Source organism: Opisthorchis viverrini (genome assembly GCF_000715545.1).
Source record: "Opisthorchis viverrini unplaced genomic scaffold opera_v5_63, whole genome shotgun sequence".
Taxonomy (NCBI): Eukaryota; Metazoa; Platyhelminthes; class Trematoda; order Opisthorchiida; family Opisthorchiidae; genus Opisthorchis; species Opisthorchis viverrini.
Genome location: NW_008751719.1, coordinates 955,281 through 1,027,369, shown reverse-complemented (window position 1 = coordinate 1,027,369; position 72,089 = coordinate 955,281). Strand labels below are relative to the sequence as shown.

The 72,089-nt window shown below is 44.2% G+C and overlaps 6 protein-coding genes across 6 annotated transcripts in view; 2 read left to right on the top strand and 4 right to left on the bottom strand.

The window, feature by feature from the left end:
• The window catches only part of T265_13402 (hypothetical protein), a gene marked incomplete at both ends in the record, with an annotated part of 41,756 nt that extends 34,742 nt beyond the window's left edge, over nucleotides 1–7,014 (top strand). The window contains 2 exons of the mRNA XM_009168710.1: nucleotides 1,866–2,005; nucleotides 5,645–7,014. Coding sequence (XP_009166974.1) covers nucleotides 1,866–2,000 — 135 coding nt within the window. The remainder of the gene's footprint in view (nucleotides 1–1,865; nucleotides 2,006–5,644) is intronic.
• Nucleotides 7,015–28,278: 21,264 nt separating this feature from the next.
• Nucleotides 28,279–32,667, top strand: T265_13401 (hypothetical protein; the record flags this gene model as incomplete). Its single annotated transcript, XM_009168709.1, has 4 exons — nucleotides 28,279–28,389; nucleotides 29,414–29,586; nucleotides 29,675–29,735; nucleotides 32,587–32,667. Coding segments are annotated over 4 exons (426 nt in total), but the record flags the coding sequence as incomplete, so codon positions are not given.
• T265_04045 (hypothetical protein) lies at nucleotides 28,518–29,161 on the bottom strand (the record flags this gene model as incomplete). The annotated part of the gene is made up of 2 exons (XM_009168680.1): nucleotides 28,518–28,679; nucleotides 28,886–29,161. 2 exons carry the CDS (start codon nucleotides 29,159–29,161, stop codon nucleotides 28,518–28,520), a joined length of 438 nt encoding a protein of 145 aa, XP_009166944.1.
• A 7,884-nt stretch (nucleotides 32,668–40,551) lies between the features above and the next one.
• Nucleotides 40,552–40,797, bottom strand: T265_04044 (hypothetical protein; the record flags this gene model as incomplete). Its single annotated transcript, XM_009168679.1, has 1 exon — nucleotides 40,552–40,797. The coding sequence occupies one exon, from the start codon at nucleotides 40,795–40,797 to the stop codon at nucleotides 40,552–40,554; it is 246 nt and encodes an 81-aa protein (XP_009166943.1).
• Nucleotides 40,798–41,935: 1,138 nt separating this feature from the next.
• Nucleotides 41,936–46,593, bottom strand: T265_04043 (hypothetical protein; the record flags this gene model as incomplete). Its single annotated transcript, XM_009168678.1, has 3 exons — nucleotides 41,936–42,013; nucleotides 44,477–44,565; nucleotides 46,458–46,593. The coding sequence occupies 3 exons, from the start codon at nucleotides 46,591–46,593 to the stop codon at nucleotides 41,936–41,938; spliced, it is 303 nt and encodes a 100-aa protein (XP_009166942.1).
• Nucleotides 46,594–54,033: 7,440 nt separating this feature from the next.
• T265_04042 (hypothetical protein) lies at nucleotides 54,034–54,375 on the bottom strand (the record flags this gene model as incomplete). Its single annotated transcript, XM_009168677.1, has 1 exon — nucleotides 54,034–54,375. The coding sequence occupies one exon, from the start codon at nucleotides 54,373–54,375 to the stop codon at nucleotides 54,034–54,036; it is 342 nt and encodes a 113-aa protein (XP_009166941.1).
• Between the last annotated feature and the right edge of the window lie 17,714 nt (nucleotides 54,376–72,089).

The following is a 72,089-nucleotide window of genomic DNA, read 5'->3' as shown; positions in this document are numbered from 1 at the left end:
ACCAAACGGCCTACCTTCACATTCTGTCGCGGTCGCCTGATGCTTGCTGATCGACCGACTTAGTCTCTGTCGCTGCCTCATGCAGCGAGACAAGACAATCAACTGCACCCTTCTGTTACCGGGTTACAAATGCGTTGTATTATCTTTGGGTGATGGTATACCGAGCACGTTGGTGGTCCTCTGGAACAATCAGTACTCAGCTCAATAGGACTGCATATTTCTACGAAAATTCCGTGATGTGACGATGTGGTATGCATACGTACGATCAGCTGCGATTGAATTTGACTGCGGTTTGTATTAGTTACACTAGCACCCCCGAACAGGCAAACGACGTTTGGCTTCTTGAATGCGTACCCAAGCCTTAGGAGCTTCCGTTATCAAGTGTATTTTACCACATTGACTTGCAAACAACGTGTCGAAGAGAATAACTCAAATTTTAGATTGCGGTAAACTTAGTAGATAAATTAGTTGTTTCTTTCTGGTTCACAAAAAATGAGGACACGCACAGCTTGTAATTCTCACACAAATCCGGAGTCGTAGGTTGGTCCATTTTTCATTTGGTGCTACCTTATCACAAGACATCCCAACTTGGAAATTCGGCCATTTTTATGCCACGATTTCCATTGAAAAATTTGGTTCTGTACCCGTCACGATTGAAGACATGCCGCGCTCCCGGCGTTAACACCAAGACAACCAGTACAACCATCGTGGTCAGGCCTGGCCCACACGTTTTGTTGTATATCATTCGAGTCTCGACGTGTTGAAACCGTAACATCAACATTGTACAAACGTTCTGTGATGAATTATGGATAGACAATCTCCACAATTTCATAACAACGAGCCTGAAAGCAAGTTTGAGAAAACCTGACGAAAAGTGATATGTTGGATGTCCAAAATTCTGTCATAAATCCCTTATCTGCGGAACTTTTACTGCTTAGTTTAATTACTCTTTCACAGATGCAGTTTTGCCTAAATAGTATTCTTTTAGTGCCACTGCCATTGATAATGCTCGGAGCAGTGCACCTGGGCACCCGTTACAACTAGTCAGCTTATCGCTACACAATAAGCATCACATCTCTCAGCAGCATCTCCACAAAATCTACACCGTATCCGGGCTCTTACGGGAGCCTATAGGTGGCTGTTGAGATGCACTGCGAAAACTTAAGTAACTTAGCTTAGCTTACTTGCACTCAAGCAGCTGTCTTGGTCCATTGGGCAGGACATTCAAGTCTAGAGTTCTCCGGATTTCCCTGAGCGGCTATGAGTAATGTCCGGGTTTTTGTGGGATTCTCAATCTCCATACTAAACTGGCATGGCAGCATACTTTCTTCACTATAGAGTGCTATCCAAACAAGTGAGCGGGGTTTAGTTCCACTGTCCTCACACTCGCCGTACTGTCAATTTTTGCTAACCAGTAGCTGATGTATCGTGAACAAGCCATCCTCAACGGATTAGATAGCAAGAGCCATGGAGACTTGCACGCGAACTATCGCTCGGTTGAGTGGATCGGTTCACTCTTTTGATTGACTTCACACAATTTAGATTGATGAACGGTCTGGAGGGCAACTTAGTGTCTACCTGAATCAGAGCTTAATATGACTGAACCTTTGAAATCTGTCATTTTGCATTTCCTCTTAGATGTAGCAACCGCTGTACACTCACCTCTACGTATAGTGAGTCTACTTTTGGCTCGATTAACACATCTACTGTTCTTGACCACCTACAACGATACAGGTTGCATCGAACTGTGGACTCAGTCGCCGCGTTTGTACGGATCTCGCTTAAGATCTTGATGTCCCTGGTCGAAAGCCGAAATATTCCTCTCCAATCTTATTATGTTATCTTATTTTGCTTGCTCGTTTCAGGGCCTGTATGTCGTCCACATATTTCCACCCTGTGAATTTTCTCACACGCAACTGGACCTCGCCGCTCCGGACCTGAATCGCCGCGTCATCCAAGCAAACCAGTCGCATTTGCTCGTTGTGATTACTACGGTTTGAAGCCAGTAAGTCATTGCGGTTTTTGTACTTTAGACGCCACTTCATTGCATTGTCCACTCTACTACTCTAATGGCATATTTGTCTTCATGGTTGAGCAATGAGTCGTTTTCTGTTTGCAAAACGCATATAAAAGGGACTTACTAAATGGTCGCTCCACACTCCTGAATACGGAATGTTGTAGATACCCACATCCACAAATGTAAAGTTTCTCTTCCCTGATCGTTCTTGGGAACCATACATACAGAGATCTTGATGTTTCGACCTTTTTCCCCAATACTGTTTCATTCTCGACCGTAGTCAATTGGTTTTCATTGGTTTTCCGCCTTTGGGTGCGCAGCTATTGGAAAGTTATGGATGAGCGCGCTCCTGAGACCGCAGTAGCATGTCTAATCTGATTGATCCCAAATGCTCAGGATAGAATACACAAAGGAATGTAGACACGGTAGCCAACGATTGGTGGCCGTCCGGAATGGATTATGGGACGCATTGAGTCAGCGCTTTTGTTGCCACATTGTCCATACGTCATTGTTTCTGTCTATGATGTTGTTTGGCTCCATTAAATTTCAAATCCTCTGGCACCTAGACCCAAGGCTCGTGACAACACGTGCATGTTTTGTTCCACCTTATAGTGGTACTCTGACGGGCTTGTTCTTCGAGTTTGTCCGAACATCTTCCGTAGGTCCTGGTGCGCGTGCAACCGGGCCCATGTAAAGTGCAGCTGATGCTATTTGTTATGTTCGTGTATCCATCGTTGTGAAACGATGTCCTAGGTTTGTTACACAATGCGCAGATAGGCGATCAGGATTAAATACTCATGCAGATTCGTATACCTCGCTTGTACGATTAACAGTACATTACTTGCTGTTGGTATAGTTGATTACTGGTTTCAGTCTCCGTCTTCATTCATATCCAGTACATTCGTAAAGGGATTGACTTAGTCTGCACTTACTAACTACCAGTGTTGTCTAGCTAGACGCTAACCGATTGCTGAATACACTAATCGCCGTTAATTGGCCAGCATGACTGTTTCTCTAGAGTCTGCTGATTTGATTCACCTTGATCTCGGTGCCGCGACCGAGCAGACTATTAAATGTATGGAGTCACCAATACGAGTAACCTGCCTGCGCGCGATGAGCTAAGTGACAATTCAGTCGAGCTATATTTATGTCTTGGCACATTCATTGTAGATGGTCATTAGAGTGTAGGACAGCTGATAATCGCAGGTGATCATGTGTAGAGCTCATGCTCATTTGGATAACCGGTAACAACAAAACAAGAATAATTTTCATCATTAAACTACAAACGGGCGAATGTCAAGCCGTAAGTTATAGAAAAATCTCAAAAAAGAACTTAAACTCCGCGGTTAATAATGAACGATGACGTTCGTTCGGCTCAGGTGATGTGAACGAACCATATCAGTTTGGCTTCATTACCAATATCGTAAGGTTACGTCCTTATATTTATAGGCAGCAACTTAACCTGTCGACCAAATTTTCGACTCAGGAGGAAGACATGCTAAACATACCGGTCCTGGAGACTATGATTCCATCGTCGTCGCTGGAACCACTTTCTCTATGGTCCTGTTGTATTTTTCATGCGAACGAAAGTGCGGCGTAGCGTCCTTCGTTGAATCAGGATGGTCAGACTGCGATCTGGCTAATAGTGATAAGCCGATCAACTTAGGTGAAATACTCTGATCACCAGCATATTGCGTACGGTTTACGGCTTATTTTGAAAAGCACTCATAAAGATACAGTTACTTCCCACTATGTCGTCATAGTTCTCTCCGTGTGGTGTGGCTGTCCATGTACAATGTCTGTAGTACCTCCAGAGTCTATGGCCACCACCTCAGCTTCATAGGAAGGGTGCACTCTCGCGTGCCATAAAGCCAATTCACTGAATACAGGCAAGCAAACTGCTTCTTGGCCCTTTGCCTGAATAATCCTGGAGACATAGTGTGGACCGAACAACCAGGTTGCTTACTTTCTTTTGCATGGAACACTACCCATAAGGTGGCTGAAGAATTCAGTAACCCCATTCAGGTTTGCTCTTTTATGAGCATAGTTCCCGAAGTTCTGTCTGCTTTGTGTTCTAATTAAACACCAAAATGTACTCAAGTAGCGAGATACGCTTATTTACAAATTAGGTTAGTGGTAACGGAATACTCATCGGAATCTCAACTTAATTTCTCATTAACAGCAACTTAAAGGAATGTATTTCGTCCAAAAATCCTGCTCATCTTCAATAAATGACCAAATGTTGCAGATGAATTAGTATGCACGTCACCGACGAACCCAAGCTTGCAACAACCGGTGCAACTTGCCAATATTCGCAGATTTCCAGTTATCCCCGAAGACGGGATGATTGGTGGTATGGATAACTTCAGTCTAATGCATTTTTTCATGGCGAATATGTGTCGAGACTATGCAACCATAACTTTTATCTCCAGAAACTTTTCAGCAACCCTATGAGTAGCGTGCCACGCCAAGTAAATATCCTGTTGGAGACTATGATTCCATCGTCGTCGCTGGAACCACTTTCTCTATGGTCCTGTTGTATTTTTCATGCGAACGAAAGTGCGGCGTAGCGTCCTTCGTTGAATCAGGATGGTCAGACTGCGATCTGGCTAATAGTGATAAGCCGATCAACTTAGGTGAAATACTCTGATCACCAGCATATTGCGTACGGTTTACGGCTTATTTTGAAAAGCACTCATAAAGATACAGTTACTTCCCACTATGTCGTCATAGTTCTCTCCGTGTGGTGTGGCTGTCCATGTACAATGTCTGTAGTACCTCCAGAGTCTATGGCCACCACCTCAGCTTCATAGGAAGGGTGCACTCTCGCGTGCCATAAAGCCAATTCACTGAATACAGGCAAGCAAACTGCTTCTTGGCCCTTTGCCTGAATAATCCTGGAGACATAGTGTGGACCGAACAACCAGGTTGCTTACTTTCTTTTGCATGGAACACTACCCATAAGGTGGCTGAAGAATTCAGTAACCCCATTCAGGTTTGCTCTTTTATGAGCATAGTTCCCGAAGTTCTGTCTGCTTTGTGTTCTAATTAAACACCAAAATGTACTCAAGTAGCGAGATACGCTTATTTACAAATTAGGTTAGTGGTAACGGAATACTCATCGGAATCTCAACTTAATTTCTCATTAACAGCAACTTAAAGGAATGTATTTCGTCCAAAAATCCTGCTCATCTTCAATAAATGACCAAATGTTGCAGATGAATTAGTATGCACGTCACCGACGAACCCAAGCTTGCAACAACCGGTGCAACTTGCCAATATTCGCAGATTTCCAGTTATCCCCGAAGACGGGATGATTGGTGGTATGGATAACTTCAGTCTAATGCATTTTTTCATGGCGAATATGTGTCGAGACTATGCAACCATAACTTTTATCTCCAGAAACTTTTCAGCAACCCTATGAGTAGCGTGCCACGCCAAGTAAATATCCTGTGATACCTCCAACGTGGTGCCAACTGAAACATGAGATGGCCTTTGTGCAGCACATTTAGCTGAAAGCTATCATAAACGAGAGATTCAGTAGCGTCTCTCGTTAACACCAAAATGTGTTTCGCCAAACTGATGCCCCAACTTTCATTCCTTTCACAATCTTTTCCTGTATTCCAGTGATCGTGCTAGTTGATGAAAACTGGTCTCCAACCTGGTTCACAACTTTATTAAAATGAATACAACTGCAAGGACCTAAGATACTGCGATACAACCACTCAGAATTTCTACTCATTTGATCGATTCGGTTTGCCCGTTTACGTGCATTCGGCCATTGTGTATCACTTGGTCACCTACTTTTCGACCACTTGCATCGATTCTCTAGTCCAACTCCCCATTCGAGTCTCAGCGCTATCCAACTTTCGCTGGATCCACGAAACACACCATTTAACAGAAACGTAGTTAGATGCAAAACTGAACAGACCCAGTCCATCAATTCAATGGAGCCAAATGCCATAACACGTCCCAACGATGTCGACTGTACTGGCGCGCTGTCACTGTGCAATATCCTGATCTTCGTTTTACAAACCTGTTTCTAGCGCGCACAAACCACCGCTCCTGAACCTTTAACGACAGACTGAGCAAACTAGCGGTGGCTCAGCACGTCTGGATTTTATACCACCATTTTCCCGGTGCACTACTGCAGATCCTCTTACATCGACGCCCGCTGTGTGAAGTGTATTCCTTCGCCCTTTTCACCCTTAACTTCGTATTCCGCTGCGCATCCACAAGAGCGGAGAAGAGACCAACAGATGGTGGTTTCAGCCCATATTTCTTTCTTTTTTGGTTGTGACACGCACATGCCCTCTTGATTTTTCTGCTCTTCTTCCTACCGCCACTTATACGTGTGCGCGCTACTGCACAATGCGTCGTCGCTTTTGGCTTTTGTACAGTTACTAATCCATCCACCCCTCATATCTTTATCCCATACTGTCCATTCTCGCTTCAGAGAGTGGTGAAGAATTCAGCATCCCCATCGTGACGATAACATCACGCAGTCGCCAAGTGTGATACTTCCTTCTACCTGGTATATACACTTATCCCATCCCAATCACTCACCCATTCAGTTCCAAGTCACGCATATGTATACACAGATTCATCTGTATCTAATATCATTGAAAATTTTATCGGATTATGTATAACTTCTCGTATCAGGATCAATTTTCACCCGTCGTATAATTTCTCGGGGCGGAGGGGATGACAGCAAAGTATAGTTTTCAGGTTGTCACTCACGTCCCGCCAAGTTTGTAGCTATTTGGTCGGATTATTCGATTCTGTTCTGTTGCTGTGATCACTGTTGTACCGTTATTGCCTGCCTATGTATATTTGGTTACGTATTGTTCGACCGTGACTTGCTATCATCGCCCTGATTCAGTTGTATCTACTATTCTTTTTTCCACCTGTACACACATGCCGTAGTTTCTGGAACTCCCGGCCCACAAGGCCATCAGTTTCTACAAAGTGAAAATAAATTTTCGCATTGATCAATCTTCCTTACTGATATTATGGAATTCAGCGGTTGACCTAAGCACCTAGCCTTCTCATGTGCTGTATGTTCTGAGTTGCCATCCGCAAAGACAGCTGTTATTTTCAGTGGTGAATTGAGAGTAGCGTAAACCGATAAATGAGGACTTTATGGAAGGAGCCGGAAAAAATCCCGATTTCGGTTCGATCCGCTTGCCATGGTAGGTTCAAATGGTTCCCCTTTTGTTTGTCTATGATTTTGGCTTGAGGTCAACGATGTTCAGTCTCTGGTCAGTTTATTTAAGTCAACTAATGCATAGTTTTATGCTTCGTGCCATACGTTTTCAGCATTAGAGGTAAAGCAGTTTACAATGTCAAACTGGCATAAGTACGGCAGTGGGACTACCAACACAGACTGCCGTTTGCGATGTGTTAAATCCCCCATTAATTTCAAAATAGGACCTTAGCTGTGTTGACTGTATATAAGTGCGGCGTTTGTATTGTCATTGGCAATAATTTCATCCGCATTTGGTGGAAGTCATGTGTCAGCATTGTTTACTCGTTGCTGTCATCAGACACGCGAGATGCTTCTTAAGCAAAGGCGAGCAAACGCAGTGAGTTGCATGGTACCATCCACTCGGAGAGGCCAAGCTTCACTTCCGCATGGAAGTATTGATGGCACTGGTGCGTCGTAGGCTGCCCTTAATGAATCACTTATGTCGCGTCGTCGCTACAGGCATTTGAGATTCTTGAAACATGCCGGTCTTAGCGATCGGCGATAACTGTACCTCAAAAATTGGACCCTCCCAAGCTCGTAAAACAATCAGACGCCTCATTTTTGAGCTCTACTGATTGAACAGCCTTTGTTGGTTCCGGGTGCCGTGAGTGAAGGAGGAAATGAAGGGAAAACCTATGGTTCAAAGGTGGTCCAAACCAGTGGAAACAGTAGGCGAATACATCAGTTCGTACTAAGTGTTAAAGCAGATTGAGTAAATTGCAAAGTGATCCATGTGTAACGGTGCGATCCGTGGAAGAGGCTGCATCATGTTTCATCCCACTCGTTAACAACTTGCAAATGGGGAATAAGTAGGGCAAAGGGGACAGCATTCGGTGAAGTGTGTTATCGCTAATGATAGGCCAGTCCTGATAAACGAAAGGTCGGTCAGCAGCTAAAAAGCGAAAAATGGTCCTTTAGTTAAGGGACTCCGAGCTGAACAGTGGGATCACACGAAAGAACCGAAGTAACGGAGTAAATCCTCAGTGGTTCTGTGTGACAATTTAAACGATAAGCGAATAACACTTCACTCAGTAGATTGAACAGCCGGTGGTTCAGGTTCCAGCGAGCTGGAAACGGAGATGGGAAGATGAACAACCCTTATTGGATCGCTGTCACTACTCATGGAAAGTCGCATCCTGCGACTGTATTCAATATCTTGAACTCTATCGCTCAGGCTTGGCTCAGTTTCCTCAATCCTTTAGCCGATCTTAATGGCGACTGTGGTGCTTAACCATGGCAAAAACGACGGGGAATCGATCGACTATACCTCTCAAGTGAAGCTACTTCCTTAGAAAATGTCCAACAGTGTTCCACAGCGGTTCCGACCTAGTATCCGATCACTTCTATCCTAGTGACCTCTGTCATGGGTATTAATTGATGAAAAAAACCAGCGGTGATGGTGTTTCGTACGTTCGACAAGTAGATGATATGAAGTTCCCTTCCATAAGCCAACGGTACTTTGCGAAGAACTAGTGTTGCAACCTAGGGACCGAACCATTCAAAGAAGCGGTTGAACGGGAGGCCAACCAAGATCCTTTCACCGCTCAGGAAAAGCATCTGTCGCACGTATTTGATCAGGCATCTGTTTAGCTGCTTTCCGATCTTGGTATTTGACTTACGGGCGTATCATCGCCATTCAGTATTTCTGCCCATGTAGTTTTTAAAGAGTATCTATAACCTCTAACGTGACTGGCTGTTTATGAGTAATTTTACCGTTCCTTCTGTATCGTAGATATTATTGGCACTAGCGAGGGCTGAATGCATCTTACATCATTCAGGTTCCAACCGTTTACTTGTTCTCGATAAAAACTTGTAGAAAACTCGTTTATTAGCCCCAGATTATACGTTTGGCTGAATGCCTCTGCTGACTGTAGTTTATACAGACATCCTCTCTAGATGAGAGCGGAGACAAGGAGGAAATCAGAATAATTCACATCGCTCATCATCATCATCGACAGCATGACATCAGTGTTCAACACCGATGCTTCACTGCCGTAACATCTCTCACATTATAATTAGTACCCGTGGGTGTTTCTCGTTACAGGTTCTGTTTTTCGGGCATCCCTCACACGACTAAATCGAACGAATTCTCGTTAGGATGGTTTGATAATAATCTAATAGGGATGGACTTTAAGGCGATTATCCTAGCCACCTGGAGACAATCTCCCGAATACATTGGTTCGCACAGCTGGACATAATGTGGGTCGTACGGTGCACTTTTCTGATTATTTGAAACACCGAGTTCTCTTAATCAACTCCCCGGGGGGTAGGCCGCGAGATATTAGTATCCCGTCTGCTTTCATCAGTCAAGTTCGATGACTGTCTAAATTTCTTAGGCGTTTTAGTGACTAGACACCTCGATGGGACTCGTAAGCGTTCGGTTCACCTCATTACATCAGTGTGGAAACCATTATCTGCAAGACCAGATGGAGTATCAGAAGAGAATTTTCCGAAACAAATCCCAGTAACGAGTGGCCACCCTTGAAAGTGCGTCATACACATTAAGCCTAGACAACCACACGAGCTGTCATACCCGAAAAATATGTATCCATGCATTTTCCACTCATTATGACCACACAGCATGCCAGTGCATAAGATCGAGTCAGTTTTGAATAGAAGCTATTCGACGACAGTTAGAGCTCATCCCAATTCACAGGATGGTCCCACTGTACGGCAGCTTGTCCGGGTTCATCGATCCCCCGCCTCGTGCGGTAGTGTGTAGTGCACCTTACGAAATAATTGTTACGAGCCAGATAGAATCCACACAGTACGATTGAACAAACTGGCTCAAGGTTAGTCCGTTACCCGACATATGATTGCAACCGATAAGCTTTATGACCTATGCGGTTCATTCTTTTTGCTCTATTCCAATCAGAGCTTTAATGAGTTCATGCTAGCCAACCCTATAAGGACGGCTTTATACCCGCACCTAACGGCTAACAATGCTTGATTCAGGTCAAGTATTCACGATCAATTTGTGTCCCTTCCGCAGTCACGACTTACTACATTTAATTCAGGAGTGACGATCATTCTGTCTGCTTAGATCCCTCCGCAATGATCATTTTTTAGATCACAGTGACACTGCTCTTCCTGCAAGAGTCCTACGACAATATGGTTTGTAGACTCCGGGCGTTTTACTAATCATAGGCTGAATTATTAGACTTTCTCTGAGAAACGGCATGCACGGTGTACCTGTAACTTAGTTTCAATGCATCCTGGCGTTCTCACACTTGGCTTCAAAAAGGCAACAGTACGTTCCGGCAAGACAGCGAATTCGACCCACCAGGTTGACACCCTCGATTCGGATGTCGCTGAGTCCTAATATGTGAGCCAAGCACTCGAACAAACCATCCAGCGGAATGAAAAAGGGATAGAGCGAAGAAACATTTTTGCACCCTGTCGAATGGCGGATGCGGATCGTGGGGATGTGGAGGGAATGAGTAAGTCTTCCGCGAAAAAATAGGTCAAGTTGGTTAGATAACTTTTCAGTTGCTGCAAGCGGAACTTGGATGCCAGTCAGGTAGGGCGCAACACACTCGCTTAGTAGATTTGGTTGATCGATCCACCCAACATCACGGTTTTTGGCCAGCCATTCCGCTGAAAGCGAATACCGCTGGCCCAGAATCGAATGACCACAAACTGTACTTCAATTAGTCGGCTTCCGGAGGTGTACATATAGGGGGCCAAAATACCATCGTCAGAAGTGAAGGTATACACGAGACCTTGGACTTTCTGCAGCCGTGTTGGCTCGGATCAACTTATGATATAGCGCGACACGGTGCTCACAATCGTGAGAATAAGGATGCGAGGAGTGTTTGACGAAGCTGACGTCAGGCGGTGATGTTGTCTGGTATGAAAAGGTAGACAATGCAGGTTTTCAGTCCTGACGACACCAACGCTACCGATGAGATTGACATTTTCGGTAGCTTCATGCTTCATTGGAAGGAATGTCATAAAGTCAAGAGTCCTTGAAACAGTGTGATTTCTCCCAACATACAAAGTACTCTGTTCGACCGAATAATTGAACGTGTGAAAGTACTTGAATGTGTATTATTATCATTTATTTTTGAAGAGCATGGTCACAAACATAAAAAGTGAGTGCAAGCGATGAATGCGAAAGAGTAACAAGAATATGGAAGAAAAGAGAGAAACGTCTCATTCGAGATCATGCCAAGGGCAGTGCCAGTCTGATGAGGTGAATCCCAAAGTATGTAAAGATTTTGGTATGGGAACACGCGTCAACAACCAAAGAAAGGGCAAACAATGGTGAATGCTCTTCAAGGCGCAGTAGGCGCTAGCACAGTCAAGACTCGCACATCAGGCACAAAGTGACCGTCATACTGGGTCTGGGGTGAGATTAAATGGCAAAAATGTACCTTCAACGCCATGTGCCACGCATAAAAGTGTCATAAGTACGCAGGGAGCCCACAATGGCAAGCAAACACAAGTCACTGACTGCGACCTTAGGAAGTCCCAGTCCAATAACAGCCTTAGCGGATTGAGGAAAGCAGATCCCTCGATAGGAGATGATCACCGGTTGGTGAACCAAAAAGTCGATATCACAACCGATGGCATGTAGGGCTGAGATTATGGCGAGGGAATGTTCATCAGCACCATACTTCTGCTTCTTCTCATTCCACACAGTCACTACACGCCCATCCGAAACTATGCTGACGTCTACTACATTTGCACAGCTATCTCGAACAGCGATTATGTCAGGTTTGATGAACGACGTAGGAGTAGGGGCTCTCAACTCCTCGAAGACGGTGTACTCCAGGCGACGGAGACGTTTTGCAAGTTCCCTTGCAACCCGGTTATGACGAGCACATCTGGCATTATGCGTAATCCAGCAGGATTGCAAAATATGCACCAAACTCTCCGGTTGGCCACAGTTTCCACGACATAAGATCGTCTGGCCACCATGACCATGCCGAGCGCTTCTAACTCTCGTCCTAAGCAGGTTGCATCGGAGCTGGATACCCCGGATAAATATCCGTGGAAACACTCGTTCTGGGAATACGAGCCATCGATTCGACAGAGGCGAAGTGACCAACTCTCGTAAACCGCGACCGTCAGCGCTGTTGTGCAGACTTTCACCCCAAACAGCCACCAGCTCCTCCTTGGTGTTTACGCATGCTCCATGGACTCGGATCGGAAGGCTGAGATCCCGAACAATTTTGCCGAATGCGGAATCGTTGACCACATTGCGTAGTATTCGGCACTGAGTAGAGAGGAGCTTTTCCATACGCGTTTTCCGCTGCATCGGGATTGTTGCATTCAGACTTGGGATACCAAGTCCCCCATGTTGTTCACCGGCGTGGATGTAGCTGATCGGGGTGTCCTTCGGTAGACGTAGCCAGCCACGAATATATTGCCTGATGTAGTTGTCCAATCTTTTTAGCGTGCTCCTGTGGACTTGGCCGAGCACGAGCGAATATGTCAGCCTTGGTATCAGGCAGTTCCTCGTGATATCCCTTCTTTGATGCGGCTTCAACGGGGCACTTGTCACTTCTTCGAGCAGTTTGAGCAGGTGCTGTCGGTGGTTGAAGACCCCTTTCCCCTTGGAGATAAAGGGAATGCCCAAATATGTTACAGTGTCTGTCGGACCCAGAGGAGTGATTAGTTCCAAAGCAAAGCGAAATGGTTCGACTGAGACTGCTGTTACCCGATGTTTCCTGTCTCCACAAATAACCATCACTTTGGTCTTTCGGGATTTTCATGCCTATCGACAATCCAAGAACCTCATCCATTGTGCGATAAACTACTACTACCACTACCAGAGAGTGAACGAGTTTGGTAAATCAATGATCTGTCACTTCGAAGGGGAGCAACTTTATCAGCCGCTTAGAATTCCACAAAATACTTGATACTTAGAGTAAAAATACCTGTTTGACGAAAGCACTCAAAAAAACCTGTTTCTTTGTTTGAACTCTGGCTGCATCTGAAAACATAGGAATGTGATAAACCGGAGCAATCTATGTCATAGCTGCTTCGTCGTCATTGCTATCGTCTCCTCATCTTCCCCTGAACGTTCCACAGAATTCAAATGGCCATCTAGCACAACACAAGGCAGTAGACTTAAAACATGCAACGGGCCTTATAGGTGGTTCCAAATTTGTAGTAGAAATCTTTTGCATTTCAAGTAACACTGTTCTGCGTTCCTAATTTTTCCAACCCAGATTTCAAGTTTAAATCGTCCCCAACTGCATAAGACTTGTGTGTGTATGTGCAACGACTAATGCACGCCCTAATCAGCCTGAAATTTGATACTATGAAAAATTTCGACCCGTTTTCCATTCTATCCATGCGAATGAACTTTGCACCTCTGGGTGTCACACAGACTATGAGAATAAGACAATGAAACTAAGAGAACTGATGGACGATCGTTGCCAGACCAGTCTATTGAAGGATACGTGATAAGTAAAGGGTGTGATTCAGACAGTGGTTTTGTCCTCTTCGCAGATGAGGACTAAGGGTTAGTTTAACCAGTTTACAAAAAGGCTCGGTCGTTACTACACAGCCAGGCAGTGTTGTGTGCGTCCAGATGAAGTAGAAAGCCCCATAGGCCATCAAATTTGTGCAGACAATGCTAGATCTGTTTGTCATATTTGTCCCTGTAATGAAACTGGCTCGCGGCGATTACTATTCTAGGTCCATGAGATGCAAGATGAGCCAGAATAAACCCCATGGTAAATACGTTCACGTCCTAGAAAGTCTTGGAAAGAGTCACGCACACCGAGCCATAGTGAATTGCCACTCCTGTCTTATATGCTTCGCCGACTTAAAAGTCATCGTTTCAGAAGAGCTTGATTATAAAACTACCAATCGTTCACCAAGTCCTTCTGAAACATTCAACCTCATTACATCAGCACACAGTATGGTTAAATGCGAACCATTTCTGGTCGGGAAGGAAGACATTGAAGTTACCCGTGATTCTGCCTTGGACACCGCTTATCCTCGAATGTCCCATGATGGTCTGCTTTCGACAAATTCCATGCGATGACTGAAAATTACGACCGGTCACAGATCCACTTTCATTCAATGACAGATCAAAAGCCAAAGACATTAGTGGATCTCTATTCTTTCATATTGGAGGGAAATGTAGAAAGTTTTCCGTCCAGTCTGAATAAACCTCATGAGCTAACCAGCCAAATGTAACGAGAAATTCAGGAATATACATGACTTCGGTAAATTGGGGGGGGGAACAGAAAATTCTGGATATTATGCGGGAAGGCGTCCGAACAAGATACAATTTACGAGAAATACACTCATTTGCAAATCAATTTGGTTGTCACGGGAGACTCAACTGAATCTCTCGTTTATGATATTCTATAACTGAATATGCTGCACACAGGCCGCCTCATGATTCAGTTGGCACGATAATCGAGATATCGCAGTATATTTTCATAAAGGAAACTACTCACAAGGTTGTTGAAAACTCGTCAACAGCCCACGACCGGTTTCGCCCTTCTTGGGGTTCACCTGTTGCAAAATATCACAGACGAGAGATTCAATTGAGTCTCTCGTGAAAACCAAATTGATTTGCAAATGAGTGTATTTCTCGAAAACAGTGCAATTTGGGTCCAATACGAACATAAGGTTGACGGAAACTCGGGGACTGCGCCTATCTGATGAGCCCCAGGAAGGGTGAAACCGATCGTGGGCTGTCGAAAAGTTTTCAGCAACCTTGTGAGTAGTTTCCTTTATGAAAAAAGATACAATTTACTTACGACTTGAAAACTTACCCAAAGCTGCGTTTTATTTAATTTCGCCTATTACCTGTGTGACCGCCAATGTTTCCTCAATATATTGAAACGGAATGGACGATCACGTGTAGCAGACTTGAGACGGCTCACAGAATGTTGCATCGCTTGCTGACGTCACAACTGGTATGATAGGGACGGTTTGCTTTTACCACGGGATGTCGTATCAGTTTGTCAAGTGTGCAACTTCCCAGCCTCCTTGAACCGACCCTCTTGGAGCTAGTTAATTGTTTCTCAGTCCTGATCCATTTAATTACGTACGAGGGGCACTGGAGTAATGATCGTAATCATGAGCTCTATCACTCCATTCTGGATGTAAATCGTTTTCAGCCAGAATGAAACGATATCACAAATGAGAGATTCAGTCTCGATTCATTGGTGCCTGAGTGTATATAGCCCAACCCCCTACTGAACTGACTGTTTTGTTTCCCGAATGCTAGACTTTCCCACGATAGAAATCCCCTTTGCTCCCTCAGCTTTTTCGAGTAACTGGAGCTGGAAATATTGCGTTACCTGTTCTCTTGGCTTCTGCGTTCTATTCGCGTCTGGCAACATTTAACGCTCGAAAACACCAGTTTTGCTCTGTGAGCGCTTTTCTCTATCGGACCGAAAGTCACGTGATTTACTTGAACAAAGTGGCTTGGTCACCAGAGCCGACTGTATCGTCGTGCAAGTCATGTGACTGTCTGGGTTTTGTAAACCGTAATTGTGAATTTCGAGACATGGCTCACATACAGTAAGACTGCGCCAGTAGAGTGGCACAGCAGATGGTCCTCGTCATTATGGCCGCAAAGGTGTTATGGCTGAGATAGACGGGCCTGGCCTGGAGCTGATATGACCTTCACACCGAAAAGGACCACCTTATGCAAACGTCAGCAGAAGTGTGTTGAATTTCGTTTATCCAGGCTGTAGCTTCTTACTGTTCGGACTATTCTCACGTTTACCATTGATATGTATGTGGTATATTCTGTCACCTATCACCCAACCCGTATGAAAAACAAGAAGTGAGCCGCTGCCGGGTTCTAAACAGGAGTTTATCCCTAGACTGAGCAGAGGATGACATGAACTCCTTTTGAGATTTTACTTGGTTTACGTTTGAGAAGTTGTGAACCCCATACGAAAAAAGATCACCGCTACTACATCGGCAAACAATCGTAAATTCGAATTCACGAGTTCTTGAAAATCCATGGACCGTAAAATCTAACATACAAATACCTTTTCGCACTCCTACCGGAGTTTGAATGTTCGATAATAAAAATCACGGGATTTATGGTTCAAACCAGAGGGCTCAGCTCATTTTGGTATGGAAGCCAAAAGTTTATCCAAAATCAGATAAGCTGCGCTCATTTCACCTGAACCGAAGACCAGCACCTCAGAATTCGAGTCCTAAAACTTCCAACGTAAAGACATTAATAGTTGAGCTATCATCCCCAGTGCCACTATCGAGCGTTATGCGTTAAATGAATGTGATCCTATCAATCAATCGCCACTCAGTGCACACGTGAGTGTTCAGACACCTAGATCGAGAAACCTGTTGGTTGTTTTAATGGCTACCGTTAACAGTCCGTTAACTGCAGTTAACAGAACCATTAAGGGCGAAAAGTTTATCGCAGTTCAGACGTCATGCAAGAACCTTAACCCATTAAGAAAGAACTCGTTAAACAGGTTTGTAGGTCGAAAAAAGGCCGAACTTTGTTTATGAACTCGCCTGACATTTAAGACAGTCATATCCTTTTGATTATTTGAACAATACGGATGGTTTGCATGGCGTCATATCCTATCCTACTAGTTGTCACGTGACTTAGTTTGACTTGTTTTTCATTAAGGGGAAGGTTGGTTAACTAAATGTAAACGCCTTCTTCCGTTCTATTGGTCACTGCAATTAACATCTAGCTGTGCTGACGGACACTTGGACGGGGTAGGCGTCATCACTAGTGTCGATTTCTGCACTCATTTGCATATTAGTTTTGTGTTGATGGATGACCCACCTGGACCCCAGCTGAATCCTTCGTCTATGATGTTCAGGTAAAACATAAGGTTGACTGAACCTCGGGGACTGTACCTACCTGACGAGCCCCAAGAAGGGCGAAACTGGTCTTGGGATCTCGAGAAGTTTTCAACAACCATCCGAGGAACCATCTAAATGTCCTTTGTCCGGTTTGAACCCAAGGGAAGAAGACCAGATGACAGATTGAGCGCTTCGCATTCACACAGGCACGCCTAAAGAAGGTCCATGTTTATCAAGTCAGCAGGTGAATCCCACAATTAATGTGGACTGATAGTCAGCATCAATTCCCAGCCATTCTCAAGATAAACTCATCTGTCTTGCTAGCAAGACAGTATGGCACACGAATGGTTAAGTTAATGATAACAGATGCCCACAACCGTCTCAAAAAATACGGAAGAGTACTCAACGAGAGCAAGACGAATTGTTTGAATAAACTCATCTAGCTAATTGCGGTCAGCCGTCACGTAACTTAACTTTCTGGTGGCATTTAGTGCGACTGTTGGCTCAGCAAACCGGAACACCCACCAAAAAGTTCAGTTCGTTTACACACCCAGAATGAAACGAATGAGTTGTTTGACCTCACATGAGTCAAACTCCAGCCTCATTTTAAGAGGACTCTTCAATGACAGCTTCAACCGGATTACGACGAAAGAGTTACTAAGTTCATTGACTTAAGTTTGTGTATGATGATGTGTGATATACAAACAGAATGGATGCGCTACTAACCCTAAAATAGCAGAAATAGCAGCATATTTCTATTTGCGCAAAGTGGGACTTCATATAGGACACATTAAATCAACGTGACGAAGCAATCTGGGAGCCCCAAGAATCCCTCACTTTGCAAAAACAGTTAAGAAACTTGAAGGGTGAAGGGCGCATAATGATATTTCTAAAACTTTGCAAGAGTAATACTAACTTCAACAATCAGCAAGTATTGTTTATCTATTAGGTGGGATGCACCTTAGAGTTGTTAATGAAGCACAGACATTCTACAAAGATGGCAAAATAATTTCGGAATGACCGTCAGTTACCAGTCATGTGGTAGTAAAGCCCTGTTTCGGGGAGAAATTTGACGAGACGCACCCAAAGTATTCAATTCCGTCCAACAGCCTACTTTCGCCCTCACCCCAGCAGTATACGAGGCATGTCTGGTCACTAGATCGATTGATTATGGTTTATGCGCAGAAACTACTGGCCGGCTGAACAGAAAGTCGCCCACATAACTACGTGAAACCAGACAACGACCGCGATGCAGATATCGCTCACCTGATTCCCTACCCCACAAGCGCAGTGTGGTTCTACCATCACTGATACACATACGTCGCACACAAAGTCAGAGCGTCGCATAAACAATGCCACTCGGTCAGTTCAGACGTCTTCACACTGGCCAGGTTTGTATCCAATTGCCTAGTGCACCGGTTGTCTATCCGACAATCTCGGCTACTTCACAAGTGCAATTCTCACCAAGCAGTCGTTCAATCGGTCAGTAGCATCCTCGTTCACCTTGTGTAGAAAACAGAACAAGGGAGTGGAGAACACGTGAGGCTTAGCACACGACAAAACGTACTAGCAAACAAAAACTGCACTTTGCTTCGGATCCGGTTATCACCTAAATGTGACCGAAAATCTGGATGGTATGAGCCGCGAGGTTAAAGCAAGTATGTGCTTAGAATGTAGTCAAAGTCATGTCAATCGATTATTTGGCACCTACCCTACGCATCCACTGTAATATGCCCTCCCAGATACAAGTGAGGTAGCTAAGACCGATGACTGTCCTGGTATTCCTCAGTGGACAATATTCCATACAACAAAGCATACGCATCATCGGATACTTCCAAAATAATACTACTGTTCCAACTACATAGGGTCAGATGCGTTACCGCTCAACTTGCTGAACTGTATCATGATGCTTGTGTTAGGTTCAACATGCCGGAGGAGCATTAAGACCCCTTTTGTTTGTTTGGATGAGCCCAATGTCGTGACAGTCGGGGTCTCACTCGTTTTTATATAAAGAATCAGCTACTGATCACAAAAGATCATAGAAAGTGCCATATGTGTGCCATAATTACTTTTCTTACCCGGTCTTCTCCGTATCTTAGTTTGGTAGAGCAACTGGAAGTTGTAGCCTTCCAGGAAGGACCCATAGAAAAAAACCCTGTCCAAGAGAATCGTCACCACTACTGACTGATGCGCACAATGACTTGATCTGTTTCAAAGCAGTCGCGGCCTATTCAGCTACCAAGGTAAGTGAACATGTTGACAAATTCAAGCTTCTCATTCTAGAGTTTCAAATGAGTACATGGGATTGCTGAATTGTTAAGTAAGACCGCATGCCGAAGCAGAGGAAAACTTCCGACAATCTATTCAGGATAGTTTGGTTGGGCACGTGACCGTCACATATTGGAGCTATCTCATCCGCACAATCATGCTTTCCTGGAGTCGTACTGTCCATGGTTGAGTCGATGACACGAAGGTGAGAGGAGACATCCTTGGCCAACACCGGAGAACCTTCGATAGCTCATCATAAGCGGCAACGCAACCAGAAGTATGGGGAGAAATGGCACAAAAATATGGTTAGCGAGAGGATATTTTTGCATTTTCTATGGAGATTTCTTCGTGTAAGTAAAGCCATTCTGTACTGAAAAGTCATGAAGCACTGTGCAGCTGTTCCCTCTTTATTAGGAATAATCGTCAGTAAACATTTAAGTTAACTCAGGTAGTTTCATACAGAGAATACCCACACAATTCCAGGGTATTCTCTGTTGGCCAAGTATGTGTAGAGGAGCTAATCTATCCACGTAGTCGAAGCCTTCTTGGAAGTTCAGGAAAACGTTATGGTGGTTCGGTGATATGTGTGATGCTCCCGAAGTGGTGTTAGTGTAATGTGAACGTAGGTTAATGTGCCTCCTGCTTTGTTGAAACCCTGCCATGTGTTCCTGGAATTTCATCCCGTGTGATGAGATCAGTCTTCAAAATATTATTGAAGCCAATACGATCGCTCGGCTGTAACACTCTTCCGGTGCATGCTACCCGGAGGAAGCACGAGGGCTGGGATACTGCCAGGTTCCCCAAGCCTAGGCAGGGGAAGCCGAGAGGTAGAGGCCGGGTTTCAACCACGGACCTTCCGGTCAGTAAATTCGCGCTGTAACCGCTTGAAGCCAATAACCGTGTTACAACTGGAGCAGTCACTTCGAATACGTTCAAACAAAGGCACAAAGGTTGATGTCAAAACCCATTCTTATTTCTGGTCAAGGCAGAACACAAGAAGTCACCACCATTTTCATAAAGGAAACTACTCACAAATTTGCTGAAAATTTTTCGACAGCCCATGACCGGTTTTGGCCTTCTTGGGGCTCATCAGACAGGCGCGGTCCCCGAGTTTCCGCCAACTTTATGTTCTACTTGGACCCAAATTGGACTGATTTCGACATCATTAACGAGAGATTCACTTGAGTCTCTCGTGAAGAGCAAACTGATTTGCCAATGAGTGTTGAGTGATTGGTCGAGTCACCATTATCTTTGAACAAAGTTGATGTGAACTGTTCCTGCCCTTGGCTCCGGCGTCACTTCAAAAAAGAAAAGCATTTCAGTACTTCAGAAACTGAGGGAGGTTCCGAACTCACAACCATGGCTCCAACTTAGTGAGTCGGACAAACCGTGTGCGTGCACAGAGAGAGAGAGAGAGAGAAAGCTCTTGTCCAAGATATTCAGACCATCGGTCAAGACGTTGATCCACGTTTTACAATGAGCTGCTACTATCTTTGAAAACCTCACTGATAGCCAGTTTTTCCGGCCCCGTTTCGTGTATCAAGAGAGCCCACGAATATATCCTCGCTGGACAGTGTTTAGGATAAGATACTCCTTGAAGATTGGTCAACAGCAGTTATCTCACAAAGCGAACACCTCCCCCCGGAAATGGATTGTTGGCCTCTCTTTGGGACCTTTCCAGCTAGGGTGTCTTCATACCATGGCCGATGGGATACGTCATTGTGGCTCTCGAAATGGGTCCCCTCTTAAAGGACTACTGTACTCCTTTACAGCCTAGGTGCTATACATCATTCGTCTGAATAACCAACCAACTCAACTCATTTTACTAGTTCACGAAGATTACATCATGTAAAGCCCATACTTGATGACGATAGCTGAATCCTCCCATAAGTGACTGCGCGTAGACAACAACATAGTCTCAGCCAAGTATATAGTTGAGTTCTCCCCTGTGAATTTTTCCCTTTGGGACTTCCCCCGTAGTTGCGAACCTAACATCACACTATGTTTCGGTGAGCACCGTCGACCATGTGGAGGATGAGAAATCCCGGTTTCCATATTGAAATAAACTCTCATTAATTCAGAAAGCACGCAATGGAAAAGTCTCTGGCCTTTTTTCGCGTTCATCAAAGGTTGGTTAGAGTCGGAGTAGAACCATCTATGACGTCATGGAGACACGTGCTCTAATGCACCTGAGGGAAATGACGAAATGACTGGCGATGCATGTTGACATAGCTAGTGTAAATTTTGAATCTAATTACCTCCATAGGTCGTGTTTCCAAATATCAATGAGGTAAATGCAATAGGATTGCATATCCTTGCCAGTGCAAACCCACATAAAGCTTGTGATTTTCAGGACCATTCAGAGCTAAATTTAGGCTGTCAGCTTCATTAACTGATGATCAGGTGAACAGATAACAAAACAAGGTTTTGACCCAGTTCCTGACGAAAAATACCTATTAGAAACCAAACCACTCACCGTGTACATTCACCATCTGACTTTCAGAACAGTTATCAGCTGTGATGTTGAGCATTTATTCAGCTGGATATTTTCAAATCCACACTAGAGTTTGTAAAAAAGGATAATCCACATTGCCCGATACAACAACTATCTGGTGCGTCCACACCAAAGGGGGACAGAACAGGAGGGCGACTGTTCAAACGAGAGTGATGTGAATATGAACAGTACATATCCCGCAACCCACCACAACCGAAAATTCAGCTACCTATGAGCAAGCTAGCATTGAATCCATGTGAATCGAAGTCTGGAGTGTTTTTTTTTTACCTAAATTCCACCACAGATACGGAAGCTTCAAGCACAGTGAGCATGCAAGGGTACATAACATGGTGTACTTTCGTCAATGATAGGTTGACGATTAAACGGCGGTCCGATAAGCGCTCGAAAAATTTGATAAAATCAAATTTAAAACATGTAGAAAAAAAACAGAATATGCCGTGTGTAGCATGAATGATGAGTGTGCGGAAATCATCAGTCTCTGGTGGTAATCCACAGAATGCACTCCCACGGAGTCGTGTCCAATAGAAATCATTCTGTGTCCCAAAAAGGCACCTATTAGCTACGATCGATACGTGACAAACATCGCCAAAGTGATCCACGTTGACGGACTCTCTTTAAGTCACCATCACGGAGAGTTTCCTGCTACTACCCTGACGAGCCCACTACTCATAGAGGACAAAAATCACCATCAGTGTTCCAAGACTACCAAACCCATTCGCATCATAGTCCAATTGAAAAATTTTACCAACAAAGTTTAGTGGTCAAGTTTGGGAAGATAGAAACCTATTCGCATGTGGCTGGCTATGTCTTAAGACCTGTCCCAATGGTGGATAGTTGGGTTCGTTTTGTAAATGTATAAGCATCTTCTTCGTGGACCATTCAAACACTAATGATCGTGCAAAAATCAATCGTTCAACGTTTACGTCATTTTTATCCTAGGTGCAATTCATTCCTCGAATGGTTCAACCTAGCAAAAGACTTAGCTCTGAAATCCCGCAGTGAGTTTGGTTGAGCTCTTTTGGAAGTCAGTAGCTTGTGGGGAATCGACTATCAAATTAAGCCAACTCAGCCTGGCTAGCTCAAGTTTGCCAGAATGTTCCGCAGATTGTGCGACCACAGTCTGACTGGACACGAAACTACTTCCAATTTTAACGGACCCCTCGGTGTAGTTGTGGATGCATGTACTGATAGCATGGTACACTGTTTCTGGTCCTGGAAGTTTGATGGCCTCAGATTAGAAGGTGTGCCAGCTTCTCTGCCCTCACTGACAATCTTTAGTAGCTTACGCCATGGTCTCGACCGTACAAGTTTTGAAGTCGAAAGCGATACAAAAGTACCTTTGGATATATTGCTCTGCATCCACTGAGTATCGTGGCACTGAGTTCCATTGCTGTTGTAGGTGGTCTTCGATCACTGTTTCATCATTCTGAATTGATATACACTGAAATTCTTACATATAAACATACACCGAGTATGAAATACCCTTTGACCGATTTCCTTACTTCGCATCTCCCGATTTCAGGACACTATCATTTGTATGTTTAAGACCGACTGGATTCACATCAAAAACAACATGAACACAGCTTCAGATACCGGCTTCGGTAAAGACAGAATTTGCACCCTCAGCAAGCCCTACTGTTCATAGTGAACAGCTGACAAAATCTCCGTCACGCCCCGAGCGTATAGAACTCTAAAAACTTGCAAAACTTAACATCTACAACACAAAGGAATCAATTGAATCCACCAGTTTTAGTCAGTGCTAAACCATCTGGATGTTGCACATAAATAGATTGACTTTAAATCATACACCAACACACACGGTCCTCAACACCAGATCGATGAAGCATGTAAATTCTATGGGTGGTGCAATCGATAAAGTACACGAACTAAAATGTAACAGTGATCGGCATTGGTCACATGAGCTTGATCTCTCAGTCAATTAGCACACATTAGTGTGTACTAGTCGATATTGTTTCATCTATCGTACTAAGCGATAAGGGCGGAATCGACAGTCTGTTCTGACTAGAGGCGCCAGTCATTATACACAGACTGAGTGAACTGCGATCACACACGGAATTCACTGTGCCACCTCAGTTGTTTTGGGTTTCGGTATTAGATCCCATGAAGATCGTGAAGATCAAATGTGGTGGCCGCGCGCGTTTTTGTACAAACTTGACAACACCATGTCAACAACCTGTTATTCAAACACAAACTTGGTACTTTAAGTTCTACAGAACATCGAAATCTCGCAAGTGACTGAATGAAGCAAAATTAAATATAAGTTTATATACAGACTAAATAATAGGAACATCCAGCATTTCCACGCTCGAATGCCCATCACTTGACAAAAATGAGTGTATATTTCGCAAGCCTGGAAAAGGAATAAGCAAGAACGTAAAAGGAACTATCAAACAGAAACCGACAGGCAATCGTGTGATCAGCATTGCAGTCTCATTTTCGCCATCTGTTCTTATCGCTGCCTTATTACTTTCTCGACCCAGAACGGAATTGTTCAGTTAACGGTCTGATGATTCCCACTTCATAAGTGCTGGTTCATTCTTGTCATTGGGATGCTGACCAATACGCATCTAACTGAACGAATATCCTGTTCAATGGCCTAATGTCCAAGTACCAACCATCTTAAACTAGTTCGAAATTATGCAGGGCGATCGATTATTGAGCGCGACAACAAACAAGCCCAATCCGAATATACACTCATTTGCAAGCTAATTTGGTTTTGCGAGAGACTCACCCGGAACCTAGCTGAACCTCTCATTTGTGATGTCCCCAGGCAACTGAATGTGCTGCACCAGGCCGCTTCATGTTTCAGTCGCCACGATAATCGAGATATTGCGATACATGTATATATTTGTAGTGCACTACTCATGAGGTTGCTGAAAATCCGTCGACAGCCAACGACCGATTTCGCCCTTCTTGAGGCTCATCAGGTAAGCGTAGTCCCCGGGTTTCCGTCAACCTTATGTTCTACTTGAAACCAACTTGCACAAAATTAGCGATATACACTCACTTTCAAACTAATTTTGTTTTGCGAGAGACTCACCTGGAACCCAGCTGAATCTCTCGCTTGTGATATTTCCAGGAGCAATCCGAATTTCAATCGCTAAATCACATGTCAGCCTGTTAAAGGCTGCAAATCCACTTTACACATATTCGATCACTGTTTACTGGTGTCCAAACTCGTTGTACAAGAGAACAACAAGCATACATTACATGATGGCTCGTTCGATGATGAGGTATGAAGTCAACGGAAGTGTAGTTGTCTCTCCTCTCTCACGCACTTATCATAAACCCCTTTCCTTTCCTTAATGCTGAATTTCTGCGCGGTTCTCCCTGTTGTTACGTCCGCTGGCTGTGTTCTGAGAGACAGGCTTCAGTAGTGACCCAGTCAAATGGCATTCGAGTTAAAACATCGTCATTTTATGTATGCGCCAAAAGTAATTGAATTCGCTCAGTGCACGACCAAGGCGTGGCAAATTTATAGCTGCTAACTGTCGTGTTTTGTAGCTTTGCCTTAACCCTGAGCCAGAGTGGAAAAGGGGAAGAGAGAGCACAGTTGTATAAGGCAGATACCAGCATCATATGTATTGTGGATATCCCAAAACGTTTAAATGCACTGGAAAAATCGCTTCAGGGAAGCCTATTGGACGGTAAATAACGTTACAAACATCTCTACTGGCTTCAGTAGTACTGTGATCGACGTGTATTCACTGCATGTGAACGGATGGATGTCAGCATAGGTCCAGGCGAGGTTTTCACCCGAGGTGGTGTAACTCCCGAAAAGCCATACTGTGTTATGGCATTGAACAGTTGGTTAATAGTTTCGCTAGTGGCTGTGACGGCGAAATGGTAAGTCGAAATTAATGTGGATAGTTCAAGGAGCCCGCCTTGAGCGGCGTAATAAAACCCAGTATCTGCCGTGAATATATTCGTTCAACGTCCAAAGCTGTGCCAGAATTCGCACCTTAAGTCAGGAACGAAAGTTAGAAACCAACTTTTTACAAAAACTGATAGAGCAGTCCATCATTCAGCTGCGTACTTGGTACAACCAACGAAAGTATGTTTAGGGTGCCAAAATGCAAATCAACAATAAGGAAATTCAACAGTTGGTCCATTTGTCCTATTCTTGGATGACCAATTACCTAGCGAGCACATTGAAGGTAGACATTCATCCGAAGGAAGCCTTAACGAAGAAAAGGAGTCATAATGTCCTTACATTTCATACAGCATTGAAACAGTACTGAGGCTAGCAGCCGAGGATGAGGAAATGCACAACACCAAGGTACTTCACTAGTTTTGCCATTTGCGCACGCAGCTGGTGAACTGAGACCACGCAATATCCAGACAGCTAGTTGATCTCAGCGGTAGTTCCAGATCGACCATCTCACAAGTAGCGCTTAAGTGGACATTTCCCGTCTTCTTACCACTCGGTTTATTCTCAGTGGGGCGCCTACAGGCACTGCGGCCGCTTCCCATTCTGTCGCTCACTTCTAAGAGCTGCAATATCCGCCTCACAACAATCGGAATTAAGCAGACCTTCAGTTTTTCACCGGGTATTCCATGTCACACAGCGTTGCCCTCACAAGTACAAAGGAGGAAAACAGTTTTCGACCGATCGCGCTGTTCCCACTTTAAAAGCAACTGACGTTGGTCACTTATCAGCTGAAGTTATCCAGTCTGAACATTCACTTTTGAACTTAAAAGGAACTGTTTTTAGTATTTCCTATTGATTTAACCATCAAACCCTATCGATTTTCCGAATGAGATCTGGATTATAAATTTCGAGTAATATCAGCAGTCTAATCCGACTTAGTATCATGTGATCTGAGTGGAAAGTATGGGTTTTGTGTGACAGCAGGCTCTTGTCATGTGATTGTATCAATTGCAAATCGAACCAGCGGTTTGCATTCATTCATTATGTGTGAGTAAGCCATTACTATTCATTCGATAAAAAAACTCAATGACGCTAGAAATCAGGGCTCGCGTTTTTTCGAGTAAAGCTAGCTGAAGTTTGTTGTCCTGCGAGTACATGACATGTAGGAGAGCTGCCAGTATGGGCTGAAGGATAAAGTGACAAATGCAGTGAAACCTCAAACCAGCCTATGACGTCCTACAGCTAACAAACCTAGAAAAACGATCGTTTTTTGCTAACCTCACCGGTTTCTTTGAAAGATCTGATGAGTGGAGTTCACACTGCTCAGATTTCAGGACAGGTTTATAAGGTCATGCGTGAATTGATCGACCAACTTGCCTCTTCCTTAAGACCTGTTTTTGCTTGCCAACACATGGGAGCAATGGATTAAGCTATCAGCGAATTCTTCTTTTTGTGTAACCGCTTTCAGTCAACCTAGTCCGATATCACAAGCAAATTACTATTTTCCTCTTAGGTCTGCTGGCACCCGAAACAAATAAAGGTCTAGCAGCACACCGGATAAATCGTGAGGTTCACAAGTTGGTGTTGGGGCGACAAACGAATCCGATGCAGACATTGGTCAGACACACCAGACAAACAACTTCATGTTGGCTAAAACAGATATTTTGTGCCAGTCTGAGTCATCAAGAAGTCTGATAAACAAAGAATAATCGTTCGGTGCCTAGGTTTCATGCTACCTGAAGGAAGCACGGGGGCTGAGATATTGTCAAGTTGCTGAAATATAGACGGGAGCACTCGAGAGACCAAGGTTGGGTTCGAACCACGGACCATCCGGCCACTACCACCACTACCTCAAACTCATTATCACGAAGTGGCAGCACAAGAACAGTGTATATGGTAATTATTACTTTCATGATCGATTGCACAAACTTAGAAACCGTGAGAAACTATGGAGCCAGAGCACGAAGATCAGTGGGGGAAAGGGATCCAATTGAAGTGAACAATGCGACAAGATATCTTTGTAATGTACTACTCATAAGGTTGCTGAAAATCCATCGACAGCCCACGACCGGTTTCGCCCTTCCACTTTGGGCTCATCAGGTAGGCGCAATCCCAGGGTTTCCGTCAACCTTATGTTCTACTTGAAACCAAATTGCACGAAATTAGCGAATATACACTCATTTGCAAACCAGTTTGGTTCTTTCGAGAGACTCACCTGGAACATAGCTGAATCTCTCGTTTATGATGTTCTCAGGGAACTGAATGTGCTGCACCAGGCCACCTCATGTTTCAGTCGCTACGATATTTGAAATATCGCGATACATGTATACCTTTGTAATGTACTACTCATAAGATTGCTGAAAATCCGTCGACAGCCCACGACCGATTTCGCCCTTCTTGAGGCTCATCAGGTAAGCGCAGTTGCCTGAGAACATCATAAACGAGAGATTCAGCTAGGTTCCAGGTGAGTCTCTCGAAAGAACCGAATTGGTTTGCAAATGAGTGTATATTCGCTGATGCGACAAGATATTTGGTGTCAGCCAACACATGTGGTGGCCGATGACTAGATGCGATCAATAATCCATCTTGTTCAATATGCCAGTGGACCGAGTGCACTTCCCAATCCACTCCTGGGATGTGCAGCTGCCATTCGCCTGACCTTAACGTCCCAGAGCTTTGTGGATGACGCTGATTCGCTTTATTCATTGTGCTAGCCAATGGCGTAACTCAGCCATGAGAGCTTTGGGCCGGTCGCACGAGATCGGTCACGAGAGCGACCGAGGGTGAGTCATGTTGCAATCACGTGTCACTGATTGGCTTTTCGGTTGCCTGTTGCCTTTCCATCATTGGTGGTTAAAATTAGCTGACTTCGACAAGGCCGAAAGCAAAGCTGACTGAAATGAGATGCCTGAACTGCTGAAAATGTGTGCATTGCAAAGTGCTGGGTCAACCGATTCGAGAGGGATGTCTGCGACAGAGAAAAAGAAGTTCGTCTAACTTGTCCTGACCCGCTCACCTTGAGTACAACGATGTTGCCGGAATTCCTCAGACGACTATTGCCCGGTTATCCTCCCACAGTCGTCTCCTCAAAACGGGTGACTCAGTTCGTTGGACTTTGCTTGGTTTTGAGAAACCAAATCCTGAACTCCCATCTAAGCGAACGCTGGGGCGCACCTTCCTGGATCCTCTCACTACGATGCGACCAATCTTAGCGATAAAACCAACCAGTATGTGACCATTACATGATTCACTACTGGTCATAATCTTGGACTGTTTCGTGGTGTTGCGCTTTGACCTCCACTGTAGAACGGATGGTGTTTTAATTGGAGTGAATTCTAAGGTTGAAAAAATTCCCACGAAAAGTCGAAAGTAGTTTAAACGATACAGTGAAATAAGACGATAATTGGTGAATGCGTACGGTCCATTCAGCATGGAGGTAGTTCCGCTCATTGTATGTGTCCACTTCGGACTGGACTCAACAGAGAAATTGCATCAGGGCACGAGGAGGACTTTTCAAACGAAAGTGATGTGAATATGAATTCTGCAAATCCCACTACCACCTACAGCAAATCAGTCGGCTGAATTGTCTGGCTGTGGGAAGGCTCACTGCCTCGATGATACATATGAGAAGGGCCATAGCACATTTCTGTTTGGGGTTCAGTGTGAAACTGCTGTTTCTCACGTCTTTTTATGACTCTGAAGTTTCACTTCATGTTAGGTGGAATTCCACACGGATCCCGCTTTGACCGCTCGTGGTCAGGTGCTGCTACGACCGAGAAGCCTATCCCGCGAAAGGCTGACCAGCAGTTCGGGACGCTTGCCGGTCTGGTATCAAGCCAAGAACTGATTAGTCGAAAGTCCGGACCCTACAGCCAGTATGGCTGACTGCCGGTTGCCAATGGCGCATCCAGAGGGCGTCAGAATTTCCAGAAAGTTTTCACCGCTTACACTACATATATGAAGCGCTGTACAATTGTCCTTGACTTCGTTTTTGGGCGCTAATATACCTTGTGCACCTTTGGCGGTTGTTTTGACCTGAACGTTAGCTTGGGAGGCTCAGACCAAGAACTAAGCTGAAGAAAATACTGGTAATACACTACCGTTACTACTACCACAACGCCCCGGCTAAACACTTCTAAACGTATACATTTTGCAGGTATATTCAAAGTCCTTTTTCAAGATGTGTAAGTGGATATCACTTTCTTCAAAGCTTAGCAAAGTTTGGAAAGTTTCTAGAAGGCCTGGGGAATAATCGATAGATAGGGTAAATTTTCGCTCTTAACCCAGTAGCTTCGTCGAGCCGAATGGCAAGTTTACGAGGTTAGTAGTAAAGAGCCCACACTCCAAATTAGCTACAGGAGGTTTTTTCACTGGAGTACCATTAAAAACAGTTCCATGGTGTGCCAACGATCCACTGCCCCTATAGAACAAAGCAATGCCGTATATGCTGTAAAATAAATGCTGTCGTTATTGAACTATTTATCGGTAGACTTAAAACACTATTGCCTAATCTGTGCACATTCCAGTGATTTGACACTCTGAGATAAGTAATGCACCATGAGCTTGCATTTAGATTCTTGCAGAGCCGGAGTATGGAAGTCAGTCGTCTACAGAGCCAGTCAGACATGTGCTCATAAATACCAGAAAACAAAACGGAGTTAGCTATGCTGTAGTACAGCTCGCACTGGACTATTTCGCTGGTTTTATCAGCTCATCATAAGCTAGTTTTAACAGCTTTGATTCTGGTGCAAAGGATGTGACGTGAGAACCTTGAATTCTCATTTCGAGTTAGCTGATACACTAGCACAGTACTAATTAAATGCGAGTTTCAATCCAGAAGCCTAGGTAGATGACAATGTGCTTTGTCCGTAAGCTGTATATAGGGTGGTTTCACCGGATGTAGACAGATCCAGAGGCATCCGTACACTAAGCCGGCCTATAAAACTTAAGTGCAAAGTTTTCATAGAGGAAACTACTCACAAGGTTGCTGAAAACTCTTCGACAGCCCACTACCGGTTTTGCCCTTCTTTGGGCTCATCAAGTAGGCGCAGTCCACGAGTTTCCGTCACCCTTATGTTGTGCAAAGTTCCTCATAATCGTCTCATGTATACAATATTTGACTGAGATGACACAGAAGAAAGTGTGTTCAGTCGTTAGTAAGGCTTGTCTTGACCGACTGATCGTGACGCGGCAGTAGAACGACGAGGTTAGGAGAACCAAATCACCGAAAAGGGAACTTGACAACATACTGTTCTCGGATCATGTTTTCTGTATGTCATAAAAGTCAGTAAAGGCAGGGAATTGTGTTGAAAAACCAGATGTATTGGTCACTCAAATAGTTTACTTCGAATTATACTGTTTACAGACCAGAAGTGCAAATAAATCCGTTATCAACACGTACTGACGAGAGAGAACTACGAATCCGAATAACAAATAGGATAGCACTGATGATTCCCAATGTGGATGAAACGGCTGTACAGTGTTTCCCTGCTTTAAGCGTAGACCGACTTCACTAATAGGACGAAATCTCCACAAAGTTTTTTGTTCGTGTGTAGGAAAGACGAAAAACAAGAAAAACAAACTTGAATGTGCTGCTACTAGTCATTTCAAGATTTGTGTTTGATGCAACAGCGGCAGCCAGAAACTACCATCAGAGTGAATGCTATTCACAGGAGTTAATCGATAAGCAGTTAGAACTAAGCAAAAATGAGCACAACCGGCTCAAGATGTATTTCCGTTTGAAGTATGTTTATTTCCAAAGTTCCGGAGATGTCTAGCCTGTTGATTTCAGTGCAGATTTCACTCTGTTTCAGAACTTATAGGTAGTATATGAATACCAACTTCGATGACAGGAACAAGCTGTGTCTCAATGACATTTTTCATGGAGGACAAAACTACGAGATAGCTTAGTTAATTCGTTCTTTCAAGAACTCCGTCTTTGTGGCGACTGTCCCATTTTTGAAACCAGAAGGGTTTGCACTTCTGATAAGCATGTTTGGTAAAGTCCATCTGTCCGTATTATATCCTTATGTCTTATTGAACAACACCGTTTTAATGGAAGTACCTCATGGGCCTATATGAAACGCTTGGGTATTCGTCTCTGTGATTGATGAAAACAAGCGCATCACGCCTCCTATCAGCTAGTCTTTCCAGCCAACCGTGAAGTGTCCCGCCAGTCCAATCCTGATCAATTTCCGAGTTGCCCGTAGTGACATTGCAGACCTCTGTTTCGAGAAACGCCTTCAAATTGGCTGCCGCCTCCCATCTTGGAACTGGGTACATGTATCGTCTCATCGAAAAAAGAAGCAGAAGGTATTTTACTTCATTATTTAAATGTGTCGTTTAACATAGCAACACTCTGGTTCCCCAGGAGCATGCAATGTTTTCACTCAGTACACTGACTTGTCAGCTTCAGCAACAGGATAGGTTCACCCGCAAGAAAATTGGTCACTAAAACTCAGTGTGATAGTCTGCAAAATGAAATTTCGTATTGGAAGTATATAGTCCTCGGCACATGACCCATTATATGGGGAGCTCATTTCTTATGCATCAACCCCTGATGATGTGGCCTCTCCAAACAAGAATCCCTGAGCCTAAGTGGCTTACGGCTAATCATAAATGGCATGAATTCTGTGACCTTGAACCGGTTACATCCATTGCAGAACATTCATCCCCTGATAAGTCCTAACTTTTAGTCTAGTTACTCGTTCTGGTCCATACAATGCATGCCTTTGCCTTATTCCAGTCATGCATCGGATTTTGAGCAATGGCTTTGAGAACATGCTTTTTGTTCTTTACTAGAAGAAGGGCGAAACCGGTCGTGGGCTGTCGAGGAGTTTTCAGCAACATGTATCGCGATATCTCGAACATCGTAGCGACTGAAACATGAGGCAGCCTGGTACAGCACATTCAGTGGCCTGGAGACATCAAAACCGAGAGATTCAGCTGGGTTCCAGGTGAGTCTCACGCAACACCAAATTTGTTTCCAAATGAGCGTATTTCGCTAAAGTTGAGGTAAGTTTGTCCTGTTTCAATTCAGTGCTTGTCTGAGATTTTCGTCTTGAAGACGACAACAGCATAAACCGGTTACCCCCTGTGCAGGACACCCGAAATAACCAGCTATTGACAATACCTACAGAAGGACCTCAATGCCTCAAATCTAAATTCGTATCAACCACTTATGCCGTACCTTTGACACATTCGCTTCGAAGAATAACCGCGCAATTTACGCTTAAAATGCCAATACACCGTCCAATATGTAACGGATATCTATATCTGGTGAAGATATGTCACTTTGTTGCATTGCATTCCGTTGCTGAAATTGGTTTCAAGCACGAAACCGAAACTCAACCATGTACAGAGTGGTTAGTCAATAGGATTGACGGAGGGCGCTTGCAAATTTATGCGCCACCCTGTCACTCCCTCTTCAGATCATAGACCAGTAAAAGAAAAGAACAAACACCAGGAACGCTTGCCAAATTCGTGGGAAGCCATGAACTCAATTTCATTGTCGCCAACAGTAGGATGTTTATCTTCAGAATGAAAAGGGCCTCGAAACCTCCTGGTGTGACCAATAGAGAATTGTAACACGGCCTCAGTCCTCTTATTCCATCCGTTCTACTCAGCCGTACAAAAAATGAGCCGCCATTTTCTCCTCTAGTGTCCTCGCTAGCCAGTGTATTGTTATGCCCAGCTATTTGTCGGCCTGGTGTCTGAGAGTTAAGACTGCTGCAGTGCACTGCGGAGTTGAAATTGAGTGATCAGAAGTAGAATGCTTTATATGAATTCGTCTGCCGACTGAGTGAGACAGTCTGGTGCTGATTGATAGAAGGACGCAGCACTTTACCGAACATGAAAATTACTCTGGGCGGTGCGCTCCCAAATGCATATGCCTTTTCGCTTGCATCATGTGTAGCTCGACAGGGATGAAACAGATTTTCGACTGATTCTCCTAGATCCCAAAACTCAAGTTCTTCGGTCCTTGCTGTGGAACACTTTGCAGACCTGTTCACCCCAGCTGGGCCGCTGCTTTTGTGGTGTTGCTAGGTCATTCAGGCCCACGGTTTGTGAAACTCAGTAAGGACAGCTCGAGGGAGTCCATTGTCCTGGACTGTACTGAGTAATATGTTGGCCGTCAACTGGAAGTGTCAGTAGACTACACGCCCGAAACCCACAGAGGGAGCGCAACCAACCCTCCACAAGTTCCTGTCCTGATCAGTCACAAGCTCTGAATAAGTAACATAAGTACAAATGTTGCGACCAGTTATTTACCCCCATTTGGTTGCGATTTACTGATATGGATCATTCAGCCAACGGCTTCAACGCTGCGGAACCTCAATTGATTGACGTTTGGAAGTCAAACAACTGAGGGCTAATTTCTGCACCACCACACAGTTCTTGGTGGAAGGACCAGGGTCATCACAACACATCTCTAGTAGATCTTGTGAACGATTTGGATGAACACTGCCGGCTAGTCTACAGATCCACTCTCGAGCCTTTCCATTCTGTCAGCCAGGAAATACGTCATCACTGATTGCACATAATCGGATGTATGCAGTGACAGAGATTGTGGATAGTAGTATCATCAGGCTGCCCAAAATGTGACACACCTGGGGCACTTTAATTGATAAATTGCCAATGTTATGCAACGGGTGTTGTTTGCTCCTTAGATCTGTCATCTTTTCAAGACTTTTAAGTAACAGCACACTTCTGTGAGAGTATGCTGACGCCTGAGTAGTACGCTTGAGAGTCGTTAAGTAAAGAATTATGAACCCATGTAAAATTAGTCAGAAAAATGATCATGTTTTTTCCCTTGAAGACGGTTGGGTTAGTTTTTCAGGTTTGGGTAGCGGACCATGAGTTCCAGTCATCTATGGACTTTGCTAGGTTCCTTCTCTGCTCCGACGACAATCCAGCTAACCATCAGGCTCACCGTAAATCACCTTACGGTTACTTAACTTTCATGACCTTTCATGAGAAGTCTCTGGTGCATAGGCATGAAAAGTTACAGAATAACGTGAGAGAAATTGAATTGGACATTCGTGGAGTAGCTTTCTCACCCTTATTTCAGCACGACGGCCCGCAGACTGAATTCGGGCACCGCAAAGTGTCGGTGCAGCTCATCGGCGCAGAACGTATAGGCTCCTCACTTTCATTTCATTACCTCAGTAAACCTCCATTCCCATACCATCGGCCATCGTAGCCCACAGCCGTGGGAATGGTGTAGTTGCTAGACCCATCTCACACTCCCCGGGCCTGAAGGGCTACAAAAGGCACTGGCAGAGGGCACAACAAAGTCCTGCCATTGGCTCAGATATAGGAGATAGTGTGACCACAGTGAAAGCTGAGTGAGTGAGCTGGGGGCTCCGAAGTTGAGACTGTAGTCAGCCTGCCGTTTTGCTACGGGATCTCTGATCGGATGTAGACGGTTCACTTTAAGACCCGAAGTCACTCTGATGTGCGTATCTGAAAATTATTGTATACGCTCAATCATTTGTGTAACCTACAGTAATATCACTGTGGCACGGCAACTGATTGATGGCCTATGATCCATTTCGGAGAGCCTACTGAAGCCCTGTTTTTGGGAATCGACAGCGAGTGACTAAATTTCAACACTCCAATTCAAAAAGATATAGACGCTTGGAAATCACCATTCAGGAAAATTTCGAATTCGGCGATTATCGTCAAGTGCTGCAGGTTGGGCCGAATGCCGGTGTGCATGATAGCTACAATGGTCGTAATGGAGACAGTTTGTCCCAGTCATTCACGGAACTGTCTCTGGAACACTATGATGCATCTAAGCATGAAGGGGACCGGTTCAACAGACCTCATCTAACCATAACATCGATTCTTTCTTTTAAAATGTTATCTCTTTGCTACGTGAAATTCTAACATAAAACATAAATAAACCCGGTAGTATAGCTGAAGAAAGCCATCGAAAATACCTGACTGTCACGTGTGTCTTTAAGTTGAAAACTAACATCCCTAGTCTGGTTAGATGCAGGTTTTTCGAACGGTGACATCAGGTTGAATGATAACACAGGTACACACAAGTAGGGCATTCGTATCCACTGGCTTGACAGTCTCGCTATCAGGCGAACGAGCACTACCGGTGATGTGCTTCGTTCATCTCATGACTTCTGTGCCCTCTGTCAAATAAAAAGAAAAACCGAGGAACTACGATTGTGTTCGCTGCAAAAAAGATCGTTACATAGGGAAAGTACAACACCGAAAAACGTGCAGGGGGGGGTAGCTCTCAGCTGACTATTCTCCAAGCTGCTTCATGAGTCGAAGTAGGTAACACAACGAAACTTCCGTTCGGTGCTACTGTTTACCAAAAATAATCGCAGGCGACTGGCTGATCAATCGACTAAATTCTGATCGATATCAGTATTGAAATGGGATTTTCTTGGGACAGCTGACCAGGTCAATACTAGTGAACGTTCAATACATATCTTCGATTCGGTTGACGTGGGTTTTGGCTAAGCGAGTGTACTAATGTGAGTAACTTGCTTAGTATCTATGCAGCAGTTTAGGGGCAAACAAGCACAGCTACTTGATGCTTGCTGAGGTGCATATGTGAAAGACGAACGTTTTGAGTACCATCCGAAAACGCACTTCGGAAACGGCAGAATTTGGGAAGCACTCAACTATCAAAAACACGCACTCATGTAGCAGTACAATACCTCCGGCCAAAACGGAACTATCTGTTCGTGACTGGTCCGGACAAGGCAAGTGTTGAGTAATTTGGGCTCATTCCTGATGTCATTTACTTTTTGACTGACATCGCTTATTTGAGGACAGAATGAATGTTTAGTTATTTACCAAATGACTTTCCACACAAACACAAGCACCATGTTTATTGTGTTAACTTGACAACAAATATGAGAAAATTGGTGTGCCTCTTTGTGACGAATAATCGCCAAAAGTACGGTAATTTCTCGGAAACGGTCTATCAGAAAATAAATCATTCCCCTTGAGAACCCACAACAGGCGATGACTCAAAATCCGTTCCCTTTGAGAAGGGACTATACTTAAGGATAGGTTCAGTAACACTTCCTTGCACATAAATGGAGCTAAGTTTCTTAGCGGAGTATCCACATGAAATGAGTCTGAAAAAAAGTTATCGATCTATATTCACCAAAACGCAATTACGTAGATTCTGTCTGGCAGTCCTCAGATGAAGCACACATGCTCTGACGATCATAAGTATGATTTCGCTCTACAGTCTTTTTTTACCAGACCATCTTCGGTGCAGATCTCCGGCGACGCGTAACGATCCCATGCAGTTAGATACTGCACATTCATTCAATTTCAGAAACCAATTTCGTTTCTCATCCTCGTTTTTACTAGATAACCATGTATGCTTGCGTATAAAAAGCATAGACTTCCGATAAATTCGTTACTAACTGCAGTTTACTCTCATTCTACCCCTATCTTTTTTTCGGAGATGCCGATCCGATTAACAGATCATGCTCAATCGGTCGATCCCGATGTATTGGCTTTACGAAAACACCGTTAATCGTGCACACAACCAGTCCGTTTTGTGAATATTTGTGATACAATACTGATTGTAGCGTCTAGCAGTCACCTGCGACCAGTCCTTCCCACTTGAACAGCCTGCGCGCATTTCCAAATTTGTTGACGTTCCGCAACAACTGTCAGCAGTTGACCTTTTCTTAAATGCACCATATAGTGGTCGTTGCGCTGTTTTGCTCATGGGATATGTGTCAAGCTCTGTCATTTGTTTGTACACGCACCTCCCGTCCACATTATCTCGGTTCCTTCTCCGCGGTGGTTTGTACGCTAGGTATTCAACTAGCAAGTCAGCCAGTTTAACATTATAGCACCATAAGTAACAGCATGGATGTGCGTCTTTCGTCCGATGATGTCCAAGAACTGTGGTGCAATCGTACCCCGCGCACCAACGCCCTATTATATTGACCGGGATCAAGCAACATGTTTCACACGTTCATCCGATTCGTCCGATGAAGTGAGAAGGCGGATACATCTGAGGCTTCAACGAGGGTATGGTAGTAGTGGTAAACGCATAGCTACCGTCAAGATAAGTCGTATCACATTTTGTAGTTTGTGAAACAGGATAATCCCACTGTGAGTGAGAGATGACGAACATCAAACGAGTTGATGGTACAACGAGGGATGCAATAGGAGAGCTGTTTGCAATCCCGAGGGTTGCGAAGCACAATGATGGGGAGTAGCAGTGAACTGCACATGTTCCAGTGGATGTGGACGAACAAGTAAGTATGAAAACGTCAGTGCGGTTAACCGTGTAGAAAGAAAATGGCCCAAAATTTCAAAATCTACTCATTTCAGCTTTAGCATGTCATCTCACTTATAAATCACAGCTAACATACGGGGTTTCAAAAGCTATGGTTGAAAGTCAATCCTAGTCGACTGATTATTCACTAATCAATTAGCCGATCCGCTCAGTTGGTTTCAATTGTACTCAAAGTGGAGGTGTACAATTCGTGAATCGGTCAATCTCTCTAAGTGATTGATTTCGACAGTTCAGTCGATCATCACCGATGTGTGAAAACAGACAACGATCACTGTTATATCAATGGTATTTTGTAGACAATTGGGAGATTTTTAGGTGAAATCTTGTAGGTATAATGATCGCACACTGGAAAGCCGGGAATCATCCCACTGGTCGCATCCCGAACAGATACCTTAATTAATGTGATCGAACAACAGGAGCAGTTCTCAGACAACTGCCACTCGGAGGATCACAGATAGGTAGAAACAATAGAAGGGTCGATTGTGCACTCACACATCTAAGCAGTGATATATTTTTGGTGCATCGGACTTGGTTTAAGTAAAGATTATTAAGGTTTGAAAAGAACATTCTGGAATCTTGTTGCAGCCTGATAGACCTGAATGGATGTATAGTCAGCGGCTGCAAGACCAAAATACAGGATGGGCCCATTAATCGCACATTCTGTTTCCGCCTGCATACAGACGGAAATGTGTGCCAGATTTGTTGTCACACTACCTCTCGCTGGGAGTAACTGCACAATACGATCACTGGGCTCTAGCGAATGCGTGGATAACGTGATCCTGGCTGCATTCACTCGTTAATGAAGAGTCGATAAACCAGTCCTGCACACTCATTGGATCAGAATGGTACGAAGTGGATGATGATCACTTCCAAAGCGAAATTGTTGTGTACCGGCCTATTCAATCACCGGATGCGATAACCAGTAATTTACAGTCTGGATTGCTCAGGGTCTCACTGACAACGAGCAAAACTTATTTCATGAAACGATTAAGCGTCTATTTGAGCAAATTCCTTGTGGTCCGCAACGTAATCCCCGCGACTGCTGAAACTCTCGCAAGCTAAGAAAGAGGAAATCCAAATTGTCCCTTAAGAACGTCTGGATTTGTTTTATACAACTTTGAGAATGTTGGTCGAAATCGGGTGATCAGTGCCAGAAATGTGGTTTTCGGGCAAGTTTTTTGATACTTTTGTATTTTGCCAAAAAAATTTTGTGTGCTGATAAGTTTTCGTTTTGTGCGAGAAACTATATCGCCATTTTCTGTTGTTAGTTATATATGAGTAGAGCTGGTCTCCAAATATGGACACTAATTCAAATCTAGACATTAACAGCCCTCCACTGATTCAGGTTCGGTTCATTTTGACCCTGTGGGACAATGAATTCCCACATGTCTGGGTTTTTGAGAAGACAATAAGTTCGAACATTCCATGAACACCTTGGATGGTCAACTATACAGGATTATCCTTGTATGTTTTGCTCGTCTAGAGAAGTTAATCCTAGCTGACAGCGAATTCACACAGTCTCGTGATTTGTGGATAATACAACGAGGAATACAGATTATGGATGTTGTTGGACGTTTCCTAAAGTTGGAGTCACTGTTTGACACAAAACTGCCAAAACTCAAAGGATTTATTGTGTTACACGTTTGTTACTGAAGTATTGATATTTATAAAAGTGCGTCCACATATTCATCGGGGTGCCTGTCATAAAGTCAGCTGTTTTCAAGATTCTTGCACAGCATTTCATCAGTGAGAATTGTGACAGAGCAACCCTTTCCCACTAAACTACTCTGTGACGTGATGACCCGCAGCAACACTGCTATAGAGCACAGGCCTGGAAGCCCAAAATCGCGAGTGACACTCATGGAAGCTCAACTCTAAGCCGTATACAAGGCTGCGATGAGATCTTTCTGCAACAGAAAAAATCCAAGTGAGAATGGTGGAGGGAAATGGGCAACTGAGTCTGGTCAGCAGCCTCTCCAGGACTCACTGAAACTTCTAGTTTAATAACGAGGAGAGGATGCAAAGGGGATCCCGATCAATATAGCAAGGAAACGGAATCGTTTACGAAATCAGCTCGTGAATGATGATGTTGCACTCCGTCACACTCACCTCACACAGCAGATTAATAGTACCAAGTCGCAGTGCAAACAGATTGTTGTTTCGTCATTTAGACGCTGTAAACTGGGTTTACGTCGCCAGTGCACACTGACGATGGGTTAAGACAGAGCGCGGACACTTACCTGCGCATCTCTGTGCAGCTTGACCATAGATTAGAAGCGGCGCGACTCGGGCTTTGTCTCTACCACTTGTCTGCATTTCTCTGTCTGACGCACGCCGTGCGAGAAATTCAGGTCCAGAAACCGGGTCAGCGACCATTCGGCACTCGTATGAATGGCGCAGGCGAAAGACAAAGCCAGACGAGTAGGCTCAGCCATCACGGTACCCAAGGGCCGTCAGACAGTATTGCGAACACATTTTCTGGCTTAGTTAAACTGGTTCTCCGAGCCATACAGTTTGCGCTGTCCCCACGCTAGTTCACTGTTCAGTCATGGGATCGATCACGTGCAAGTGTTTTGGGCGGTGAGCAACCGCAAGCTTGCACCAGAGTAGACACAGTGCGATGGCCCGATCTGTCGGTTTTGATGCAGTTAGATACTTCACCAATAAATATACACTTTTCGAAAATGCACGTGGTTAACTCAGTGATGGCGTGCAAGTACTGTGGCCGTATGGTGTTCGGGATGGTATCTGGTTCAGCCTCGTCATCTAGGAGCTTGTCAGGTGGCATGCCGTCTCACCCGCCGGTCTTTTTGGTATGCCATATTGGTCACATCGTACTCCACTCTGTTGCTGTGGTACTACTCTACCATCCGTCTCGGCTGCACTTTTCACTGTGTGTGAGTGCTATCGGCTGTGCGGTGCGGCCAGATGCATGTGACCTTGAGTGGCCTCCCAGACATTGCCAGGGCAATGTGGTTTCTAAGGCCAGTAGACCCATTCGGAGTGAGCCATCCGTGTGTTTCAAGGCGAACGTCCGGTCCGCACTTCGGTGGTCATTGCACCAGCAGGCCGTGTACGGACTTTTTTGCCGACAGTTTTGATGCTCCATAACTGGGGTTTGGGTTTGCCCTAAGGTCTGTGCTTTACAGATGTACCAGGTTTACGTGGCCAGGCCATAGCAGGTCTACGGTGATTTCCCAAGCCCACTAAAAGGCCAGCAGGATGACCTGTATGACACCTGAAAGAGAGCTTGGACGGCTTACTTCGCCTCTGAAGGTACGTTTGTAGCCTCAGACTCCGACACTGACGTTCTAGCCCCATGACTTATTTCAAGCCTTCGTTTTGAAGCGAAGTGCTCCGTCCGGGATCAATGCAATCTGAATCTAGCGTTATTCGGGCCCTAGTCGATGCCTTGTTATCTGCAGAAGGAATGAGCACAGAACATACATGACTCAAGCAATGTGTTGGAATATTGGTAGCTCGATTGCATTGGTTGGTAATTGATCAGGTGGCTGTTGATCTGTTCAGATCAACAGATCAACAGCCACCTGATCAATTACCAACACATGACGCTAATTCCCTTCCAGGAAAACATCCATAAACGAACTGGAAGCAGTCAAGGTGACACTTTGTGGTGAGGCTGGTTTCTATAACCAAAATAAGAGCACAAAGCCCTGTAGAATAAAAGGATCACTCTTGTACACGAAAAGTTTCGTGAGCAGCTGCGCTCTTAAAAATACTTCATTCCTGTGTTTGATTTGTTTGAATAATGAAGTAAAGCTTCCCAAAGCATGGGCATTCGTATCATGTGAAACGTTCCCAAAAGTATTTTGTCTTTCGCACTCGATTTTTGAAACCATTTAATAACGTATACGCGTTCATCAATCTTTGAAACCTGCAAAATAGTATTTCATACGGCTTGCCCACTATTGACCACTTGTGCGATGGAAGGCTATTGGTTTTCGTAAAGGACCCGGATCGAAGGAATTGCAGAGGAAATGCACCTGAAGACCAGGAACGATAAAACATAAGTTCAACCTTACAGCGAGTGATGGTCTAAGCAGAACAGACCCTAATTATGATAAATACTAGTCTTACCTCTGTCAGATGGTTTTATCAAGAGGTATATATCGAAAAAGAACGATGGTAATGAAGTTGGATTCCCTATCGAGTCGGTTGGCAGACCTCAAAGCACGGACTGAGTTCGAAAGTAAATGAAAATGTGCCACTAGCGATACTGATGACATGTATTATTTATCATATGGCTTGGCTAAGGGCTATCCGATACCAAAAAGGTTACGAGTTCATACCCTGGGAGATCAAATTACCCAGCTCGGTGGACAAACCAGCGACCATCTACGCCTCCTGTGTCACCAACACTCTCTCCTATAGAAGACCCTGAACTTGCTTTGGTAGTTGCCGTGAAAACGAATAAGTGAGGTCCTAGCGTTTTTAACCATTTTGAACGTTTGATTCCTCTTATAAAGATCCACTGGACGATTCCGCGTTCATGTAATGCATTTTATGCATCGATTGCCCCCAGTCTCTTTCTGTCCTTCTGATACAAAAATCACGGAAAATGTACATTCGCCCTTCCTGAAATCCTCAGTTTACACTGACAACGATGACAGGGATTTCATCTGTTTCATTATTTCGTTTAATGCCGGAGAAGCGGACGGCTGGCAAACTGAAGGCACCAGACGAGGAGCGAACTTGGATTTCCTCATTGAAAATGGTTATTTCAGTGTGATCACACTGGTGTGAAAGATCGGCGCCCACCCACTCGGTAGAGTTTATTACTGAACTGAACGAATGATGCATTAGTTGCTTGTTCATTATGAAGAAACTGTCCGGAGTCCTAAACTGAGAGGGGTGATTTTCTAGTAATCTCATTAAGGGTAACACATTAAGGTCAGTTCGCATAGGAGCCTGGTCTTCCTCATAGTGGAGTTACTTAGACAAAGACTGACAAGTCCTTAATCTCAAACACCGAGCTTTCGGTTTACAGTCTTTCCGGGTTCCAGTTCTGTGACATGCGAGCCCAGCACCTGGACAGTTGTCCATTCAACTGTAAGTCTGTAACTAGTCCAGGGTTTATGAGTCATAAGAAAATCGGGTGAACCCAGTTGACGACCACGGTGCCCATTGTTTATTTCGACAATGGCAAGCGAATGCCTACCAATCGCTTTATTACCAATCGAATACCGTCATTCTGGGTGAGAAAAGATGGGCCATCAGTAGGAGGTAAGAAGTAACCAGGCCAACCAGCAAAATATCAGTGGCAGTTAATGCATCGGCTCCAGAAAAAAAACTGCTCTGAAGGCAAAGCATAGCTGGGAGTGTTGTGAGGGGTTGATGATCTCGCGAGGAATATTCTAGCTTTCTTCACTGGTTACTTATGTGGTGGGCGAATTCACGAGATTAATCCCACCAAGGGTTAAGAATGCCCGCGTATAATACAGTCTGACTAGTGTGACTTTATAGCAATGTGTTGTTTGTTCTCTGGTCTCCCCTACGTTCCCTATTCTTGGGAGAAGGTTATAAAAGCGTGTATGGCTTTTCACAAGTAGCAAGTCTAACAAACTCGGACGTGTAACACTAGCTAGTCGGCATGCAGTGTCTGACCCGAAATCCCACAGAAAATTTCGCATTCCCTGGGCTGAAGGAACAAGTTCACCCGACAACACAATGATTAATTCGGGTACACATTCATCGGGTTCCACCTGTGTAGTAGTGCAACAGCATCGGCCTTTGAGTCACCGAAACAGGTCATCAGGGTTTTCAGTACCGTCTGCTGTCCCGACCGCTGATGTTGTTACGAACAAAGCTAAAGTCGTGCACAGCAGTAGCTCCAACGTCTATCAATCAAATCGTGAGTGGCACACTCATCAGGGTGCAGTTTCCGGCACTGGATGGTTAGCGAGTACATCAGGACTGGTTGGGACAAAGTGAGTCAGCGGATGGTCTGTACTGTTTTCGGCAGTCGTAATGGGGTCACGACTAAGACCAATGTTGTTCTTCCTGTTCAGCGTGCGAATATCCAACCGATGTGGAACAAATGTTTATCCAGTGATGTCCAAGTGTGGATTACCGTTAACCTGCCAAGAAAAACTGCCGGATACTGGAAAATCGGAAGGGAACCTATTCAGTACACCTGAAATAGCTGACCGTTTTGCACCGAGTGTAGTGTTGCCATTCCTAAGACTGTCCTAGTTACCTACACCGAATCGATGCGATGATACATTTTGAGGTGATTCAGCTAGTAACATCTGAATCGTATTCATTACGAATGAGGTCGAATGGACTATGACATTTTTTGAGTTGATTATTGATGGGTAAACGCAACTATCAGGGTAGCATTGTTTTAATAACGCATCGGTTCGATCACGATGGATGAAAACCCAGCTACCCGGATGACCAGGGACTACGTCAAATCTTCAGTCCCAGCAATATACTCAAGCCCATACCTTGACTATTCGAACCGTTTCTTGAAAATTGACCGTACATCGGTATATACCAGTCAAGCCCTTTGTACTTCCGATTAGTGTGCTCCCGACTAAGGTCAGCCACGGTGACAGAAGCGACGGGTTATTAAAAAACTGCACTCGTGGCGTTGTGTTTTTCCATCAACAATCAACTCTAACCGTTCTATTATTTTTTTAGAGTAGCCAGCACCAGGCTTCGCAAGATCTGACGGCCTAGTGCACGAAATCCGTTCGGTTTAGGAGGAATTTGCACACGGGAGTGAAAGATATTCGTGGGTTTCGGTTCATAAGACCTGACCTACCACTGCAATCGTAGCCCCTATAAAGCTGCTCGCCTAATATTGATGTACGGACTATTGTGAAGGGATTTAACTCAGTTGAATTAGTGGAAAGCAATGTATGGGATGAATTGTTGGCCTATTATAGAGTTCAACCAAGTGTTTGTTTACTCGTCAGGTAGTGATTTTGCGGGGCTAGATGATGGTCTCCAGTGGAGCTAGGTGGGTTACGATCGACCACACTTTGGAAGTGTGCTTTTTTCAGGTTACTCGCTTCAGTGCATGTGTTTATTTTTCAATTTTTTTCAACCGGTAGACAAATTAGCATAACACAAGTAGTATTGACTTGTGGCGAAATTGATCTCACATTCTGAAATCCTCTGTACACATCCAGCTTACGTAATCTATCTTGGATATTTTTTTCAGTCGAAATTGTGTGGAAACCTAACACGACAACTGTTACGGTAGCCATGGTAACTGAAATGGGAAGGTTGGTAGTGAACAGTTTCATCTTTAACGGGTGTTTAGTTCATTCGTATACAGGTAGAGCAACGAAGCAATTTGTTTAAACTGTTCGTGATCGGTTTAGACAGTAATTCGAATTGAAATTTGACTATACTTTACTGTAGTACCATATGCCATAGTATACTGCGGCTACTTAGGCCATAGTAGCACTGGAAAGCACGATGATCCCTTTCCAAAGCTTTATTTTAATGAATGTACCTCCGAACTTAGATTGTGGGCACTTATAGTAGGCTGCAACTGTCTTTCGTTTATCATCAGCTGATCAGTACAAATTCTGCTTATATATGAAAGGTGATGGGGCCCACAAACAGGACAAATGAACATGAATTAAGGATGAAAAATGTCACTCGGTCTCCGAGATGTACACTCATTTGCAAATTAATTTGGTTTTCACGAGAGAACACAAGGTTTATGGGAACTTGGGGACTGCGCCTACTTGATGAGCCCCAAGAAGGGCGAAACCGGTCATGGGCTGCCGAAGAGTTTTCAGCAACTTTGTGAGCAGTATCCTTCACTCGGTCTCATTCAGGTGACAATGTAAATTGGTGCATACGCACTGCTGTCATGTTCCCACTGAAGTTTGGCCTGGTAACCCATTAGCATTGCCCATAGTATCATATCTGGTCAAATTATCAGGGCTGTCTTGGTTAACCTTGTCTGCCTGAATAGACTGCGTACCCACAGTCTAGTACAAATTGATTCAACAGTTTCCGGGGTATGTGTGCGTACTTGCTTAGGCAGACGATGGGAGATTCTACGTGCGAATTTAAAAGCTTCCTTCATGTCCGCCCTATGACTTGTGTCAATCAGGTGAGACCTGATGGGATTCTAAACGATCCTATGTTGTTCCACAGCCAGTACATTGGACAATGTTGGCGGAGGCGGGCTGCAAGCTGACGGATGGTACAGCCGACATAGGAGGCCATACATACGCGACTGAAGTAGTTAGCAATCATAGATGAGGTCAAGTCTATCGTGATTCAGCGGATATAGTGGACGTCGGCAGCATAAAGGGTGGAGTTGGCGGCACTAATGAGCATTCATATTACAGTTTTCAAAACAGGCCAGTATTCGAATACCCAGCAATCTTTGATCAGGGTTTATCTCAGTAAAACTCTCGAGGTAGCCACGACCTCAAGACAAGTTGCACAAGTTCTTACTGAAAAGCGTCGTTCGAACCCGTCTTTCCAGTTTTGTACACCTAATCAGTGTTCGTCTCTGTGTCAGAGGAATGAAGTTTACGAGACTTGTATATTGCTCACTCCAAGTCATCTTTCTATGTGGCGTGCGCCGCATCTACCGATCTGGCATGTGACCTACCAGCACATCGAGAAAGGGCAGCTGATCGTTTTCTTTCTTCTCACTACTGCGGACATTATGTCTGTGCAAATAGACAAGCTCAGTCAGGGTTGCCCCGATAAATTAACGACAATATTAGGGACATGACTAATGAACTCTCAAGTCAAATCTCAGCGGGAATATGATAATGTGTGCATAAACTCATTTACATACGCATTTGACTAAGACCGAGTGGCATGTTTCCCCACTTCGTACTCTTTTGTTGTTTGTGTTTATCCCTTTTCCTAGATGAACATGATTAGTACTAGCCAACTGTCGATAAGCTGAAAATAATACTTCACCTATTAAGTGTCATTCTCAATCGAGACGTGGCTATAGTCAGGAGAGTGAGAAACTCTAAGTTCTCTAAGCTGTTACATAACCATTCATTGCACTTCGTGGTTAACCGGTTGGACAGTTCCGAACGACCCGAAAATCTATTGGGCACGATTTTCCAGTCAACAGCCAACGAAAACATGGGATCTAGCGACCTTGAGGAGATAACCATAACTTCGCAACCAGCTAGCATATCGGGATCCAAAAACCTTTTCTCAAAATACATACGAAATCCAAACTAGAAGATGTTAAGACTTTTATGTTGAAGGAATTTCTCACAGAATTTGTGGCAAATGAGACGTAAGACCGAACTCTATCTGATGACCACAATTGTTCAACTTTTGTGTGAAAAGGTGAAATGCTGCCACGATAGGCGTGAGCGATTCAGCGCGACACGTCAAACCCTAGATTAGTTCCAGCTTTGTAATAAATACCATCCAAGTTGCAGAAACTGGGATTATTAACTTTCACATCCAATAGTGAATCATTTTCAGTGTACCGTGTTGTCAGTTCAAGGTACACTCACGTATGGGGTCCTCGGCCTGTACAGGCAAAGTAGCTGATATTCACAGCGTGTAACCCCAGAATAATGGGGCTGATTGTACGGTTATACACTAACCTGAGTAAGCTGCAGCTAACGTTTCGGCAGAAATGCAGCGTATCCGTCATGGTAACCTGAAACTGATCCAATAATCAATCACAACTTCAGCCACTGTGGTGATCGTGTAATGAAGACATTTAACGTCAGGCCCCATTCATCGGTTGCACGCACACAGTCGATTTATTTTCCCTGTCTTGTTTTGCTAGTCTCCGACCCACGAAAGACCAGGAAACTGAATGAATACACCGTATGACAGATGCCATCGTCACGCATCATTTGAGTAGAGTTATCGATATCCGATCTGAGCCTACACTTACTGTTTGGCACGGAGAATGAATGATCTTCAAACTGGCGTGATCACTCATTAGTTATTTGTCCAGACAGTAGGTGTGAAAAGGTTAACTTACTTCGTTGGTCCAAGCCCATCTTCTGTTTACTCGCTGGACTGCTTTGACCAAAATCTATTGACTCCTTAAAATCTGTCTGAATCAGCCGATAACCTACTGCGTTTCATAGTCATTTTGTACCACGATGAATGGATTAGGTAGAACAGTAACGGTAGTATGAACACTGGAAGTCCTTATGATTATGTTGTAGGACTCCATTAGATTAAGGACAAACCACACCGCTGGTCTCTGAATAGTACAGCGCCTTGGCATTTAGTTAGAACGGATAAAATCAAGCATGTAAACGACCGTTGCATGTGCGTTTTGTTTGTTTCCCTTTTTACATTTCCATTGACAGTTTGCTCACTGTTGTGCGGGAACTGAGTCCCGAATCATGGCCACTAAACACTCGCAGATCTACACGATGTTTTCTAGATCGTCGTGTTATATCAGCAACTCATAATATCTGAATAATTTATCCTGTAACACAACAACACTTGTTCGTACTAGACTGCTCAGATTGTTCAGATAATCGCTAGATAGTGATGAACTCACGGGACATTGTTTACAACCAGTAAATTAGTCTGTCTTCTAGCAATCTCAGCGGGAATATGATAATGTGTGCATAAACTCATTTACATACGCATTTGACTAAGACCGAGTGGCATGTTTCCCCACTTCGTACTCTTTTGTTGTTTGTGTTTATCCCTTTTCCTAGATGAACATGATTAGTACTAGCCAACTGTCGATAAGCTGAAAATAATACTTCACCTATTAAGTGTCATTCTCAATCGAGACGTGGCTATAGTCAGGAGAGTGAGAAACTCTAAGTTCTCTAAGCTGTTACATAACCATTCATTGCACTTCGTGGTTAACCGGTTGGACAGTTCCGAACGACCCGAAAATCTATTGGGCACGATTTTCCAGTCAACAGCCAACGAAAACATGGGATCTAGCGACCTTGAGGAGATAACCATAACTTCGCAACCAGCTAGCATATCGGGATCCAAAAACCTTTTCTCAAAATACATACGAAATCCAAACTAGAAGATGTTAAGACTTTTATGTTGAAGGAATTTCTCACAGAATTTGTGGCAAATGAGACGTAAGACCGAACTCTATCTGATGACCACAATTGTTCAACTTTTGTGTGAAAAGGTGAAATGCTGCCACGATAGGCGTGAGCGATTCAGCGCGACACGTCAAACCCTAGATTAGTTCCAGCTTTGTAATAAATACCATCCAAGTTGCAGAAACTGGGATTATTAACTTTCACATCCAATAGTGAATCATTTTCAGTGTACCGTGTTGTCAGTTCAAGGTACACTCACGTATGGGGTCCTCGGCCTGTACAGGCAAAGTAGCTGATATTCACAGCGTGTAACCCCAGAATAATGGGGCTGATTGTACGGTTATACACTAACCTGAGTAAGCTGCAGCTAACGTTTCGGCAGAAATGCAGCGTATCCGTCATGGTAACCTGAAACTGATCCAATAATCAATCACAACTTCAGCCACTGTGGTGATCGTGTAATGTAACGTCAGGCCCCATTCATCGGTTGCACGCACACAGTCGATTTATTTTCCCTGTCTTGTTTTGCTAGTCTCCGACCCACGAAAGACCAGGAAACTGAATGAATACACCGTATGACAGATGCCATCGTCACGCATCATTTGAGTAGAGTTATCGATATCCGATCTGAGCCTACACTTACTGTTTGGCACGGAGAATGAATGATCTTCAAACTGGCGTGATCACTCATTAGTTATTTGTCCAGACAGTAGGTGTGAAAAGGTTAACTTACTTCGTTGGTCCAAGCCCATCTTCTGTTTACTCGCTGGACTGCTTTGACCAAAATCTATTGACTCCTTAAAATCTGTCTGAATCAGCCGATAACCTACTGCGTTTCATAGTCATTTTGTACCACGATGAATGGATTAGGTAGAACAGTAACGGTAGTATGAACACTGGAAGTCCTTATGATTATGTTGTAGGACTCCATTAGATTAAGGACAAACAACAACGCTGGTCTCTGAATAGTACAGCGCCTTGGCATTTAGTTAGAACGGATAAAATCAAGCATGTAAACGACCGTTGCATGTGCGTTTTGTTTGTTTCCCTTTTTACATTTCCATTGACAGTTTGCTCACTGTTGTGCGGGAACTGAGTCCCGAATCATGGCCACTAAACACTCGCAGATCTACACGATGTTTTCTAGATCGTCGTGTTATATCAGCAACTCATAATATCTGAATAATTTATCCTGTAACACAACAACACTTGTTCGTACTAGACTGCTCAGATTGTTCAGATAATCGCTAGATAGTGATGAACTCACATTGTATTGTTTACAACCAGTAAATTAGTCTGTCTTCTAGCAGTTACTCTTGAGCCGGAGCTTCGTTCATCGCACCAAATGAGTGCGGAACATTCCAGTTACTCTTGAGCCGGAGCTTCGTTCATGGTGTCCATCGCACCAAATGAGTGATTATCGGAACATTCAATCTTTTCTGGTTCGACGTCGTATGGCGTGTCTCATCTGCAACACTAAATTATCGTCACGTTATGGTCATCCCATTAACACTCATCCGAATCTGATGGACGTTTGTTGCTTTGAAAAACTCGTTACAGAAGTAATGTAGTTGAGGTGCTCTTGCCGTTGACACCTACAGCTCCACACGAAGTGATCGCAATTTCCTATGTGAAGATGGTTGATCAAGCAAATCTGGACGTCGTCACCGTTCGCCACACTCGGAAGATCAAACTGATGAGAACGTGGCAATAATTCATTTCATCTTATTCTTCTAAGTACAGAATCCAACAAGTATGCGTTTATCATCTTTCGTTGGTGGAGTAACCTCAAAGTAGAGCTTGATTTGTCGGGATCGTCACCCAAGTAAGTATGACCATTCGCTGAAAATATTCATTTGGGACAAACTAATTTGGTTTTTTCGAGAGACTCACCTGGAACCCAGCTGAATCTTTCGTTTATGATGTTCACAGGGAACTGAATGTGCTGCACCACGCCGCCTCATGTTTCAGTCGCTACGATATTCGAGATATCGCGATACATGCATATTTGTAATGTACTACTCATAAAATTGCTGGAAATCCGTATTCGCCAATTTCGTGCGTTTTGGTTTCAAGTAGATCTTAAGTTTGACGGAAACCCGGGGAATGCGCCTACCTGATGAGCCCCAAAAAGGGCGAAACGGGTCGTGGGCTGTCAACGGATTTTCAGCAACCTTATGAGTAGTACATTACAAAGATATCCATTTGGGCCATTCACCATCAGTATGTCCAATGAAGTAGGTCACAAGATTCTGCGGTGATCTGGACACACATGTGGTCTTCACGCAGTCTGTCTACTTCGCCAAAGACCTTCCGTGATCTTGCCTGACTAGACAACTTGCACTTTTAAGCCTGAGCGTTTGGGCGGACCAAAGCGTATCCGTCCTATGCTTCAGCCGATCGTCCCTACTCGGGTCATTTTTGTCATCCTGGCTGTGCGGCTAAACTTCACTTTTTTGTCTTAAGCAATTTCGAGCATGAAAACTGTGTACACCAATCTTCCAAGCAGTCTAACGAGCTGAGGTTGAATAGCTATTCACTTCGGTTAGCACGCAGTGGAACCGAACTAATGAAGCTTAATTGCTGATCTATTGCCTTCCCAAGGTTGTCTTTTGTGAACAATCGTTCACAAAAGTATGTGGAGTTAATAACGACTCTATCGCAGATATGTGAATGATACACTCATGGGCCGCTAGCTGGATTCAGCAGCGGATTGGGCACTCGGACGGTGGGGATCAGTTTATGCGGCTTTTGCGTTCGATCACACAGGTGGTCGCAGTTTGCTTCACGCTGGATAGGCTTGGTATGAGTGTAAATGGTTTAGTATAATAGGATGGCACAACTAAGAAGCACACAGTAAGTTGGTTCCGACCGATTAACTAAAGGGTACAATGAAGCTAGTTCGGTAGACGTAAGGGCTTCGACCTTGAAGTCTAAGCTGTCTGATATGTGGAGAGCACAGAATTGAATGAATGAACTTGAATGTTCTCTTTGCAGTGAACTGGGCAGACGGAATAAGCTACCAGATATATGTTCAGACCGCCGTAGAGAAATGTGAGTAGTTTCCTTGGGCATGTCAATGGTGAACGGACAATGTGCGTTTTTGATGAACAGTGTAGGTGCATTTTTCTTTCACGTTTGTATGAACTTTGATAAAATGACACAAATGATAAATTTCGACCGAAGAGCCGTATGACGTACAGCAACTTGTATTTGTCACGCATTTCTATCCGTTTCAGTCATTCCACTCGATAGCACAGCTGTCTGTGCATCAGTAAGTTGGAAAGCTGATTCTATGCCCACGAAACCCCGCGAAAGACAACTTGAAAGCGGAGCAAAAACAACAGATGCTCGAGACCTACTGGCAGCTTTTTGTTTCACTGCTATCCAGTACACTGAGAAATCCCAGCTCATTCTGTGATGCGTTACTTCATGCAAGGAAACACTCTAGAAGGAGGTGTTTCTATGAGATGACCGGTTTTGCAGTTCCACTTCGCAGGGCCGTACGGACGATACATTCTGGTCTTCCTTTAAGAGGAAACACGCATTTGCCGGTTGATCTTCATTTACTGATGTACCGTGATCTGCTGGGTATAGGTGAACCTGTTAAATTGTATAGAGTGATAAAATTTCGAAACGGATTATGGAAAATTGGGTGAGGCAACATCATAACTCGCTAGCCGAAAAATTTCGAATATTTATCCGTGTTTTGTTGTTACATCACAGTCGAACCCCCTTTAGTTGATCATTTTTTGTTTTCACTCTGCTTGGTTAGGAAATAAAAGAACTACCCGTTTGCAATGATCTGTAGGACAGAATATGAGCACTATCACGTAGAATAAGTAGGACGAATTCCTGACACATTGTGCAGAGTAATAGGTTGAAAGCATGATCTATACTGGTCGAGCAATTGGTCTACACCGTTGAAAATATTCACCTCTGGATCGAAGTACTTGGGAGGGGGGCAAAGGTCTCTGTTGCTAGGATATTTTATGTTGCCATGGTCCCATACTAAAGGGAAGATTAATAGGACTTCCAGTTTTAATGGTACTCGTGTCCGGTTGGATAAAATCTATCCCATCTGGCATACGAATGTTCTTTATTTCTCGGTATGTTAAGTCATGCCGTCAGAATTCTTTGGATTTATTGGTATATTACATCATGGTGATCTATTGATTTCTGCAGATTGTGTACTACACGCGAAGATCTTTAGGCGGAATTTGTCAGGATCAACACCACTTTCCTAATGGTACAAACTGGGTAATAAAGGTAGCTTCTAGCAGCATCAAAGTGTTTTCAGTAGTCTGGTCTCACGCAATTCGAGAGCAGTCTCTGTGCTATCAACTATTAGCGGTGGAACTCGCCTGCCGATGGAGCGTGGCACATCCACACACCATCTGCCTGCAGATATCAGTTGTTGCGCCGTTCCTCTTGACTTGTCCACGTCATGCAAACATCATATCTTGTGATTAGGATGCAGCGACATTCTTTCCATTTTCTGTCGTCTTTGGGGTGTAGGTTACTTTGTCCCTGTCGAGTATCAGTGCACCATTTTTACTTACCAGCTTTGCTTCAAACACACTATGCATGACCCAGTTCAGTTTAGAGGACTGCTAAATGAGAAATTAGGATATCAAGTAAAGGGCAGGATTTTTCAATGATAGGCATGCTGATGAGGTCTCAGTGACAGAGAGGAAAGTTCGCATACTTGTAACAGCGTGAACTTACTTGAAGAGAGCAACTATCCAGCTGATCCAGAACTTTCAATGGGCGTGCTATGCTGTGGTATTTTGTGCTGCGTCCGAAGTGAGCTGCGATCCGGTAATCGAGGTTTGGCACGCCAGTGTCAAAACCACACCGAAGAGGTACAGCTTGAGCCGTTATAATGCAAAACAGCTGCATAATATAAGCAATGCCGACAGAGAACGTAGTAAGGCTTTTCGCACACGGAGCATGAAGAATATGTACATTCGAAAACGTTGTTTACCTCCAGGTTGGCACCTCTAGGTGGCAAAGGTGAGCTCGAACTGTTCACGTGAGAGGCGCAAGTCCACACCGAACGAGAAGACGGCTAGCGTGGGTATTTCGGCGGGGAAAGCCTGGAAGCGAACTTCAACAGATGGTCGACCAGATTCATGAAGCGCAGCGCAGATTTCATTCTCTACAATCACTTCCACCTCCACGTTGAAATGTTGAGTGAAATAATTTGGCGACGGGATAGAGGAGTTGCCCAACCAGAGTACAATTACCTTTCGGACAGATTCCCAGGTGGATGTCGTAGATGCAAACGTACTCAGACTTTCAGGATCAAGGTGATACAGTGTCTTGGAGATTGGAAGCAACATGGTAAAACCAACGGAAAAACACTAAGCGTTTGGTCTCAGATCGATCGATGCGTGCAAGACGCTATACAGACCGCGTTTACCTGTTTGGCCTGGAGATTTTGGCATGTTTTTTAAGGAAGGAAATATTGTGAAGGGAATATTAGAGTGAAGTGAGAACTGACCGCAATACGTACAGGCAGGCACCTAACCTACAGGTCCCACCTAATTCTTCAGCTGGAGGTTTCGAATTTCGCTGAACGACGACTATGGTCATTGGAACATGATAGAACTCTTCCGCATACATATATTCATGGTCACAATTTCACTGACAAACAATTCAATACGCAGTGAATGCGCCGAGACTGATGTAGACAATGGCCATCACCTTCGCTTGATGAAGTCCCAATCGGTTTCTTTTTCTGGAGAAACCAGACCAATAAAATTCGGTTCATTAAAGGAACTCATAATCGGGTAGATTAACAAGCTCTTGCCTTGCTGCCTAACGAGGGTTACCAAACTCTTGACTGAATACCATGCTCATAAGGTTGCTGAAAACCTCCCAGAAGCCCACGACTGGCTTTGCTCTTCTTGAGGCAAACGATAAATTTCAGTTTCCTCGTCAGCACTACGTTAATTTGTAAATGCATCTAGTTCGCCAGTTACTGAAGCCTATCTTGGGAGGATTTTCAGCGCAAACAGTCAAACAGGGGATTTTTTTATTGATGCGATTCAGTTCTGTGCAGAACACAGATTCACATACAACAGAACTCATTCAAAAACGTCTCCTTTGTTCTGTGTTCCGTAAGATATCAGAGATGCCCAGCGAGATATCATGAATCATCGTTTGATGAGAAACCTAGACATAAAGGCGCAATGGAATGTTCGCCATACTGACCTTTTTACAAGGCGCACACTCGTCTGAAGGTGAATCCGAGTCAACCTAGATCACTGTCAAATTTCCTTAAGATGTATGGCAGTTCGTGGCTGATACTATCGAAGGTGAAGTGTTTTCCATACTGACAAACTTTGAATCCCACTTTTATGATAGTTCAACTGGACACCACAGACCTACTGAGCGCACACCAAGCTTTGCATATAGTTGATGGACTGAGTGCTCTAAACTGCTGCCTATTTTTCGGCGTCAACATTGTAACCGGGTGCATGCCATGATCATCATAAAGACCTACTCTGGTTTTCTGTAAGACGACAACCTCTGTCAACTGTCTGAGGTTGGTCTATGTGTATGTTCTACATTACATTGTGTCAACTACTGGTTCCGTCACGAAGAGACTGGACCTGATCGTGATGTAGCGGTTTGTGTACCTCGATGGCCCATTGAGCTATACTGGGGAGTGTCCGCACGATGCTCACAGAGTTTGTCATACCAGGTTGGTCTATGGGTAGAGGTCCGACGAACACAGTCTCCTGGCCCTCCAAGTTGGGGGTTGGAACATGTATGGCGACGTGTTCCGAAACATGGTAATATAGCTGCATTTCCTGCCCAACACCGCTGCCTTGCGGTCAGGCTTTTGAGCCAAAGGCTTTGGTTGAAGACCCTAATCGTTCTCCTGTCTATGTGTGGGCGCCCTGGCAGTATTCCAGCCCTCGTACAACCATGGTTGTACTGAAGCATCAGTGCCAACACTGATGTTGCTGTCTTTGATTATGATGATGATGAACTGCTGGTTTACCGCTGAGTCACTTCATCCGTGTACATATGAGAAAAAACTGGAGGGATATATTGGTGGTCTTAGCAAACTCTATCTAAACAGCTTTGTTTTATGCAGTTCACCATATGTTTCGACCCGTAGCTACAGTGGAGATCAGGTGAAACAGGTAATTCACTTCTCTGTTAAGGTTTACACGAAAATGATAAATGTGGTGCTGTGTACGATGACTGACAGATGTAATACAAAGACAGGTTAAGGAAAAATAGCCTATTAGCAAACTAGCTTGCTAACCATTCTACCCATCGTGGTTCACTGGAGATTTTCGACTTCAGGGCTACCCATCGTATTAAACCCGCTCTCTACATCCTGCAACATTGTGGCCAATCGATCTCACCATCATGCACCGACCCAATCGAAACAAGCATTCACGACCGTGGTCTTCTGCCACAACACTGGGGACGCCAGACTCTGGTAAGGATTTTCCTCCTTTGTCGCGGCAGTTGTTAGGTGGTGGCAGTTTGAGCAGATTTGTTAGTTGATGGTATGCGAGAACTATTCACCAAAGAATATGCACAAGTCTTTCAACGTTTGAATGAGCACGACGGGTTTGGCGAGCTTCTACGAGTATCTGGCTATATATATATATATATATATATATATATATATATATATATATATATATTCTGTTTGTGTACGTTGTGGTCACTTTCAGACACCCATGAAGTTATGGTTTCCAAGGTGTTTTCAAAGAACCCATTCTTGATTAGGAGCAGCTTAAGTCGATCAATGTGAGCTTCGATGTACAGAGTGCAAATCAAGACAGGTGCTGCATCCTGACAAGTTACCACATAAATATATAGTCTCTATAGAAATTACCTCAAAGGAAATGGTCACATCTTTTGAAGATGCCTGTCTATTTCCGTTTGCCAAAACATTGTACATGCCACGAAAACTATCACGGAACCACCGTGGTGTATTTTGGCATTGAAAAGTCTGTTCTTGGCCTTAGGGTTCAGCTGTTTACTTTATGTTACGTGCGCTCGAATTTTGCATTTCGAGATAATAGTTGCTTAGGGAACTCCCAGCTCCGTCAACTGATTCAGTTGCTTAGCCAGTCAGGGCAGCAAGAAATATGAGCTCAACTCCTACCACTATGAGCAGTGGTAATGAGTTTAGTTTGCCCGCTCGACGACGCAGATGAATGACGCACTGTGTTCTGTACCATCTGTATCTGTTAGATGAACTCAAATGGAACTCAAGTGGAAAAGTTCAGCTTAACAGTTGAGTTGGAGCTGTCGATAGAAGCAAATAAAGGACTACTATGCTTTAGCTCAGGGTACGAAATTTCAACTCAGAAGAACTGCTTCGGCAAGGTCGTGAAATCTTCCAAGGAAGTTGTCAGTCACGAAGTCAGACAAGTAATCAGTTATATGTTCAGATTCATGTAGAAACGTGCAATACATACCAAGCAGCGTAAATGCATCTTCTGAGGGTTAGTTTAGGTTGGATTCAATCCTTTCATTTCCTGTAGCTGTCTACACCATCGACCTCGGTCTATTTCGAGTTCAGTATTGCTGTGCAACGCGCAAGGACCTTTTTTGTAAGTGTTGATTAATCCAAGGAAAAAACGAGACAACCGTTCACCACTCCCACCATATGTGGCAGTGTAAAACTTCAAGTGGCCGCAGTGCACTACTGGAGTTCAAAGAAAGACAAAACACTTTTGAATAGTCTATTGTGAAGCATACTTGAGGACGACAATTGTCTGGACGCATGAGATTCCCATTGTATCCTTCTATTATCCTGTAATTATGCTTCCTTGTTCAGGGGCTCACAGACTGCATCAATTCGCTCTTCATTCCTTAATGAGTTAGAATGCAATTAGCGAATACAACTGCGTAATTAATAAGGTAACTGTTTCTTCTCGAAGGATGTACAATAGAATTCCGGCGACTGAAACTCAGACGGTACTCTTGGAATCGTCTGATTGCTGCAAGCCAATTTCCGATGATCATAACGAAATGGATTCTTATCAGTATATATGTATTCATACGTATATGTAACGTATACTTATATACACATATGTCGGGAAGTTGGGAGGTCGTCTGACTATACAGTGCCCGAATTCGAGCCACGGCACCATAGAGAAGAAATTGTTTGTGTTTTGGAACGAAGATAACGTAGGTAATTCCATATGAGCGATATTAGCTTGCTCTGTGTATACATTACGCACTACGAATCCCAAGAGATGGTGTCTGACATATTCTTGGGTGACCTTCACCTGTGGATACCGATCTATGGTTACCAAGCCATGAATAACGTGGAGTACTAATAATATACCCGGCCTCTCTTTAGATGGGTCTCTACTGCCAAAATTGCTGTCTAGAGTAGTCACCGTGATTACCGGTTACAGCATTCATCGATATGGTATCCGTGAAAGTACTACTGGAAAGGAAGCTGGCTAGATCACAGGTAACCGAAATATCTCTGCCTGGGGTTAGCCTCATTCCCTCTCATCTGTTTTGCACCTGTGTGCCAGTATCGGAAATCTCACCATACACTCATCTAGGCAAACTATCAATGAAACCGACCGGGATCAGGTGAGCACAACCGCCTCGCGACGGTGGGGCAAAGTGACATCCAATTTATGCCTATAGGTAGATGACAAAGAGTATTCTTCTCATGGATGCTGCATGTTTTAGGTGAACCAGAAAGCGCTTCCTCTATGGTCCGAGAGTGGGGGCTGTCGCTAAAAATCGTTCTACATTACTGCTTTCTTCAAGAGGCTTATGTTTCGTCGTCGACGCAGGCAAGTACTCGGTGTTTCTTCTGAAGGGACCACCTTCATGCTAGACTGTTTTCTCAGGGTTGGCCACTTTTGGTAGGTTCACTGAAAATTCTGTCGAAGTGAATTCACGCTCAGAATAGGCCACCTCAGGTCGGGCAATTCGGTGTTCTTTACAGAGGAAGATCACTGTACAACTGAGCAGACGCTGATTCGAAGGCAAAAAACATGAATGAGAAAGTAAGCGGTCTGCGGGATTCAACCGATGGTTGAGAATTAATTTTCCAGGGTCTAGTGTTGTCTGCATCTTCTACGATGTCACACTCACGGTAAGGTTGGTACTTTCCGTTGGAGTCAAAATGGTTCCTTGAAGCACCCGGGGTCCGTCAAACACAGCGTTCTTTACTTATCAGTAAATTCCAGGAAAGAAATTTTCATGCTTCGGAACGTTTTACAACGGGAATCCTCCTTGCAGACGAGCCAGATGCATTTACCGGCCATTTTTATACACAAGGAAAAGGAACCCGTCACAAGTGGTGCAACTGTGTTGTTCCTCATTTTCCAAATAGTTGTGGAAACACCAACAAGAACTGAACATGTTTTGACGTCGTCGCTGTTTCTCTCAAAGCTCTAGAGAGTATTTCCGTTGTTTCGTGGATCACACAGACATGAGGTCGAGATCGAACATGTCTCTTTTAGACATGTTATACAGAACACCGAAAGTTAACTAATTGAACACTTCATCCTTTTTTGGTTGACTGACAATGGTGCAAATAGCAACAGCTCATGTTATGGGTCAAATGGATATGTGACAGGCTTTGTACTCCCGTTTACAGAGAAGTTGCTGTGACAACGGGCTTGCGCATCGATTCAGAAAGACCAGTGAGTACAGTTCGCGAGTGCTTACGGAATTCTGTACAAGGGCGAAGTAGAAAATACATGAACTCGAACGGAACTGCGAAGCCTACCAAGGGGACACATTTTAGAATCCTATTAGAAATTTATGTTGAAAATGTCATCCAGAAGATACAGTCATAAAAAAAACCAGTTACTCTTTATTTTTCTACAGGATCGTAGTGGTTTTCTTGCGAAGACAAGTGGTTGATGGTAAGGGTAACCAGAAAACTTAATGTGATGTGATATAGAGTTGTTCTTGAAGAATTGAAATCGGTCAGACTATTTCAAAAAACGCGTCAACTCGTTCGGTCACCTTTGAAGCAAACCACGATGCGTTGTCACAACAAATCTTCGAGTTCCTTTTCCTTTGGATTGTTGCACAGCATATCCTGTTCGGTATTGAACACAACTAAGGTTGGTCTTTCTGATCTCTTTTTTAAATGAAGTCATTTGGCATCATCTTGCAAAGTAAACTGGGATAGAATGAATCTTCTGAGACATCCCACGAATGACCATTACGGTGCAAATAAAACAGAGAAAACAGGTTATCCAAAATCGTTTTCAATTTCAGCGGGTTTTAATCGTTGGTTGAATAAGTTGACTTCTGATCGACTCAGAAAGTCTCGTGGGTCAAAATGATGTTCCGGTCCAAACATTTCCACATTGAGACGATAACGTACGCTTTCGTCGCCCACGCACCTCCAGAGGGACATCCTTCCAGATTAAATATGTTATTACGTGAAACAGTCTCTAAAACCTGCCCGTCAAAGGAAACATTTCTAGTTAAACCGGGAAACATCCTGATTCGAGATGTTAGGTTCCATAAGATCGCTGACAATCCAACTCCGCAGGACACATCCAACGATTAGATCCAAAAATTTGATGCAAGGAGGTGGGCCACCCGTCCAGGCCAATATGTTGGCTGTTTCATCTTCGTTGTCCGTCTACCACCCATCAGTCATACGGAAATAGAACTCAGTTGCCAACACAAACCGCCAATACAACAATCTTTTATTTTTTAGGCTAGCCTACTGTCTGCATCGATTGCCATCTGTCTGAAACATGCAGTCTCAAATCACACCGACTTTTCCCGACAGACACAGACACCACATCTTGATCCCGCTGGGCATGTCAAGTCCCGGAAATCACTTGTATTACGGAGACAGACAAAAAACAATCGGGTAATTGTATACACCTGGAGCGAAACGTCGCTATGCTCGGAGTGCTCAAAACCAATACCCGCATTGTTTGTTGCTAAGCTGTTGTCATGACATTGACTTACAGTCGTGTGCTATGTATCTAGCAGCCCACCTGGTCGAAGTCGTCACCAGTAGGAAGTCGTGTATTTCAAAGAATCAGTACCCGTCACAAAGAATTTGCTAGTCTCGTGATTCACCTACCTTTGGGAGAATTCTCCCTTAGACAGGATGTCATTTGATGATGTTCAGTCCGGCGGCTGTTCACAACACTATTGATAGAGTCGTATCCCCGGGATAGACCATCAGTCGAAACCACAAATCTGAAAAGACTACTTGTAGTCAGCTTCTTGAGGTATTTCAATGCAGAGGTCCTCCGCAAGAAAGATCACCTGACTGAACAGCCATCTCTTAGTCAGTTTTCTGCGAGGGTCTCCTTGGGGGGGCATGTATAGCGTTGTGTTCTTTTACCGTGACCAAATTTCAGGTGACATTTAACTCATCCTCTGTTTAGTCGTACCTCTAGAGCCAGATTAGTGAGCCGTCGAAAAGTTTTCAGCGACCTTATGAGTAGTTTGCTTCAAGAAATAGCACTTCAGTATCGTAGCATGAGGTGTCTTTGTACAGTACACTCATTTGCAGAGAGATTCAGCTGGGTTTCAAATGAATCTACCATGGAAACTAAATCGCTAAACAAACGGATGTACTTGTCGGATTTCGTGTAATTTTGGGTTCAAGTAGAACACAATGTTGACGGAAACTCGGGGAGCTCGCCTATCTAATGATCCTCAAGAAGGGCGAAATCAGTAGTGAGCTGTAGAAGAGTTTTGTGCAACACTGTGAGTAGTCTGCCTCCTAAGGCGTGAATAGTCAGTGAGAAAGCAAGGACAAAAGAGGTCATCAAAAAGATTACCCAAGAATAATTTACCGTGGTCACAGAATCTACGTGAAATAAAGCTGATTTCTTGTGCATTAGTTCAGTGACTGACCTAATTTTTCTATAGAATCTAATCAATGCATTGAGCGAGTTCAGGCTTTGGGTTGATTTTTTTCACAGTTAAATACCAAGCATCAGTGAATTAGCCGTCAGGCGATCCCAAAACACAATTTGGTATGGGTTTGTTTGCCAGACTTCATTGATTAGTTTAGCTAAATCGATCGGTCGGCGCTTATGACCTGGTCAACAACTTGTTTAGAATTAGCATAGCATGATTTGCATTCCGTCTAAGTTCACATTGTGTGCGCGCACTCAAGTTGAGCGTGGTGGGCTTAAGGGCAGATCGATAAGACCTGCGGAGTGTGAGTGCTTTACAGTGTGAATGACCACGCGATAGTCAGTTGAATTTGAGGTCGAAACTACCTTTTCCCGCCAGTTTGCTCCGTGGACTGAACAAGAAGTTGTTTGTATCATAGATAACGGGCATAGCTAAGCAGTTTGGAGTTTCATTACGTTGTTGACGACTATCCTCTCTTATCTGCCCGTTTCACTGATCATTTCAGGCTGAAATTCAGTGATTGATCTATAGAAGATGGATGAAATTGTGTTGCTATTATTCTGAGAAAACTCGGCCAACTTGGTCCTATGGAAGGTATTTTGTGTCTTACCTCTGCTATTGTTCTCCTGAGAACCATTCCTTAGAATCCATGAAGGGAAGTCTAAGACTGTCCTGAACATCGCTGTTGTTTCCGTGTATGAACACGATTCAAATAGCAGATCCCCGATGCACCTACCAGGCCAGAAAGAGTCACGTTATCACGGAGTGAATTTTCAGTGAGGGCTCAACAGTGTTAAAAACTGTCGAGAGGAATTAACACCATCGACTTTTCCTGATCAGTTCGGGTAGCAAAGCCAGACGTGTTCCCTGGTTCTGGACGCATACTTTTTGTTAGCGTGGCGCGTAAATTTTTATTGGTTTGAGTCGCCGCTGGGTTGCTGGTCGTTGTTGGGCTCATTCCATTTGGTGGTTTATTAAAAATGTCAAAAATTGCTGAGATACAACACGACCCCGACTTCGGTTTCCACTTAGAATTCGATGCAAATATTTCCGGAAATTTCAGCGGTGGTCACTTAGTCAATTCCACTAGTTTAGGCTGAATGTTCAAAGGCACTCAGGGACGCCAAGACTTCTTCAAAGTAGATAGAAAATGACGCTAACTGGGATTTTATGGTACAACAGGTCTTGTTGCGGTTTTGAGGTTTGGTGGTTTGGTCAATCGCTTCCGTATCTCATGTGGGTAGAGACCAGAGGTAACTAGAATGATTCACCAGAGTTCTGGGGTAACTTGAATGGAACGTCTTCTTTCATCAGGTCAAAAGCCAACTCGGGTCAGTTTTGACATTTGTGCTTTCTAGTATGTCATTATCGGTTGCTAAGTATGACAGAAACCAGTTAGTTACTGAGGCCGATAGTATTTACAAAACGATAGATGTCTACTTGTACTCAAGGCGTACAAACGGTGGTGCATGACTCATCACATACTGTCACGGTAATACCCAACTCAGTGATCAGCAGCATTGTGGAAAGCTGGACGAATCTTACTCGGGTCCCAATCGACCCCATGATCGGCCAAACACGCTAAATTCCCGGGATGGTGCTGCGCCTGAAGGATGAATTTTTGTCATACGGTTGAAAACATCTTGGACTGCAAAATTATGGCAGGACAAAGTGGCAAAGGTTTAGAAGTGTTATTGTTCGGCATGTGCTTGTGGTTGCTTTCGCCTGCAGGGTTGTTCCAGTGTTAACTTTAGGATGACGACTATTTGCCTCCTTCGCGCAAGCAGCCAAAGCTGGATGTTGTGCATGACGGTTATCAACTTTTGACTTCATTTCGACATAGAATTTTAAAACTTTTTGAGAGCAACAGAAACGACCGTGTGAGGTGAATTTGGCTGAACATGACCCATTTCCGAAATATCATGCCAACATTTTACGGGTTTTTCATTCATTTTCACGGCGTTTTCAGAAAAACGCCCAAACTACACGCAATTTACGGGTTATCAACTTTGTGACTTCATTCGACATAGAATTTTAAAACTTTTTGAGAGCAACAGAAACGACCGTGTGAGGTGAATTTGGCTGAACATGACCCATTTCCGAAATATCATGCCAACATTTTACGGGTTTTTCATTCATTTTCACGGCGTTTTCAGAAAAACGCCCAAACTACACGCAATTTACGGGGAACGATGGGGGGAGTTTAGCAACACCATGTTGTTTGCTGTGTTTCTGAAATTCTCTGGGTAGCCAGGTCTCCATGACATCACCGGGTTAGTCCCAGCCATGAGAGGGACGCACTATGAACGATTCAGACTGCATTTATGCGTGGATCTGATAGGCCTACACAGATTCTATGGTTACCATAGCTACTGTACGTTGACTTCATTTGCGGTACCGAAGGGGAGAAAATGCCTCATGCACACTTTGGAGGATGGGAAAGTTTGTTTGCGTGGTACCCCCAGCTTACAAATGACAGAAAGGTTGAAGCAACACCTGTGTGTCTCCATGCATCTTCATGTTAGACGCATGGGAGACCCGAGGTCCGACGAAAGCAGGACAGCCTTCACGATAGTTCGGAAGATCACGGTATCTAGTTGGCCAACACGCCCTGTCAGCGAAGACAGGGCGGAACAATTGACGTGTCCAATCGGAGGACTGCTACAAAGCCGCGTTAATTCGCCGGGTGAGGTGTGTTTGGTCTGTGCAGATCCAATAAACAACACGCTCATGGGCTCCAGCCTGGGGCAGCTTCCGTTAGCATTGCAGTATGCCATTGATTAACTCACGTGCTCATGAATACACTACTGTTCGCGGAACGACCGCACACCGTACGGTTGTTTCGGCCTGTGTGTCCTCGTGCTGTATGGCGCTAATGAAAAGACCGATCCACATGTTGACGGCAGGATTGTGGTAACTCTAGAAAACGGTTACGTTCGCACCCTTGCGAACTGAAGATCGTCGGTATGATCATGACATGAATGATACATAAGAAAGCACCTTGCCATTTACACAAAGCATGCTACTTGCAGATGAAAACATACTCTGCTGATATCGGGGAGGGAAAAACGAGATCGTAAAGGAAATCTGTTGACACAGTGACCATAAAGCCAGTATTTTTAGTAAATCCATATTCTCGATGCCATGCTTTGCGATCAACTGCCACGGAAAGCTCCACCTCATCTTTACACTTTACTTTATGCGATAGTCATACAACCTAAGGGGCAGTGGACCGCACTGCTTATTCAGACGAAATGTGAAAACAACAATCAGTGGAGTCTATTTAGAGCTCTGAAGTGGCTTTGTCGTGGCTACTTTTGGCCTGCGTTTTGTGCGCCGGTAAGCCCACAAAAGAGGTCTTTTAGACAGTACACGAAGATCGTCGGTATGATCATGACATGAATGATACATAAGAAAGCACCTTGCCATTTACACAAAGCATGCTACTTGCAGATGAAAACATACTCTGCTGATATCGGGGAGGGAAAAACGAGATCGTAAAGGAAATCTGTTGACACAGTGACCATAAAGCCAGTATTTTTAGTAAATCCATATTCTCGATGCCATGCTTTGCGATCAACTGCCACGGAAAGCTCCACCTCATCTTTACACTTTACTTTATGCGATAGTCATACAACCTAAGGGGCAGTGGACCGCACTGCTTATTCAGACGAAATGTGAAAACAACAATCAGTGGAGTCTATTTAGAGCTCTGAAGTGGCTTTGTCGTGGCTACTTTTGGCCTGCGTTTTGTGCGCCGGTAAGCCCACAAAAGAGGTCTTTTAGAACAGTACACGAAAGAATGCAACAGCTTAGTTGCAGTCTGACTAATCGTACTTTCGGCCCATACGCTACAAAACCTTAGGTGCTGGTCACAGGCACACTTGGCAAAGACTTTGATTCTCCATGCTTCACTCTATCCACCACAAGGGCTGTGCTAGCCCTTGGCGAAAGTGGAATTTCGGTCAAAACTCAGTCTTCCCCAATTTCAACCACAATGCCCTCAAATACAGCTAAAGATGATTGCAATATTTAATAAGAGCTTACAATTTTGCGTCCAAATGAACGCATACACTCTGTATGATACTATCCAATCAAGTGCTAAAATTCGTTGTAGTCAGAACTGATCGCAATCAGTCATGTTATGGTAGGGCAGTAGTGCATGAACTAGTCACCAAAAATGGCAACCAGGCTCGTTGGTTACAGGGGAGATCCGAGGATCCCGAGAGGAGTAATACGGTCGAGAACACCCATAGAGAAGGTCAGGATTCGGATAAATGTTGGTTTGGGGGCTCTACCGCTAAAGTTCATCATGACTCGGTCCCGTGCTGACAGGGGCAGTCGGATGCGCAAGCCGCAAGCTGACTACCCAGGGAACAGCAAAACCTAGAGGCCGATCTGACGCCCAATCGCAATGCAGCATCCAACGTCCCGAAAGTGCACACCATGAGCGTGTCGACAGTGACCGCAACGTTGGTGGGAGATATATAAACCGACTTGCCGATTGCTTCTTCGCATAGACTCAATAAATAGCCGATCTAGTAGTCACTCTCCTCGTTACAGTGTCAGTATTGCCCTTTCAAGGCTCCCGTGCTTCCACAGGCTGTAGCGTAAAAGCATGAAATATTTTATATTAGTTACAAACAATCTAGAGTGAAAAGCCACGGAGTATTTTGGCTCCAGTCGTTTGGCGGTCATGCCAGATCAACTGACCATAACCACATGCCGTGAAATCTGGTTTGGTGCGTCAGCGACTGGGCGTTATCAGGGTACATGTATGTGACAGGTGCATGAGCAGAGCAGTAGCTAGTTAAGAATGACAATTTTTCCGCGTGCTGACATGTTCACAAGCATGTGAGCACACCTTCCTCTGATTCGGATCAGAGACGGGTGGCATGCATCGGTTGAACAAGGAGACATTCGGACCCACACACAGGGTGACATTACTCGGTAGCAAACATGAAGCGGTGGAATGCTTGACATTTTGATCAATATATGTCGGCAGTTCTGAAATACAGTCTGTGGTTAACACTGAGTGCAAAGTTGTTCTGGTGTTAAACTGAACGCGACAAAGTGGGCTCGTGCTTGGGTATACCAGACAAGTTTCCCACACTAATACGGTCAAGTAAGTTCGCAGTTTCACAGCAATGAAATCATGTTGGTTGCATTTCTTTATTCAACGTTCAGCAGTCGCCGACAGAGGTGACCAATGGGGAAAGGTGTGCTTAACCTCTAAATCAGATGGCCAACGAAGGAAGCTGTTGCAGGTTTTTCCGGAGAATAGCTTCTTTTCGGTTGGTCACAATTTTGGCCATCACTGGTGTGCAAATATACAAACCGATATTTTGTGTGGCCAAAGCTGACCAACCATGGCCCTTCGCTACCTATCGGAGACCGGTAAAGCCTCTGTGCTCTCAATTGAATCCTGAGCATTTTAGTACATTTAGTTGATAGTTTTTTTTCCAAATTAGGTCAGCGAACGTTTGTTTCATGCTGCACCAACCTGGGGAGAGTAGAAAAACTGTCCCAATGAATGAAGTGAATGTGTTTCTCATAGTTATACTGTTTTATCCGCATTAGTTCCGAATCGTATTGAGGATTCCATGGACCTTGAAGCCTGTCCAGCACGCGAATTAACGGTAAAGGCTGCAGGACAGCTGTATGAACTGCCCCCTACAACTGCCTCGGTCACATGCAGGGCGCCTGATCAACAGAGATCCGTGTTTTTAGCGCAATGCGGAATTCCTGAGGATGGACAATAGCACATGTGTGTCTGGCTCTGTGGTTAATTTTTGGCAGTTTAGCTTTCCGGCAATCACCTAAGCTAAAGTGAACTGGGCTATAACTAGCTGGAGTCAAGGAACACGAACCGCATCGGGGATGTACCGCTGACTCCTTCATTTGACTGTTTATCATCTGTTATCATCTGGACTAGTAATTGTCAAGCTGTTGGCTTGGTTACATGGGATTCTGTGCTCGCGTTTTGTCTGGTAGGTGGTACATGTGCGTTTGACTGATGTTCTGTACCATGTAGATAAAAAGCAGGGAGTCACTTCCCGTGGTATCCCACAAGAATGCTTTCTACTCAGCTACCCACTTTGAATGTGTTACAGGGAGCCAGGAAACAAATTCCCATTTGTTTGATGCATGCTATTCAGAAGTGTTCATTACAAAATCACGTAAAATTGGGTAGAAATCTACAAAACAGGTAAAAGTATCTTCATGAAACAAACGTCCATCAACTGTGAAGCCCACTGAACACATATTCTGTTGTTTGATCGATAGTTTTTCCTACTTTTTCAGAAAGCCAAAAAGGCGTGCACAGGTGTGGCGCTGTCTCCATAGAATGTTCTTTCCTAAACCAGCTTGTTCCCTGGGGCAAGAATATGGCTGTGCATATCACTGTAAGACATAGCTTCTTCCCCAAACTAATGTTGGGTTCGCTTGTTTTCTAAAAAAAAGAAACATACAAAAATACTTAGTGTTGTACTAGATTTGTTGGAGTTATTCTAGTTGCTGACCAGAAAACAGAAACGAGACAGATTGGTTTGGAGAACTTGGTGTCAGTTACAGGTCTGGTGCGAATAGAATGGGTTGGAAAATGAGAAAGCCAAGTACTCCAAGTAAAAGGTCTGCTAATTTTAACCAGGGACATGCTGTGCAAAAACCGCGTTTTCTTCTGATTTCAGTGTTCAGAAATCGAATAGATGGACATGAAACAGTGACTGACAGTCACCACAATTCCTGCTNTTCCTGCTGACTACATCACTGGCATCTGCAACACCATGGTCGTTTATGGCTAAGCACAAATGTGGACATCGGTGATTTTGAGGAAAAAAACAGGTTTCCCAAGATCCTGCGAGTATCTAGTAGTACTCTAAGCAGTCGGATTGTCAAAGCCGCAACAGAAGATGAGGCAAAGCTCGAAAAGTAGCAAGAACACGACCCGAGATGAACCGAGTGACCTTGATGATTCGGGCCAAAGGTCTGTCCAGCTTCAAAAATGGAGGAAGCGTTTCCACACTGTGACTGCTGCTTTAGATATCCTCTTGATAAACTACACATTCAACTCATGTATTGCCAATGAGTTCAGTGGCCACGACTCGGAGTTTCTTGTGCTTGCAGTTGTCGATTTGATTGCTTGGACCGACTAGGTATATTAAACCTTGACTAATACTTAACTAATCTAAGTCCATTTTAATGTTTTATATGGCGAAAATATAGTTTCGTTTCATAAATTAAACGAAACTCGAACCCATTAAAGAAAAATCGAGCCATCCACCCATAATCAACTCAACATAAGTTGCTCGTTTCGTGGTGCTAAGGTCTCAGTAGACGATACAGTAGAATTAGTCTTGGAACAGAAGTGAAGTTTACCATGATTCACCCTACAGAATTACAGACCATACAGACTTATCAGTATTGTTTGACCATGTGAAGTAAGGATGGCAGTCGAGTGGCCTACAACTCCTGTTGAGTTTGTACACAAACCTAGACTGTCACACCTTACTTATCACATGGTTTCACGGTACTACCGATGCAGACAGTGAAAAAAGGATCCCTGATACACAGAAACAATGTGGTGGCATTAAATTTGTGGAACCGCGAGCATGTTAACTGGTGCTTTACTGCCCCTCCCCCAAAGGGGCGTATCTATCTCCATTCGGTGCTTGCCTACCACCCAATGAAAGAATTCGGCTACACGATGATGATATTGGAGGACAACTGGGAAGTGTATATCATTCACGCAGAAATAGAATTCAGTCAGAATATTTCAACAAAACGACGCAAGGACAAACAAGGCTTTTTGGGATAGGAGACCAACATGGATTGGGGCATTCTGCTATCGAAGTTAGTCATTAACATTAGCATGCGGAAGTAAGAACGACTAGCTGAGTTTAGAGTGCAATCCAAACGGCTGGAATCAGCGCATTCATGCGCGTACCTGGGATTATTGACTCTTCCTGGCTCGGGCAGTCGACAGTCGAATTAGGACGCACTCACTGCTGCTATTCAGACTTAGGCCGGGAGAGTGGTGTGAACTCCTCGATGAAAATTTAGTTCATGCAGCATAGACTGGCGGTTCCAGAACGGAGAGCATTCACTTTCCGAGGAAGTATTATGGATTCCTTAGGGAAGAAAAGTCAATGGACATTTGGGAAACAGTGTAGATTTCAAATTCCAACATAATTGTACAATAATCTGATTGGGAACGGTTCCTTCATGGTGCAATGCTTTAACTAGATTACCGGCTGTGAGGAACGGTTCCTTCATGGTGCAATGCTTTACCTAGATTACCAGCTGTGAGAGCTTAAGCCCTCGTAAAATCCTTTTACACAGAGATCGTAAAACCGAAATTACATTGGTCGGTAAAAACAGCAGCTTATATAATTAGATCGTGAAAATGGATGATCGTCTTACTCAGCACCGAGTACTACGCAATGTGATCAATGAATTCGAATCTGGTAGGGTTGTTCGAGATAACCTTCATATCAGAGTCCCAGGTACATAGGTAAACACCAGGGAAGAGCTGGTGGCCGCTTGGGACGATAGTCTGCTCAATAGCGCTGACAGCCGCGGTTTAAGAGAGTTGGCCAGTTCGCCTCTGTCAAATTGATGGTTCCTGTCTCCAGAACGAGTGTTTCCTGGCAGTTATCGGGGGTATCCAGCTCCGGTGCAACCTGCGTAGGACGAGAGTTAGAAGCGCCTGGCGTGGTCATGGTGGCTAGATGATCTTATGTCGTGGAAACTGTGGTCAACCGGAGAAACTGGTGCATAGTTTTTAGTCCTGCCGGATCACGCATGGTGTTACATATGCTGGTCATAATCGGCTTCCACGGGAACTGGAGAAACGTCTCCATCGCCTGGGAGTCTTCTAGAAGTTGAGAGCACGTACGTCGACATCCTCCACCGAACCTGATCTAATCGCTGTTCGGGGGCACCGAGCAACTGTGATAGACGCAAGCATAGTATCAGATTGGAGCAGAGTGACTGTGCAGATTGAAAAGAAGCAGAAGTATGATACTAATGATTGTCCCCTCGCAATATCTCAGTCATACGTGAAATCACTTGTGATTTCGACTTTTTGGCCCACCAACCGAGGATCACTCCGTATGGAGAGATTTGCTTTCCTCATTCCACCAAGGCTGTTATTGGACTGGGACTTTCTAAGGTCGGTGACTTGTTTTTACTTGCCATTTTTGGGCCCTTTGCCTACTTACGATACTTTTATGCGTGGCACATGGCTTCGAGTTTCATTCTTGCCATTGACTTTCACACCAGACCAGACGGGTACTTTGAACCTATTGTGCGAGTCTTGACTGAGCTAGCGTTTACCGCGTCTTGAAGAGCGTTCATTGTTGTTTGTCCTTTCTTCGGTTGTTGGTTTTTTAAAGGAGTGTTTCCATACCAAACATTCCCACATACGTTGGAATTCATCTTGTCTGACTGGGACTGTTGGTTTCGAATGGGATGCTTCCCTCGTTTTATCTAATATTCTCCTTTAACCCTTCAACATTCATCGCTTGCATTTCCTTTTTATGTCTGTGACTATGCTTTTGCAAAAATAAACAATAATAGTAGTACTAGTGAAAGGAAGAAGGCCTTTGCTGGAGAGTTAAGGGTTTTAAGGGATCGTTGGCCTCATACACGACCTCATGCAAGCAACACTGTCTAGAGTTCAGTATAGAGGTTTGACATCTGAATAAATCTGGGGAGCGTTTGGATGGTTCTGACGACATTGCAGCCACTCTAGGGTGGCTGGAATGCTTCGGTGTGCGGATTTTTCAGTTTCTTCGGTGGTCTCGAACTCGTCGAGAACAAGTTTGAACATAAATCAGACTGAAAGACACCTTACACTACACTAGTAGTAATTGCAATGGTTGTTGTCTTTGTGTTTTACATGGGATCACGTATGTGAAGAACATGACTCCATACAAGCAGATGGAATAACTTGCTGGCTTCCATTGCTCGAGAACTGTCTACCTCAGTGGGGACAAAGGACAATTATTCATTGGATAAGGAAATCGAGAACGAAGGAGGTTGGGCTTGTCCTCTCTTTCTAGTACAAAACTCACTTGAAATGCAGTAACCATAGGTGCGAAAGGCTGGTGGAAGTAACGCTAACATCCCTATAAAGGCGTAATTTCTTACTGTAAATCTGGATGCAGTCAGTGCATCTTTGTGGGTCAGT